This window comes from Gossypium hirsutum, chromosome A08 (genome assembly GCF_007990345.1).
Source record: "Gossypium hirsutum isolate 1008001.06 chromosome A08, Gossypium_hirsutum_v2.1, whole genome shotgun sequence".
Lineage (NCBI taxonomy): Eukaryota > Viridiplantae > Streptophyta > Magnoliopsida > Malvales > Malvaceae > Gossypium > Gossypium hirsutum.
The window spans coordinates 101507722-101579810 of record NC_053431.1 but is presented as its reverse complement, the minus strand read 5'-3'; the positions used below and the strand labels follow the sequence as shown (position 1 = coordinate 101579810).

General features: G+C 35.8%; 1 protein-coding gene and 2 non-coding genes across 3 annotated transcripts; all 3 read left to right on the top strand.

Annotated features, from left to right (window-relative positions):
- Positions 1 to 10325: 10325 nt before the first annotated feature.
- On the top strand, positions 10326 to 10431 carry LOC121205760 (small nucleolar RNA R71). The gene has a single exon (XR_005900835.1). It is a non-coding gene; the product is annotated as a small nucleolar RNA R71 (small nucleolar RNA).
- A 35743-nt stretch (positions 10432 to 46174) lies between these two features.
- Positions 46175 to 46281, top strand: LOC121205707 (small nucleolar RNA R71). Its single transcript, XR_005900783.1, has one exon. It is a non-coding gene; the product is annotated as a small nucleolar RNA R71 (small nucleolar RNA).
- A 5121-nt stretch (positions 46282 to 51402) lies between these two features.
- Positions 51403 to 52335, top strand: LOC107936514 (spindle pole body component 110-like). The gene has a single exon (XM_016869257.1). It carries the CDS (start codon positions 51403 to 51405, stop codon positions 52333 to 52335), a length of 933 nt encoding a protein of 310 aa, XP_016724746.1.
- Positions 52336 to 72089: the final 19754 nt, after the last annotated feature.

Genomic DNA, 72089 nt, shown 5'->3' with positions numbered 1-72089 from the left:
CGATTGAGGAAATAAGCAACATGAATATTCAGAAAAACCCTTACCTGAGTCAACTAAACATAAGTTGTATCACTATAAGTCTGAGTGGGAGAGATTATATCAAGAATCCCAAGCTAAATAAGAGAGAGTCCAAAGGTAGTCGAACCAGTAAGAGATATCTGAATATCCAGTTGAGATCCCTTGTAATTTTTATGAGATGCCCACGTGCAAAGCATCTAGGCAATCCCTCACTGAGGATATGTAAGAACTTAAAGATTTGATCGCACAAGTGTTGGAAATGCTGGAATCGCTTAAACAACAAAGAGGCATAAAATCCAATGGAAGAGGTTGTGTATGATGTTCCCAACTCTGATCATAAGGACCATTGTACTGTCATCGATCATCCTACATTAGATGATAAAAGCCAACAAGAGTTTGGAATAGGAGGCCATAAGGATGAGTTGAATATGGAAGGTGTCTCCGATCCAATTGACGTAGCAGTAGATTTAGACATTGAAATAACAACTAATTTGGAGCTTCAACTATTTTTTATTGAAAGCGTAGACGGACCAATACATTTTCAAGCCATAGTGGGGAAGATGCCAACCGAAGAAGTCAAAGAGTCCATATCGTTCTCTTTCGATAATGGAGGTAAAGTTCGGGTTAATAGATCCTTACACGATATTGAGGTGAAAAAGCTTGAAGTAATAATGCCCCGAAAGATATTTTGGGGTTGGCTCAGATTTAATGTCAAATGGCTTGTAATGTGGATGTTGTGCCAGACACAATTAAGGCAACATCAATGGAATCAACTGAAAGTGCTGTTTATATATCTCGATAGAAGAACAAATGACAGATCAAAGTATCGAGGACCAGTTGGAAGTTCTTCTATAATGGCGATAAGGATCATCTTGACTTTGAAAAAGGGCTTTTCATTTAAATTTGTGTTGATTTTAATGTTTATTTGTTTGTTCATTTTTATTTCTTTATTTTATTCTAAGACTTAGATTAGTAATTTTTATGTGTTTTCTGTAGTGGTTATTAAGCTTGTGCAGTGGAAAAACCAAAGAATCGAGGAAATTGAAATTTCACGTGCGGGGAAGGCCAAAATAGAGAGTCATGTCATGACGTGCTAGACCCATGTCGTTGCGACGAGATGACCCCACGTCTCAACATTGGCCTACGAGGTTACGACGAGCTGGCCAATGAAGTGCATGACAGTAAGTGGCATCGTGATGTGGAAAATCGTGTTGTCACGATGAGCAGCTCAACGTCGCAACATTATGAAGGGCACGCCACAATAAGCTGTAACATAGTAGCTTTGGAAATTGTAATCGATCCGTAACGTCACGACGAGCCAAGATATCATGTTACGATGAGGACACTATTATAAAAGGGCCTGACCTGCCACAAATCGTAGTGGCAATTTAAGTACTTTTCAGAACTTAACAAGTTTGTTTTCTAGTCATTTTAATGTCTTTTATTGCATTTTCACATTTTGTAACTTAGATTCAAATTATTGCAAAATAAGCGTTTTCACGCATTATTTCGAGTTTTAACACTTTAATTGAGTGTGCAGGATACCTATCTTTAGATCCAAGAGCATCAAGAATGACAGTCGAATCGTACCACAAGCTTTCGAAGTCGCAACAAAACTGAGCCAATTCAAAATTTTATATTTGAAGTTGTGTGTCACGACATGCCTTAGCCTGTGTAGCGACAGAAGTGCGAGATAGGGCAAAACTTAAGGTCATTTCCACCCGCGCAACTCATATTTTATATGAGTAAGGCTTGTATTTGACCTAATTAAGGCTGCTAAACTTTTCTTATAAATACTTAAGTTGAGGTAAAGCTAGGAAGCTTTTGCCAAGCCATCTTTAGGTTCTAGTTTAGTAGATATAGATTTTTAGTTTAGGTTTATTTTTATTTTAAAACAGTACTATTTCTTATTCTTCAACTTGGATTCAATTTGAGTCCAAGTCTTTATTATTTTATATTTTCGTAATTTTCTTTCACTTCTTGTTTGCAAACTACAAGACCTCAATCACTGTTAAAGGATTTTTTGATTTTAAGTACATCAAGTTTATCAAATGGACAATTTCTATCTCTTTCTCTTTTACGTTAATTTGAATTTTTGCATGATTAATTTAATTGTGGAAAAGATGGTTTTTAAGTTGATGAGTGGCTAGATCCTTAGGAAGATTAACGAGAGGATGTGTAAGTGATTAATGAAGGAATTAGGGTTTTTCCAATAGAGTTAGTTGGTATAAATACATGTGTGTTTAAACCCTAAGATTGATGACCCTAGGAAGTAATCTAGGATAAATGAGGTTGAGAGATGAGTTTACCAAGTAAATCATGAATTTTTCTCGGTCAAGAAAGGTCTAAAGATAAGTGAGTACTAGTCAATTAGTTAATTAGTAGAGACCGAGAGGTCATACTGGTTAGTTAATAACTAATTCCCTAATAAAACCCGAATTCTGAAATTAATTGCAACCATTAAAGCAAGTTAATCTTCTGCCAGTTAATTGAGAGATTTTTGTTTGTTAACTTTGTTTTAGTATTTTAGTATTTTATTTTACAACCTTAATCTTTAATATTAATTTTTTTAATATGATTTTTAGTTATAACTGTTTAGACATGTTGATGTAGAAAACATATTTAGATTTAATTCAACATCTCTTGGGTACGATCCTCGAAACACTTACTAGTGTTTCGTTGTAACACTAAACTGTATTACAATTTGACTTGTTCACTTGCAGATACCGCACCTATTCTATATACTTCTATTTTCATGATTTTTACTTTAAACTTTTGGGTGTTTGGAGGTGGTCAAGTTGCTGGTGCTGTTGTTGAGGAGGTTTCAACATTAAATTTAAATTTATTTTATGCAATTAGTAGGATAAATGGGAAAATTAAAAATTATATATACAATTTCTTTGTTTTATTTTATTTTTTCTATTTTTAATTTTTAATTTTTAATTAGGTTTAATTATTTTTTATTATTTTCTGTCTCTAATTTCAGTTTATGACCTGAAGTGGAAGCACTCCAATCGAGCCACATCCTAATCTGGAGCTTTTTCTAAGACACAACCATCAATAAATGCAAAACTACCCACTTGTGGTAGCTAACTTATCACAGGAAAATCATTTTTTGACAATCCACCTGAACCAGAAGCACAAATCTGTGGAGAGTTACTGATGACTCGACAAACAATGTTGCATGATTATGCCTTACCGACACTAGATACTGTGCGAGGCAATATTTAGAGACCGACTATCAATGTAAATAATTTTGAGATAAAAAAATGATAACCCAAATGATCCATAACACCTTGTAGTTTTAAGGGAACATGATGGAGGATCTGAACCAACATTTAAAACCAATGACGTCGTTCATCTTCGGTTATATCCATTTTCTTTATGTGATAATGCAACTAATTGGTTGGATTCATTAGAGCCAGGTTCTATAACCACGTGAAATGATTTAGTGGAAAAAAATTTACACAAATTTTTTCCAATAAGTAGAACAGTCCCACTCAAGCATGAGATCATGAGCTTCAAGTAAGTTGAAGGAGAAAGTTTGTACGAGATATGGGAGTTTTAAATCGATGTTAAGGAATTGCCCCCATCATCAACTGCCAAAATGGCTCCAATTACAAATTTTTTACAAAGGTTTAGATAGAAACTTGAGGTCCAGGCTAGATAGTGCATCTGGAGGATCCCTTATGAACAACACATACAAACGAGCTTGTTAATTAATTGACAATATGGATTTGAATTCGTATATGTGGCCTAACAAGAGGTTCACCTATACTCTGAAACCACTAATGGTGAAAGCTATTTGCAAAGAAGAGAAGTATCAACAAATATTGGAGAGACTGAACCGGTTGGAGACTATTGTTAAACCATCTATAATAGAGCACGCCTAAAGTTGTGGGTAAAATCAAAGAATCAATCGGATAAGGTGAATTACTGACCGCCTATAAATGAGTTATTGCTTATAGTAAAATTAACAAACTTGAAATATAATAAATTAGAACGACGATGTACGCAAGTGCAGGGTCAAATTGTAATATAGTTTAGTTGACAATGAAACACGATACGTGATATTCGTGACAGGTTTTAAATATTTATAATAAATTGTTCTTGAAACTAACTATTATCACGATGAAGGCAAGTGTACCTATCGAACAGTAGTATAGCTTTAGCAAGACCAGATTATCGAACCTAAAGGAACTAAAAGTACCAGTATCAACTTTCTTTTTATTATCTAGCCTAAAAAAATAAAAGGGTTTTGTTTATCTCACTAATTAATTAAACTAAGAAATCACAGAAAAGAAATTTAGGGAAAATACTTTTTGGAAAACTCGATTGATTAAGACAAGACCTAAGAAAAAATCCACCTAGACTTCACTTCTTATTTGACTTTGAATCAGATGATTTATTCATTCAACTTGTTCCGTAGAGATCCCTATGTTATATTATTATCTCTCTCAAGACTAACAATGTCTAACCCTAGTTTGAATAATTGAAATCTCTGTCTAATTAGCGCCCTAGGGCTACATTAACTCGATCTGTGGATCCCCTTATTAGGTTTCACCCTAATCCGGTAAAATCTTGTCATCCTATCTCTAGGCGCGCAACCAACTCCGCTTAATTATGATAATTTTACTCTTAGACAGGGTCTATTCCTCCTCTGAATAAGAGCTTAACTTGAATCAATATCCTGGAATATCAAAACAAGAATTAAGAACACATAATTAAGAACAAGTCAAATATTTATCATACAATTCAAATAATAATAACAAGATCAATTTTAGGTTTCATCCCCCTTAGGTATTTAGGGGTTTTAGTTCATACTAATGAAAGAAAACATCTCAAAAGAATAAAAATAACAAAACATAAGAAAACCCAAAACTCCTGAGGGAATTTGAAGGGAGATCTTCAGTCTTGATGGTGAATCCGGTTTCTAAGATGGATCAATCGGCTTTCCTTGAGCAATTCCTTGCTTCCTCCTCTGCGTCCCCCGTCTAAGTACCTCCTCAGGTGTTTAAATAGGCTTTGGAATGCCTAAGAGCCCTCAAAATTGGCCTTTTCCGTATTGGACTAAACTTGGGCTTGGCAAGGACACGCCCGTGTGACATGCCCATGTGCAATTGCTTAAGGCCGTGGTCAAGGCTGTTAAATGGGCACGAGCGTGTGATCTACCTGTGTAAATCGTGCTTTGACCTTGCCAAAGGGACACGACCGTGTGGTCTACCCGTATGAGGAAGTCCAGGCTGTGTTGATTTCGTACGTTGGCCCATTTTCTCCGTTTTTGCCCTGTTTCGCATTACTTTCACTCTCCTATGCTCACCTAAGTATAAAACATGAAATTAAGGCATTAGGAGCATCGAATTCACCAATTTTAAGGAAAAATCATCCATAAAATGTGCTAAGCATGGGATAGAAATATGTATAAATTACGGTTTATCAAATACCCCCACAGTTAAGCATTTGCTTGTCCTCAAGCAAAACCCTCAACTCATAATCAAAATAAATTCTTCTCAACTTATAATTTCTATCGATAATATCTCAAAATAATCCATAAGTAATCGTACATTGAAAATTCAACTGAAAGAACATCAAAGTTTCAAACATTCCAAGTTCAGCATTTTATCATGAAAACATAGGTGTCTCCCCTCATCTAAGTAATTACCTTTCGTTCAAAATATCACAGAGTTTCACATTCTCACTAAAGATTCACTCAAATCACTCGAGGTATTTAAGGACAATAAATGAAGCACTCAATAGTCCATAATGAAAAGTCATTACCATAGGCTTGCATGAAAATCAAATCTCCACCACTATAAATTGAGATGAAAAATCAATCAAAAGGTCTTTAGAGGGTTGTAACGTGGCTTTGGTTAAAGGGTATGGTCACAAGCTGAAAAAAAGGGTTAGAATCGAGATTGAATTGAAAATTTGCCTAACTAGAAAAATGACTAGTCATCAATTACGTATAACAGAGCTTTTTCTCAGAATATGGAATTTAACTTCTATAGCTCAGAAGATTATATATATATTTTAAGAACAAGTCAAATTACAAAATAGAATAAAACATAGCTAAGCAACTATTCCAACTCAGATCTCGACAAAAATAGGGATCAAATTAATTTAGGGGATTTCAACAATAATGAGTTATGCGTTAATATTGAGGGTAAGTCAATGAATGGATTGTTAGGCTCAGGGGTTCACTAAGGGTTAATTGTGAAGGTAGGCTTTTATGGAGTAAGTGGGTTAAACCTAAGTGTCTTTATCATTTTGACATATCAAATCAAATGGTGTGGTCTTGACATGTATAATCAAGCAAGTTCTAGAATAACAATTCAATACTGACGCACTCATAATGAAAGTGAGCATGAAAGAAATAATAGATGCTCTAAAGGCTCAAGATCTCACAAAAATTATGGCTTTTTGATGTTTAAACTTGTGAATTCCAACTCAAAATAATACCTAAACTTGGGGAAACAACCTAAAAGTTTTATTTTTTCAAAAATCAACTTATCATGCTTGATTCCCTAATGTCTTAAAGTTTAAACAATTAATGCATAAATGCCCATGTTTTAATTCAAGATATATCAATAAACATTATAGACTAATTAGAATTCATTCTAATAATGATATGAGAAGATTGCATGAGAATAAAACAAAATTCAGAGATTTTTCTGATATAAAAGACCCCCCACACTTATGATTAACATTGCCCTCATTGTACAGAGGTAGATATTTTGAAAAAGATAGATTTATAATCATAAGATAGGGAGAGAAGTGAAACTTCCTGAATGATGAATGAATTCCTTGAACTGGAGTTTTGGAGAATAATCGGCATGAGAGTAGAGGAGGATGCTCCAGTGGTGGTAGAGGTTCATTAGTCCATAAGTCTTGCGCCAAAAGAATATTATACTGGTGGTAGCTATGGTCGTGGTCGAGCAGGACATGGCAGTCGTGGAGAACCTTTCCCGGTGGAGTTTCTAGTTCCTATGTGATGATGAGCTTGGGAGCTCTTTGTAACTGTGATAGAATCAGAAAATTTTTAGGGAATATATAAGGAAGAATAATTACTCGATATGAAATAGCTGAAATTCAAAATTGTTAAATAAAAATTATAAAACCTAATAAAAATAAGCTTAAAGAAAAATAAAAAGTAGTCTTAAAGTAAAATAAAAGTAAAAACATAAAATAATAAATAAAAGTTTTTAAACATCTTCATCACTAGATGGTTTGCGAGGTGGGGGTGGCGATGAGATGTGGAAATGTTGAAAAATCTAGTTTAGTGTAGCATCAATGTGATCGAAGCGCTGAAAACACTGCTGCTCAAATCTAGTTAGGCGCTCAAAGATTTCAACGCATGAAGCCGCCGCATGAACTGGACGAGAAGGAGTTGGTGGCTGAGCCGGTGGGTCCTCATGACGTGGAGGGACATCATCAGTAATGTCCTCGGGACTCCCTCATCAGCTGATTGGGCCCGTAGGATTTGGAATAGTTCCTCCTGATTGCCGGGTGGAAATTGGAGGTATGGGTGGCAAATTTCCGCGGTAGGGCCCGAGGAAGACGCCCCTTTTCGTTTTTTCGAAGCGAGAACGATAGTTTTCTTGCCACGTGAGCTTGACATGGTATACGCTAAAAAGATGAGAATGGGTGTCGAAAATGGAGTTGGAGGCAGCGTACAGGCGTGGCAGGAAGGTCGTATGGACTTGCAGCGGCTAGGGTTTGGGATTTTGGGTGAAGAAGATGATGAATAGTGAAGGGTATTTATAGATTTTCAGACACACGACCAGGGGACACGCCAGTGTTCCCCAATTTTTTCCCATGTGATTCGCGAATTTTGAATTTGGGCGCGTCTGACATTTGGCCCACGCCCGTGTTCCTTGGGCGTGTGGGTGCACACGACTGTGTCGCACGGCCGTGTCTGTCTTCGTTCGCTTCTCCCATGCCCGTGTATACAGGCCCATGCCCGTGTTAATCTGATAGGTTTGACCACGAGTTCTAGACACAGGCATGGTGAATGCCCGTGCTATTTTCTCAAGTTCAACCAGGGTTCTACGAAACGGGCGTGCCGCACGCCCGTGTTGTTTTGGCAGATTCACCCACGGTCCTAACGCACGGCTGTGGCAACTTATCGCATTCCGTGTTGGGGAAAATTTTGCCCTGTTTTCACACGGCCTAAGGCACACCTGTGTTCTTGGCCGTGTAAGTGTGGTAAACCTGTATTCAAGAGCTCCGTTAGTAAGTTAGGTGTTAAAACTAAAATTTAAAGAAATTAATATTTTTAGTGCTCGAGTTGCCTCCCGAGAAGCGCTTATTTATAGTCTAAGCTCAACTTACCTCTCTGGTGTGTGATCATGGTGGTTCAAGAAGTTTACACTCCTCATCCCTGCTATAAATTTTATCAACATAAGGTTTAAGACGAGTATTATTTACCTTGAACGTGCCAAATTTGGGGTGATTTACCTCGACTGTACTGTATGGAAAAATGCTAGTTACCGTAATAGGGGTTTCTTTATTCGGTTTAAAAGTGGCAATTCGAGGATCTGCTGCATCTAGTAGTACTTTGTCTCCAACTTGAAGTTGATTTTTGGAAGAATTAGGCTCATGATGGCGTGGTTTTGGTTTATCGTGTTTTCTCGATTTATGTTTCTGCCATTCATCTAGCTCCTTGATTTGTAACCTTCGTTCTTCATGGATGGGTTCTTTGTTGTTGCTTGGCTTATGTATGTTTTTCGGACCTGTTTCCTACAAAGAAGGTTGCACCATATAGTTAGTTTTAGCCGAATGATTTTTACAGTCACCTTCGGTTTTTGATATGTTATTCGAATTACGGGCTTGAAGGGTGATTGTTTCATCTCCCACATGAAGTGTGAGTTCACCTGTGCCAACGTCAATCATTGTTCTAGCAGTTGCTAAAAAGGGCCTTCCTAAAATTAAAGGAACATTATTGTCCTCTTCTATGTCTAAAACAATAAAATTAACTGGGAATATAAATTTGTCAATTTTAAGGAGTACGTCTTCAATGATACCCCTAGGAAATCTGACAGTTTTATCTGCTAATTTAATGCTCATCTTAGTTTGTTTGGGTTTCTTTAGACCTAGTTGCTTAAACAATTTGTAAGGCATAACATTGATACTAGCCCTTAGATCAACCAACGCATTATTAGCATCTAAACTACCAATTAAACAAGGAATCGCAAAACTCCCTGGATCTTTTAGTTTGCTGGGTAGCTTATTCTGAAGAATTGCTGAGCAAACCACGTTCAGCTTCGCATGCGACCTTTCATCTAACTTTCGTTTATTTGCTAGAAGGTCCTTTAAAAACTTGACTGCGTTCGGCATCTGTGAAAGTGCTTCAATAAATGGTAGGTTAATATGTAGTTTCTTTAAAAGTTTAAGGAATTTACCAATTGTTGGTTTGAACAGTCTTTCCTTGTCGCATTGGGGTATGGCACACGAGGTTTATATTCTATACTTACCGATTTTTGTTCGTTTTGGCCTACCACATTCTTACCTTCGCTTACCACCAGTTCTGGCCTTGGTTTTGCCACTAACCCTTCCTCATCTTGAATGGAAAATGCGTTGAGTTTCTCTCTTGGGTTAGATTCAGTGTTGCTTGGCAGGCTACCTTGTGGTCATTCTGAAATCAACTTGGCGAGCTGTCCAACCTGAGTTTCGAGCCTCTGGATTGATGCTTGTTCATTTTTGAGTGCCGTCTGGTATTCTGAAAACAAGTCTCTGACACTGAGATGAATTTGATTAGCATCTCCTCAAGGTTCGGCTTTCTCTCCTGCTGGTATCGTGGTTGCTGAAAGTCTGGAAGCGGTGGTGGTTTCTGATTTCCTTCGCCTCCCCATGAAAAATTTGGGTGGTTCCTCCAACTTACATTGTAAGTATTGCTATAAAGATTGTTTTGAGATCAAGGATTATTACTAATGTAATTTAACTGCTCGTTCTCCATGTTGTGGCCATCAGATGGGTGTTCTGAGATGGTTGATCCACATCCACTTGCTTCGCACTGCATTACTGGGTGAACCTATGAAGGACTAAGAAAACCATCAATTTTCTTATTTAAGAGTTCTACCTGATTAGAGAGCATGGTGACCGAATTGACGATATAAACGCCAGTTGATTTCATTGGCTTTGTCCTCATGACTTGCCACTGATAGTTATTCAGTGACATCTCCTCTATAAATTCATAGGCATCTTCAGGTGTCTTATTATTAATGGTTCCGCTAGCAACTGCGTCAACCATCTGCCGAGTCGAAGGGTTCAGGCCATTCTGAAACGTTTGGTCCTGTAGCCAGAGTGGTAACCCATGGTGAGGGCATCTTCATAAAAGGTCCTTGTATCTCTCCTATGCATCGTAGAGTTTTTCTAAATCCATCTGCACAAAAGAAGAAATATCATTATGTAATTTAGCCATTTTAGCCGACGGAAAATATTTTAATGAAAACTTTTCAGTCATTTGTTCCCAAGTAGTGATTGACCCTGTGGTAACGAATTCAACCATTGTTTAGCTTTGTTTCTCAATGAAAAAGGGAATAACCGAAGGCGAATAGCGTCATCAGAAACGCCATTAATTTTAAATGTATCACATAGTTCCAAAAAGTTTGTCGAGTGAACTTTGGGATTTTTGTCCTGCAAACCATCAAACTGAACAAATTGTTGTATCATTTGAATTGTGTTAGGTTTCAATTCAAAAGTATTTTAGCTACAGTAGGTCTAACTATGCTCGATTCAGTTCCTGTTAAAGAAGGTTTAGCATAATCGTACATAGTGCACGGAGCAGGATGTAGAGCAGGATTCTGATTAACAGCAATTGCAGGAGAAAGCATATTTTCTTGGTTTTCAGCCATCTCTTTGGTTGTGGTTGAAGTATCGTCCTCTTGCTCATCCTCTGTGTATCTTATGCTTCGCCTTCTTTCTCGTCGGCTTTTGCAAATTGTGCGGTCTATCTCACCGTCAAAAAGTAGTGGTCTTGACGGGTTTCTTCTGGTCATAAACTCGAAAAACCTATCAGAAGAAAATAAATGAAAAATTAGAAAAGAAAATAAAAATTTAAGTTGCAATAAAAGTAAAATGGCTAAAGTAATAAAAATCGAGTGTTCCTAATATCCTAGTTCCCCGGCAACGGTGCCAAAAACTTGATACGTGATATTCGTGACAAGTTTTAAAGATTTATGAAAGAATCGTTCTTGAGACTAACTTATTATCACGATTAAGGCAAGTGTACCTATCGAACAGTAGTATAGTTCAGCAAGACCAGATTGTCAAACCCAAAGGAACTACAAGTACTAATATTTACTTTCTTTTTATTATCTAGCCTAAAAATTAAGAGGTTTGGTTATCTAACCTAATTACTAACTAAGAATGCACAGAAAGAAAATTTGGGAAAATACTTTTGGGAAAATTTGATTGATTAAGACAATACCTAAGGAAAAATCACCTAGACTTCACTTGTTATTTGACTCTGAATCAAACGATTTATTCATTTGACTTGATCCGTAGAAATCCCTAAGTTATATTATTATCTCTATCGAGACTAATAACGCTTAACCCTAGGTTGAATAATTGAAATCTCTTTCTAATTAACACCCTAGAATTGCATTAACTCGATCTATGGATTCCCTTATTAGGTTTCACCCTAATCCGGCAAAATCTTATCACCCTATCTCTAGGCGTGCAATCAACTCCATTTAATTATGACAAATTTACTCTTCGACAGGGTCTATTCCTCCTCTAAATAAGAGCTTAACTTGAATCAGTATCTTGGAATATCAAAACAAGAATTAAGAACACATAATTAAGAAAAAGTCAGATATTTATCATACAATTTAGATAATAATAACAAGATCCGTCTTAGGTTTCATTCCTCATAGGTATTTAGGGGGTTTAGTTCATACTTATGAAAGAAAACATCTCAAAAGCATAAAGATAACAAAACATAAGAAAACCCAAAACTCCTGAAGGAACTTGAAGGGAGATCTTCAGTCTTGATGATGAATCTGACTTCTAAGATGGATCAATCGGCTTTCCTTGAGTAATTCCTTGGATCAATCGGCTTTCCTTGAGTAATTCCTTGCTTCCTACCCTCCGTCCCCCTTCTAAGTGCCTCCTCAGTGTTTAAATAGGCTTTAGAATGCCTAAGAGCCCCCAAAATTGGCCTTTTCCGAATAGGGTTATACTTGGGCTTGACAGGGGCACGCCCGTGTGACACGCCCGTCTGCGATACTCTAGCCCGTGGTCAAGGCCGTTGAATAGGCACGAGCGTGAAGTATACCCGTCATGCTTCAATCCTACCAAAGGAACATGACCGTGTGACACGGCCGTATGACACGCCCGTGTAAGAAAGTCCAGACAATGTTGATTTCCCACGTGGGTCCATTTTTTTCGTTTTCGGCCCGTTTCTCGCTCTTTTTACTCTCCTATACTCACCTAAGTATAAAACATCGTGTGTACAGAATATAAACCTCGTGTGCCATAGCCCAATGCGACAAGGAAAGACCGATTAGATGGACAATTTGGTAAATTCCTTAAACTTTTAAAGAAACTACATATTAACTTACCATTTATTGAAGCCCTTTCGCAGATGCCAAACGCAGTCATGTTTTTAAAGGAGCTTTTAACAAATAAACGAAAGTTGGATGAGGCATTGCATGTGGAGTTGAATGCAGTTTGCTCAGCCATATTACAGAATAAGCTACCCAACAAATTGAAGGATTCAGGGAGTTTTACGATTCCTTGTTTAATTGGTAGTTTAGATGTTCATAATGCATTGGCTGACTTAGGGGCAAGCATTAATGTTATGCCTTATAAAATGTTTAAACAGCTAGGTCTTGGGAAACCCAAACAAACTAGGATGAACATTCAATTGGCTAATAAACCATTAGATTTCCTAGGGGTATCATTGAATATGTTCTTGTTAAGATCGATAAACTTATATATCCAGTAGACTTTGTTGTTCTAGACATGAAAGAGGATAGTAACGCACCTTTAATTTTAGGACAACCCTTTTTAGCGACTACTAGAACCATTATTGATGTTGGTATAGGTGAACTCACACTTCGTGTGGGAGACGAAACAATCACCCTTCAAGCTCGTAATTTGAGTAACACATCAAAAATTGAAGGTGGTTGTATAAATCATTCTATTAATACTGATCATGTGGTGACACCCTCTATGCAGGAAAGAGTTTCAAAGAACACATATGAGTCGTGTTCAAACAACAACAAATGACCTATCTATGAAGAACGAAGGCTACAAATCGAGGAGCTAGATGAATGGCGGACACAAAAACTGAGAACTCCCGATAAATCAAAACCTAGCCAGGACAAGCTCAATACCTCACCAAATCAACTTAAGGTTGGAGACAAAGTACTACTAGATGCAGCAGATCCTCGCATTGCCAATCTTGAACCTAATGAAGAAATTCCTCTTACGGTACTCAGTATTTTCCCATATGGTACAGTCGAGGTAATTCATCCCAAATACAGCACATTTAAGGTAAACATGTAACACCCTTAACCCGTATCCGTCGCTGGAATAGGGATTCGGAGTATTACCAAAATTTACAGATTTAACAAAAAATTCGCTTCACATAACATTCATACCTGAAATCAATCAAATTTAATCTTAGTGTCCCTTATGTGAGCCATCGAGGCCCAGAACATAGATTCGGGACTTAACCGAGACTCAAAAAAATTTTCGAAAATATTTAAAATTTTTCAACACTGCAAGGGGTCACAGGCTGTGTGGTCAGATCGTGTGGTTCACACAATATTCACGAACTTATCATCAATTCAAATGAAATAACACATCATGAAATTCATAAAATTAACAAATGGCCATAAAATTTAGTTATACAAACTCACAAGTACGATTTTTGTATTATAAAGATAATCATAATTTCATAATAAATATTCCAAATAAAACATTATATCATTTCTAATTCAACATTTATCAATTATAATCGGGCATGTGATCAATTTATACACAATTCATTCATATATATATATGTATATTTTCCTCCTCCTCCTCTCCATTCACATCCTTAGTATAAACAACACACTTGTAGGTAACATTATCCATAATTTTCACTATCTACTTATGTGAATATTCAAGCTATCCATCTGTGTCATAGTCACTAAATTATTTTTATCTTGAGCTACAGAACTCAAAATTAAGATTCATAAATTTTCCAAGAAACTAGACTCATATGTATTATAACTATAAAAATGTCATAATTTTTGGTTGGTCCAATTAATACAGTTTATTCATTTAAGTCTCCCCTATTCTGCTGTCTGACAGTTCCGACCCTTCTTCACTAAAAATTAATTATTTTCTAGTAAAGGATTCGAATGATGTCCTCGTTTGTTTATATTTAAAATAGACTCATTCAGGATTCTAAATATACAAATTTAAGCCCCTAATTATTTTTATCCAATTTTTTATGATTTTCCAAATTCATAACAGGGGAACCCGAAATCATTCTGACCTTGCCTCACAAAAGTTTTTGTATCTCATGATTTACAATTCCATTGCTTACATAATTTCTTTTATAAAAAACTAGGCTCAATAAGATTTAATTTCATATTTTATTCATCCTCTAATTAAATTTATACAATTTTTGGTAATTTTTCAAAGTTAAACTACTATTGCTGCCCAAAACAGTTTTATTGCAAAATGTTGATTTCCATTTTTCCCCAAATTTCACAATTCATACAATTCAGTCCTTGCTCAATTAACCCCTCAATTAAGATAATTTTCTCAATTAATAATTTTTCTAGACATTATAAGTTATTTAATAACTATTGAAATTCAAAATTTCCACATAAAACACTAACTTTAAACTCTTTTACAATTAGGTCCCAAACATTCATTTTCTATTCAATTCTTTCAATAAAATCAGAATATAAACAATTTAAAATTCCAAATCATCATATACTTCCATTAATAATCCATAACAACTTCAAAAATTAGCCATGGAATCAAAAACTAATGAAATAGTAAGTTGGACCCAGTTGTAAAGGTCCAAAAACATAAAAATTTCAAGGAGAAAGCAAGAATTAAACTTACATGAAGCTAGAGTATGAAAACCAGCTTAAACTCTCCTCCATGGTTTTCAGCTGATGAATATAAAGAGAAATGAAGAGAATTCTAGATATTTCAATTTAGTCCCATTTTTATTTAGCCCATTTTGGCAATTTTCCAATTTTGCCCTTATTTCACCCATTTCCTAATTTTTCTCAGCTATTGCCGCCCAAAATATCTCCTTTGGGCTTATTTGCACTTTAGGTCCTTCCTCATTTGATAATTGAGCTATTTAATCCTTTTAGCAACTTTTACACCTTTTTCAATTTAGTCCTTTTTATTTAATTAACCACCCAAGCGTAAAACTTTTCTGACTAAATTTTATTACTACCTCACCAACACTCCATAAATATTTCTAAAAATATTTATGGCTCGATTTATGAATTCGAGGTCTCGATCCTCATTCTCGACCCAATTTACCTAATTAATTCTTTTAAATCACCAAATTCACTAATTCAAAAATTCTTTTATATTCACATTTGACTCATAGGTATTAATTTATTAAATTTTCAACTCACTCGTCGGATTTAGTGATCTCAAATCTCTATTCTCGATACCACAGAAAATTAGGCTGTTACAAAACAATACCCGTCTTAAACCTTATGTTGATAAAGTTGATAGCAGGGATGAGGAGTGTAAACTCCTCACACCACCTTAACCATGCAGAAGAGAGGTAAGTCGAGCCTAGACTATAAATAAGTGCTTCTCGGGAGGCAACCTGAGCACTAACAGTGTTAATTTCTTTAAAATTTTAGTTTTTAACATCTAACATGCTAACCGGATCATGGAACGCAGGCTTTCTAAAGACGACACGGCCAAGCACACGGGCGTGCATTAGGCCGTGTGAAAATAGGGCAAGATTTTTTTCCCCAACACGGGATGCGATAAGTTGCCACGGTCGTGCAACATGGCCGTGGGCTAAACTGTCAAAACAACACGGGCGTGAGACACGCCCGTGCCTCAAAACTGTGGTTGAAATTGAGAATGTAACACGGGCGTGCAACACATCTGTGCCATCCACCCGTGGTCGACATTGTCAAAACGAACATGGGCGTGGACCTATGTATACGGGCGTGGGAGAAGCGAACAAAATAAGACACGGCCGTGTGACATGGTCGCGTGCACCCACACGCCCAAAGAACATGGGCGTGGGCCAAATGTCAGACGCGGCCAAATTCAAAATTCGCAAAACACACAGGCGTGTCCCACGACCGTTGCCCCAAAATCTATATAAACCCCTCACTATTCATCATCTCCCTCCCCAAAAATCCCTAACCCTAGCCGCTGCAACTTCACACGCCCTATGCCCATGCCCATGCGCTCCTACAACACCGATTCCGACGCCCCAAGATCCTTCCTTTTGCCTTTTTTACTTTTTTCTCTCTATTTTCTTTAAATATGTTACTTATTTCATGATTTCTTTGCTCTATTGAACTATTTTAAATGAATATTCATAGTTAGAATATTAAAATACTCATGCTTGTTTAATAAAAATTTTGTCATTTTAGTTACTACATTATGCTATACTCTTTCATTTTTCCTTGTTTCCATGAAATTTATGCTTACCCACATGCATTCATTCATTATTCCCATAATCCTATAACTTGATATATTTAGTGGTTTTAGTTTGTATCACCTCGTACATAAATCTCATGAAATATTCATATTTAGTCTTGATTTTCCTTACTATTCTTGGGGCATTTTGGCTGAACTTCGATTTTTCAATACAGGTACAATGTCGTCCTCACGTGGTAAGAAGATCGTTGTTCCTGCCTCGAAGAAAAGGAAAGGAGCAGCATCATCCTCGAGTCCTACCATAGAGATTAGGCACCCATTTCTCCAGGTTCCCTTGGGACCCAGGAGGAATTATATTAGATATTACGGGCTCGACCCCTAGGTGTGGGCCGCTGTATTGACTGGGCTACCCTCGAACAGATTTAATTGGCTGACGCAGTCCGAGCCCTCCTAACGACTGACCCGTGGGGGTTCTTCTTTGAGATCGTCGAGCCGACGTATCTTGAGTTCACATTGGAACTCTGCTCGATGTTCTATCTTCAGACTGTCATGACAAACTTCGACGATCCTGGAACGGACCAGTTCTGCCTTGGTGGTCTAGTACGCCAGTTGGGTGTACCCGAGTTCGGGATTGCACTAGGGCTATAAACGGAGGAATTCATTGATGATAATGAACTCAACACCCTCCATCGCCACATCCACTACTCCCCCTCAAAATGCTGGAGGGACATCGTCTCTGCCTCAGCCACCTACGATCCTAGCCGCTCCAACGCATCGGCTCTCCCTCCATCCTTGAGGTATCTACAGCCATCTTGGCTCACACTCTGACAAGGAGACGAGAGCACCGACATCGTCACCAACCACGATGCCTATTTCTTATGGAGTATGGCGAATGGGCATGTCATCGACCTCGCCGACTTTATTGCCCTCACCATTCGCCACCAGACGAAGCGGCACAAGAGAAGGGTCATCTCTATCGGGCCCTATGTGACTCGACTGGCTCGGCGTTTTGGGCTCCTCAACACAACAACCCAATCATCCTCCTTCACTCACATCAGCCAGATGTCCCCACAGCTCGAGCATGCTAAGTATGAGGATGATCGAGAAACGACGTGGCACCTACCCTCCTCAATACCGCCTCATCCAGTCCACCGAGGAGGAGGATCCAGAGGACATTACTGATGATGTCCCTCCACGTCATGAGGACCCACCGTATCAGCCACCACCCCCTCTCGTCCAGTTCATGCGGTGGCTTCATACGGTGACATCTCTAAGCACCTTACTCGATTCGAGCAGCAGTGTTTTCAGCGCTTTGATAACATTGATGCTACTCTATAGCGGATTTGTCAGCACTTCCACATCTCATTGCCACCCCCACCTCGTGAACCATATAGCGATAAATATGTTTAAAAACTTTTATTTATTATTTTATGTTGTTACTTTTATTCTATTTTAAGACTACTTTTTTTTCTTTAAGCTTATTTTTATTAGGTTTTATAACTATTATTTTACAATTTTTAATTCGACTATTTCATCATGAGTAATTATTCTTCTTTATATATTTCCTAAAAAAGTTCCTGATTCTATCACAGTTATAAAGAGCTCCAAAGCTCACTATTACTTAGGAACTTGAAACTCCACTGGGAAAGGTTCTCCACGACCGCCATGCCCTGCTCGATCACGACCATAGCCAACATAAGATATAATATTCTTTTGGCCCAGCATTTGTAGAACCCAACCTCTACCACCATCAGAGTATCCTCCTCTACCCTTATCATTGCTTTGGCCGTTTATTCTCCATGACTCCAATTCAAGGAGTTCATTTATTATTCAGGAAGTTTCACTTCTCTCCCTATCTTATGATTATAAATCTATCTTTGTCAATATATCTTTCTTTGTACATTGAGGGCAATGTACATCTTAAGTGTGGGGGGTCTTTTATATCATCATTAGAAATCCCTGAATTTTGTCTTATTCTCACGTGAATCACTCATATCACTATTAGAATGAATTTTGATTAATTTATGATTTTTATTGATATGTCTTGAATTAAAACATAGGTATTTATGCATTGATTGTTTAAACTTTAAGAGATTAGGGAATCAAGCATGATAAGTTGATTTTTGAAGAATTAAAAACTTTTAAGTTGTTTCCCTAAGTTTAGGTATTATCTTGAGTTGAAATTCACAAGTTTGAACATCAAAAAGCTATAATTTTTGTGAGATCTTGAGCCTTTAGAGCATATTTTATTCCTTTCATGCTCACTTTCATTATGAGTGCGTCAGTTTTGATTTGTTATGCTAGAACTTGCTTGATTATGTATATCAAGACCACACCATTTGATTTGATATGTCAAGATGATAAAGGCACTTAGGTTTAACCCACTCACTCCAAAAAAGCTTACCTCCATAATTAACCCTTAGTGAACCCTGCTTGAGCCTAACAAGCCATTAATTGATTTACCCTCAATATTAACCCATAACCCATTATTGTTGAAATCCCCTAATTTGATCCTTATTTTTGTCTAGATTTGATTTGAATAAATTGCTTAGTTGTGTTTTGTGCTTTTAAATATTTGACTTGTTCTAAAAAAAACCAATACTTACATACATATTAGTAGTAATTCATCATTTTTGAGCTTGAGTGTTAATTCTATATTCTGAAAAGAAGCTCACTTGTATTCAACTGATGACTAGTTATTTTTCTAGCTAGGTAAATTTTCAATTCAATCTCGATTCTAACATATTCTTTTAGCTTGTGACCACACCCCTTAACCAAAGCCACGTTACAACCCTCTAAAAAGACCTTTTTGATTAATGTATCAGCTCAATGTATAGTGGTGGAGATTTGATTTTCAAGTAAGCCTATGGTAATAACTTTTCATATTGACTAATGAGTGCTTTTATTGATGTCTTTAAACACTTTGAGTGATTTGAGTGAATCTTTAGTGAAGATGTTAAACTCTATGATATTTTGATCAAAGGTAATCACTTAGATGAGGGGAGACACCTATGTTTTTGTGATAAAATGCTCAACTTGGAATGACTGAAACTTTGATGTACTTTTAGTTGAATTTTCAACGTATGAGTACTTATGGATTATTTTGAGATATTACTGATAGGGATTATAAATTGAGAAGAATTTATTTTGATTATGAGTTGAGGATTTTTGCTTGAGGATAAGCAAATGCTTAAGTGTGGGGGTATTTGATAAACCGTAATTTATACATATTTTTATCCCATGCTTAGCACATTTATGGATGGTTTCTCCCTAGAATTGGTGAATTCGATGATCCTAATCCTTTAATTTCATGTTTTATACTTAGGTGAGTATAGGAGAGTAAAAAGAGCAAGAAACGGGCCGAAAACAGAGAAAATGAACCCATGTGGGAATCAACATGTCACACGGCTGTGTCCCTATGGCAGGATTGAAGCACGACTTACACGGGTATACTACACACCGGTGCCTGTTCAACAGCCTCGACCACGAGCTGGAGTAATCGCACACAGGCATACCCCTGCCGAGCCCAAGTATAACCCTATTCGGAAAAGGCCAATTTTGGGGGCTCTTAGGCATTCTAAAGCCTATTTAAACACTTGAGGAGGCACTTAGAAGGGGGACGGAGAGTAGGAAGCAAGGAATTACTAAAGAAAAGTGGATTGATCCATCTCAAAAGCCGGATTCATCATTAAGATTGAAAATCTCCTTTCAAGTTCCTTTAGGAGTTTTGGGTTTTCTTATGTTTTGTTATCTCTATGCTTTTGAGATGTTTTATTTCATAAGTATGAACTAAACCCCCTAAATACCTAAGGGGAATGAAACCTAAGACGGATCTTGTTATTATTATCTGAATTGTATGATGAATATTTGACTTGTTCTTAATTATGTGTACTTAATTCTTGTTTTGATATTGCAGGGTACTGATTCAAGTTAAGCTCTTATTCAAAGGAGGAATAGACCCTGTCTAAGAGTAAATTTGTCATAATTAAGCGGAGTTGATTGCACGCCTAGAGATAGGGTGATAAGATTTTTCCATATTTGGGTGAAACCTAATAAGGGAATCCATAGATCAAGTTAATGCAATTCTAGTGTGTTAATTAGAAAGAGATTTCAATTATTCAACCTAGGGTTAGACGTTATTAGTCTCGAGAGAGATAATAATATAACTTAGGGATTTCTACGGATCAAGTCAAATGAATAAATCGTCTGATTTAGAGTCAAATAACAAGTGAAATCTTGGTGGATTTTTCCTTAGGTATTGTCTTAATCAATCGAATTTTCCCAAAAGTATTTTCCCAAATTTTCTTTCTGTGCATTCTTAGTTAGTAATTAGTTTAGATAACCAAACCTCTTAATTTTTAGGCTAGATAATAAAAATGAAGTAAATACTAGTACTCGTAGTTCCTTTGGGTTCGACAATCCAGTCTTGCTGAACTATACTACTGTTCGCTAGGTACACTTGCCTTAATCGTGATAATAAGTTAGTCTCAAGAACGATTCTTTCATTATTCACTAAAACCTGTCACGAATCTCACGTATCAGTTAAGTTTTCATAGTTTAGTTTAAATTAAATAAAAAGTAAATTTTGAGTCTTTTATTGACTTTAGGGGCCGAATAAAGAAGGCAAGCTAACGTACTTAGTGAGTATGCAAGAGACCATCCGAGGGCGTACAAACTCAATACTGATTGTTATGTTGCAACACAAAGAAGTTTGATGTCACAACATAGGGAGTAGAATGCAAGAATCTCAAGACTGCCTTCAGTGTCGCAACACAGCCATAGGATGTCATGGCACATCCCTGAAGCTACCCTGAACCTGAGCATACTACCTCCAATGTCGCGACACAGGCACTAAGGTGTCACGACATTACGCCAAATACTTACGAGCCAGGAGTATTTTGGTCTGTGCAATCAAAAGTTCAACATGAGAGTGTCAGCTGACCTATGGTTAAGGACGACAACAACCTTAACTCAATAATAGGCTCTTAAACACTTGTTGAAAGACAACTTTTGATATTCTTAACTTTTGCTTGTAATTTTAGTTTTTTCTTTCTTTTAGATTTTAGGTTTATTTTAGTTCTTAGTTATTTGGATAAGCTGCTTTGTAGACTTGAAACAAATCTTGTAGATTTTGCACTTACAATCAATCAAATACAATTCAGGATTCTCTAAACCTTTCTTTTGATTTATTCTTTATGCATATTTTATTTGTTAAGATTATTGTTTTCATGAGATCCATGAGGAACTAATCCTCTTATGGGGGATTAGCGAGTGAGTTGTGATTAACTGATTACTATGTATGGTTTTCTTAAAGTATCAATTTTTTGGGAGAAAAGGAACTTAAACCCTAGGCTTGGCAACCCTAGGAAGTCATTTAGGTGGGAATTAACTCAAAATTGGTATGGACCATCCGTGAACACCTTATCCCCAAATCGGTTGAGACTGCGAGGTCGAGAGATAATTAGTTCTTGCCGACTCATTAGTTTAGTGGAAGATCGAGAGATCCTGCTAGGTTAATGATTAGTTGATTTAATAGAAAATCAAAATAGGAATTAGTTATGACTACCAAAGCAAGCTAATCACCCATATCTAAGATTTGATACAAATTATAAATTAGTTTTCCAAAAGTTTCTTTGTTTATTCTATTTCAGTTGTTAAATTATAAAAAAACCCAAACGTCTCTCATTATGTTTTATCGTACTATGATTTATTGAAAACACTAATTAGATCGATTAATTTAGTGTTCGCCTCCCTTGGGTAAGATCCTCGGAGTACTTACCTACTTCATTGTAACTATTTTACAACCTGACCGATATATTTGCAGACACCATTTTATTCTATATCTTTTGTGTAGTATTCTCATTCTGAATGTTAGTACGTCCGGAGGCAGTCAAGTTGTTAGCGCCACTGTGGAGAAGGCGATGTCACTAGATTAATTTTTATCTTTGCATTTAATAGAATAATTAGGAAATATTTAAATTATAGATACAATTTTTATTTTTATTTTTTTCTAACCTCTTTTATTTTCTTTCTGATTTCAATGCATGACTCATAGTAGGGGAAAGCCTATAGAACCAACCATCGATCTAGAAAGAATAATTCGTAGCAATCGTCAATAAAAACAGTAAAAATAGTAGATGCAAAACCCATAACTTGCTGTAGGCAATTTATCACCAGGAGACAACTCGCTATTTGACGATATTAATAATAATAACCCAGAGAACTTACGACCACCACCATAGCTACCCGCAAGTGTACTTATGGTGCGAAAGTAAATACCCCTATGGGACTATACACTACCAAATCTAGATATGATTCAAAGAAGCATTACAAGGCCAGCCATCACGTCTAAAAACTTTGAGATAAAACTGACTATGATCCAGAATAATTTTATGTTCAAAGGTACAATGACGGAGGACCTAAATCAACATTTAAAGCTGTTCCTTCAACTTTGTGATTCTTTTAAAAATAACAGGGTCACCAGTGACACCATTCATCTTCGGTTGTTCCCTTTCTCTTTAATTGATAACACTTTTTCTTAATTAAATTCACAAGCACTAGGATCAATCATGATATGGGACAAACTCGCAGGAAAATTCTTACAAAAGTTTTTTCCTATTAGCAAAATGGTCCAACTGATGAGGAAGATTGCAACATTTAACCAACTGGAAGGAGAAAGTTTTCACGAAGCTTGGGAACACTTTAAAATGCTGATCCAGAGATGCCTACACCATGGATTGCCTGAATGGCTTAAGCTTCAAATGTTCTATAACAGGTTGGATGCATACGCATGTTTAAAGCTAGATAGAGCAGCAGCAGGAGCCCTAATGAACAGAACATACGACGATGCGTATGAATTGATAGAAAATATGGTGATGAATTTCTAATAGTTGCAAATTGAACGTTATACATACAACCTAAAACAATCAATGGTAAAATTTGTGTAGAAAGATGATAGATACCAACAGATTGTAGACAAACTCAACCGTATAAAGTCCTCGACTAGTGCATCATCAATATATGGAGGAGATAAACCTCTCTTCCATTACATCAATAATCCCACTGAAGATGTGAACTACATCAAGAATAAAGGTAGAAACCTTTATTCAAATACTTATAATCCCGAATGGAGAGAACACCCAAACCTGAGATGGGGCTGAAATCAAGGAAGAGGTAATAATTCTAACCAACTTAAAAATACTAATTATCGACCTTTTTATTTACAAAAACCTTAGGAAAGGGCCAACTAAATGACCATATTGTATGTAGTCAACACCTAGATCAGATTGAGGGGGAAATGCAATCAATAAGGACAGAAGTGAAATAGTCTAAATGACCAATACAACGAAAACATTGACCAAGCTAAAAGATCAAATGAGTTAATTGATGAGTATGATGAGAGACATCAAAAGACAAATTGGCATTGGGATCCCATGCAACATTGAGAATAATCCTCAAAGAGAAATGAAGGAGCACGTAAAAACAATTGCGCTGTAGTTAGACAAATCTTCAATGCACCCAAAAGGAGTACTGGAAGATGTGTTGGTTGAGGTGTGCAGCTTCATCATCCCAAAAAATGTTATAATTTTAGACTTCGAGAAAGACTGTGAAATACCCATTCTATTAGGAAAACCCTTTCTAGCAAAATCATGATCCACTATTGACTTGGAAAAAATGAATTAACAATGAAGATCAATGGTGAGACAAAAAAATTTAAATGTGGTCACCAACAGAGTGGGGGAAATCCGAAAAATTTAGGGAAGCCATGTTATGAAATATCTATAAGAATCCCTATTTACCCTGAGTCAGGGAAAGTGTTTTCTATAATTAGTTTAGGATGGAAAGGAAAATTCAAAGAGCAGAACAAGCAAAATAAGGCGGAGTGGCATGATAGATGTTGAATCAATTTTGACAGAACCAAAACTAAAAAAAGGTCCACATTCGCATTAATCGAGCTGACGGATGAATCCAACAGTAAGGCCTAACATTTTAAATTAAACTTTAACTTTATGTATATTATTGCATCTTTAACTAACTGATTAGTTTGGACTTTGATTATTGTTAAATTTTGTTTAAATAGAAACTGAGACATTTTAAAAATTGGAAGTTTTGGCTAAAACAGAGTCGGTGTCGCAACACGACACCCCTATGTCTAGAATCGACAAAATCTAGAAAATCATCTTGATTTCATGACATAAAGGACAATTTACCCAGGATTCCAAAATTCTAGAATGTGTCACAACATCGGTAACTTGCCAGGGATGTCGCAACATGGAACCCCTATGTCGCAACGTCATTGCAAATTATTGCAGGGTTGACACAACTCGATTGGAAAACCCAATTAATTAAACCTTAAATTCACCCAATTTTAAACCTTTAAAATACCCTTCTTAAATCACAAAACCCTTTTTATTAAAGCCTAAAACCATTTTAATCTTCAAACTATCTTAATTCTCTCAAAACCTTTCAAAACCTCCCAAATCTCAGAAAACCATAAATAACCTTTTTTCTACTAAAACCCTACTTTTGCAATCTTCTTTTCTAGTTTGTGCAAGAACGAATGAGAAACATCTAAGGAACTACAACAAGGAATCTAAAGAAAGTAATCGAGGCTATGGTTTCTTAAGTTATTTCTACTATTCATTAGATATATTGCTTGATATTCTTTTAGTTCTTAGATAAAAAATCTATCAGAAATGCCTTAACGAAAATCTAGGAGAATTAGTGAACTGGAAATATCAATGGTTTTAAACCCTTCAAATTTTCCAAATCAAAACATCAAAAAATACTTTTTAAAAATTTAAGGAAATACATTTATTCAAGAACGAGGGTTTGAAGACACTATGTCAAGAAATTTGGCCCTTAGCCTAAGACCATAGATGAGGACACTTTTGTGTAATCTCGAAAGACTCTGTTGTGGTCCCAATAGTTCAGAAATTTTACGCATCTCTCAGGGACCAAGTATCTAGAAAGATAAAAGGTGACACGTAGGAAACGGTGCTTGTGCGAAGGAAAGAAGTGAGAATCACCCCTCAAGTTATATGTGAATTTTATAACACCTCATTTTATGAAAAAGATTTTGTAAAAGAAACAAACTTAAAATATTTTAAAGATATAAATATGGATAATGTTATAAATTACCTAATAGAAGGAAGGGGTGAATGGAAGTGTCGAACAGATACTGGTATTCTTACATCTTTTAATCAAACGATAATGTTTACTATTGCAAAAATTTGGATCCAATTTTTATGCACTTGAATTGCTCCTACTCTAAATGTTTCTAATGTCTCTAATATCAATACTTTTTGAGCAGTTTTGATTTATATTGTTTTGCAGAAAAACAAGTATACACCAAAACCTAGATATATCAGCCAGAAAGTTAGGATCTTCTTTCCCTACTTAGTGACGGCCTTGTGTAAAAGCGCAGGTGCCCAAATGGTGTCCAGTGAGCAATCTATAAAGCCATCCAAAAGCATGATAGGAGACACGCTGTGTACACAGTACATAGAGCTTTGTATGAAACAAATAAGAAAGTGGAACAAACTCCAATAAGAGAACACGACTATTCCAGTCTCATCTTAAAGGAAAGAAAAACTACAACTTGAAAGAAATTGGTGAGAGCAGTCATCCAAAGTTGGATTGGATGATACACTGGATGAAAGAATCAGGCCTAGTTTTCCAAGAATTTTCTTAACAGAATAACATTAGAGTACCCAATTATTTGCCAAATATGTTTGGCTTAATGCATGCTGAACAAAAAGAGGAGGAGTAAGAAATTGATGAAGAGGAAGAAATTGAGGGTGAGGAAGGAGAAGAGGAATGAAAGGGGATGGATTTTGAGAAGGAGGAAGATGATTGAGCTGCTAATTCTATTTTTTTTAAGGACTGTGATTAATTTTAGAATAATTTTATGATTTTAAGAGTAAGATTAAAACTAGATTGTTTTCTGTTTATTTGTCTATTTTACATTTTCTGTTTAGGAAGCCCACACGAAAGGAACACAACAATTCAGAGCTTTCAATGAAAATGGAAGGGACCATCGACCAATAGATTACGGAACTACCACGATCAATTGGGTAACTTCTTTACTTGTCTTTTCAGGACTACACATTGAGGACAATGTGTATCTAAAGTGTGAGGGGTAACATAGAAAATTTGTTTGAATTTTTATGCTTTTCTTTTAATTTTTGTTGTCAATTGTGTGTTTGAGCTTGTAAAAATACAAGTGATTGGTTTGGAGCATGTATGTAAGATGATTGTATTTACTATAAGCTTGGCATGATAGTAAATGATTTTAAATTTTTGACTATTAGATTACTAAGTTCTAAATGTTAAATGTAAATAAGCATAAAGAAATTGAATGTACCAAATGATATAGAGAATACAACAAAACGAGCATGCTAGTATGTATGATAGATGGTTGAATTTTTTTATTGTTTGATTGATTAAATTTGTGAATATTGAAATGCCTAGGGATGACTGTAATGTGATTTGTGCAAGTGCACACAGTCGTTCAAGTAATAAGTAAGTAAAATAAGTTATCATCTCCACAAGGATTGTGTATGTTAATCGATTATTTGTAAAATTATAAATTCATAATTTGGTATAAAAACACAATAATTTGGATAGTGATGATTAAACTAAATGAGATTAATTAGATGCAAAGATTAATCCCTATGCAATTTTAATCTAAATGCAAATTATCTAAATGTATGAATGAATGACTTTAGTAACAAAAACAATCAACATTAAATGGTCTAGGATAATTATATTAATCAATTCAATTTACTTTATCATGCTTAACAATGTTCGAAAATACTTTCATGGCAACTCAATCTTTCATGAGTTCGGAAACCAAATTAAGTCCTTTCGGATCTTTTACTTAGTGAAATATGCATTTTATTGATCATATTAGACTAAGGGTTTCTTAGCATTTATGTGAGGTCACAGGGACATTTACGTTTGTAACAGTTTAATCACATAAACCTAAAAACTATGCAAGATAATTGATGCGCGTGATAAGTTTTATATTTATGATTGATCGTACTTGAAAACTAACTATTATCACGATAAAGGCAAGCGCACCTATCGAACAGTAGTATAACTTATAGCAAGACCGAAATGCCGAACCCACAGGAACTAAAAGTACTAGTATTAACCTTCTTTTTATTATCTAGCCTAAAAATAAGGGGATTTGCTTTATCTAAAATAATTAACTAAACTAAGAATGCACAGAAAGTAAATTCGGGAAATACTTTTGGGAAAACTGATTGATTTAGACAATACCCAAGGAAGAATCCTGTAACACCCCTTACCCGTATCTGTCACCGGAACAGGGTACAAGGTATTAACAAATCATAGTACATACTATTTAATAAAACCGAGACAAAAATATGGCGTGCAATTAGATCATGAATCATTATAACATATGCCTTTAACAATACTAGCCAATTTCAAAGGCTTCGTACAAAATAATCGGTCAGATACTATAATTAATATTTTAAACCAAGACAATTATGACACGTAACAAAAGTATTGATAGTGTAGGCAGATATTCAACGATCCTTGACTCCTGTGCAAGCTGGACGACACTATAAGACAAAAGAGATAAAAGAAAGTAAGCTTATAGCTTAGTAAGCAAGTATATAAATAATGAATAAAGAATTTAATATGTTTACACAATAACTCAAGTGTATCTACTTTTTAATTTTACTATTTACTATACTTTGGTCAAGCTGTCTCTCCTGCGTCATATTCACTAAATAAATCATAACTCGAGTTAAAAAAACTCAAAATTCAAATCTGTAAAATTTTAATAAAACTAGACTCATATTACTTCTTACCAAAATTTTTCTAGAATTTTTGGTCCAGCCAATTAGTACAGTTTATTAGTTAAAGTTTCCCCTGTTATACAGCTCGACTGATCTGACCTCTATTCACTACGAATTGAATTTCTCCCAGTACACAATTCAAATATCCATGAAATCTGTTTCATTTAAAACTATACTCAATAAGGAATTTATACATATAAACTATATTTCTTAATTTGTTTTCTACAATTTTTACTGATTTTTCAAAATTAGAACAGGGGATCACATATTCATTCTGAGTTAGTCACACACAAATATAAATATCTCAAAATATAGAGTTCCTTTACTTGCTCTGCTTCTTTTACATGGGAATAGACTCATTAACCTTTAATTTCACATCTCATTCAGCCCCTAATTAAATTCCTACTATTTTTTGTGATTTTTCAAATTCAAGTCACTGTGACTGTCCAAAACAGTATTATTGTTAATTCACTCTTTCACACTTTCTTTGTATTAACCTCACTTTAACATGCATATCACAATTCATTTTCACCACATTTCATACATCACAAGTATAGGTCCATGATTACAATGTCACCTTAAAACCATCCCGTTGAACAATTCGGATCAATCCTCTATACTTGATGGTTTCAGCACACAGCCCCACCATCATATTTCATATAATTCAGCTCTCTTGTGCACATGGTGAACACTTAGTACCACCCATGTGACCTAGCCAATTTATCTCATAGCTCTCTTGTCTACATGGTGTCCTTCACTTGGAATCACACATGCGACCTAGCTACATTTATCTCTCCCGTAGCTCTCTTGTCTACATGGGATACATCCCGTATCACACATGTGACCTAGCTACTACATAGTATCTCATAGCTCTCTTGTACACATGATGTGCACTCAGCACCAGACATGTGACCTAGCTACGCTCCATCTATATTATTCAATCTTTCCGAATATTCAACCGGGATTTTTCTCTCTATTACTTATTTCCATTCTTCCAAAAGTCGATTTATGCTTCAAAATTAGATAAAATATATATAATAGGCTGAAATATAAAAATGTAAATGAATTTAATGTATTATTTACATACAAACTTACCTCGGTGCAAAATATGGAAATTTTGCAATTTAGTCCAAAACCTTTTCCTTCCCCCGTTCGAGGTCGATTCCACGCCTTTCTTGATCTATAACAACACATTTAGCTCATTTAATACTCATACTATTTATTTCAATCCAAAAATCACATTATGGAAAAATTACATTTTTGCCCCCTAACTTTTACAAAATTATGATTTTGCCCCTAGGCTCGGAAATTTAATTTCAGCCCTCATTCTTATGTTTTATGACATGCTGATCATTTTTCTCTTCTATGACAACATCAAATTCTCACTCTAACATGTACTTATGAGCATTAGGTATTTTTACCAATTATACTGTTTTGCTCGTTTTCGCTAAAAATCGCTTAGAAAAGATCGTTCTCCTAACCTCAAACATTCATATTCTACCATCAAACATCAAAATACATGCATATCATTCATGGGTAAATTTTTAAACATAAACCCTAACTCGAAATAATGGTAGAAATAGGTAAATCGAGCTATGAGGATTTCAAAAATGTAAAGAACATTAAAAACGGGGCTTGAATGCACTTACTATTGAGCTTGAAAGCTTGAAACAAACCCTAGCTATGGAGAACATGCAAGTTTCGGCCAAGATAAATGAAGATGAACACATTTTTGTGTTATTTTTCCCATTTTATTTCATTTATTATGCAAATGACCAAAATGCCCTTACTACTAAACTTTCTAAAAATTCCATCCATGTCCAAATTTTTGTCCATATAAAGTATAATGGTCTAATTTCCATTTAAGGACCTTTACTTAAAACCCCCATTTCAATCAAGTACTTTATGAACAAGAACACACATTTTTCACCTATTTCAATTTAGTCCTAAACGTCAAATTAAACACCCAATCGATAAAATTTCACAACAAAATTTTCACACGATTATGCAACCATAATATAAACACTAAAACTTAATCAAAATAATTTTTGTAACCTCGGATTCATGGTTTCAAAACCACTATTCCGTTTTGGCCCTAAATCGGGCTATTACAACTCTCCCCCCCTTTTGGGATTTTTGTCCCTAAAAATCTTACCAGTAAAAAGGTTTGGGTACTGTCTTCTCATGGCTTCCTCCAGTTCCTACGTAGCTTCTTCTACTCCATGTCTTTGCCATAACACTTTCACTAAAGCTATACTTTTCTTTCTCGACTGTTTTACTTTTCGAGCCAAAATCTTAATCGGTTCCTCATCATAGGTCAAGTCCGATCGAATCTCAATTTCTATTGGAGAAATCACATGTGAAGAATCAGAACGATAACATCGGAACATTGATACATGAAACACGTTATGAATTCTTTCTAATTCTGCCGGTAATGCCAATCGATATGCCACTGGTCCAATCCTCTCAATAATCTCGTACGACCCAATAAAACGCGGACTCAACTTGCCTTTTCGGCTAAACCTCAGAATCTTCTTCCATGGTGACACCTTCAAGAACACTTTATCACCCACCTGAAATGTAATCTCTTTTCTTTTTAAATCTGCATATGACTTTTGTCGATCTGAAGCAGCTTTCAAGCAATTACGAATTACTTTTACTTTCTCTTCGGTTTCTTTAACTAGATCAACTCCGTGAATCTGTTTCTCACTAAGTTCGGTCCAATATAAAGGAGTCCGACACTTGCAACCATACAACGCTTCGTACGATGCCATCTGTATACTTGACTGAAAACTGTTATTGTAGGCAAATTCAACCAAAGGTAGATATTTCTCCCAACTGCTATCAAATTCTAAAACACAGCATCTAAGCATATCTTCGAGTACTTGGATTACTCTTTCCGACTGACCATCTGTTTATGCTTCTTGTAACTTTTCTAGAATCTCGAGGTAAACCTCGGATCTCTATCTGATATTATAGACATAGGTACCCCGTGCAACCTCACAATTTCAGCAATATATAATTCAGCTAATTTATCAAGTGAGTAATCGGTACGTACTGGTATAAAGTGAGCCGACTTTGTTAACCTATCAACCACTACCCAGACAGCATCCTTCTTTTTAGGAGTCAGAGGCAAACCGGTTACAAAATCCATGGTAATCCTATCCCATTTCCACTCAAGCACCATTACAGGTTGGAATAATCGTGAAGGCACTTGATGCTCAGCTTTTACTTGTTGACAGATCAAACACTTGGTTACAAATTCAAAAATGTCCCTTTTCATGCCTGGCCACCAATATAACTTCTTTAAATAATTATACATTTTTGTGCTACCAGGGTGAACTGACAAACAGCCACTATGCACCTCATGTAATATTTTCTGAATCAATTCATCATTTTTTAGTACACATATCCTGTCTCGAAACATCAAACAGTCATCTGGTCCAACTCGAAAATCTGAGTCGCAACCCGATTCGCACTAAGTTCTCTTGGTTCGCAACTCACTATCGTTCTTTTGAGCATCACAAATCAACTGGAGAAATAACGGTTTAGCCCTCATCTCTGCTAAGATTGACCCATCATCGGACAATCCTAACCCCGTATTCATGGCTCTCAAAGTAAAAAGAGATTTCCTGCTTAAGGCGTCAGCAACTACATTCGCTTTTCCTGGATGATAATCAATCATTAGCTCATAATCCTTCAATAATTCAAGCCATCTTCGCTATCACAGATTCAAATCCTTTTGATTCATTAAATACTTCAAACTTTTGTGATCAGTAAAAATTCGGCATTTTTCACCATACAAATAATGTCGCCAGATCTTCAAGGCAAAGACAATAGCGGCCAATTCCAAATCATGTGTAGGATAGTTCTTCTCATGCGGTTTTAACTGTCTCGAGGCATAAGCTACCACTTTACCCTCTTGTATTAGCACACATCCAAGGCCTGTCAATGATGCATCACTATAAATTACGAACTCTTTCCCCGGCTCGGGCTGTACTAAAATTGGTGCTTCAGTTAATCGTGCTTTCAGCTTTTCAAAATTTTGCTGACATTTATCAGTCCATTCAAACTTAACATTCTTTTGCAGCAACTTAGTCATAGGAGAGGCAATCATCGAAAATCCTTTGACAAAACGTCTATAATACCCTGCCAAGCCTAAAAAGCTTCTAACCTCGAATACATTTTTTGGCGGTTTCTAATCAACGATCGCGGAAATCTTGCTCGGATCCACCCGAATACCATCACCTGAGACTATATGTCCCACTTCACGAAGCCAAAACTCACTTTTACTAAACTTAGCAAACAGTTTCTTTTCTCTAAAGATCTGCAATATGGTTCTCAAGTGTTCGGCGTGCTCAGACTCATCCCGAGAATAAATTAGAATGTCATCTATAAACACTACTACAAACTTATCTAAATATGGCCGAAAGATTCGGTTCATCAAGTCCATAAATATAGCTGGAGCATTTGTTAACCCGAAAGGCATCATAAGGAACTCATAATGTCCATACCTTGTCCTAAAGGCGGTTTTCGGCACATCCTACTCCTTAACTCTCAACTGGTAGTAACCGGACCTCAAATCTATCTTTGAAAACACTGTGGCCCCCTTTAACTGATCGAATAAATCATCAATCCTCGGCAACGGGTACTTGTTCTTTATAGTCACCTTATTAAGCTGACGGTAATCAATGCAAAGCCTCATTGAGACATCCTTCTTCTTTACGAACAATACAGGAGCACCCTAGGGAGAGAAACTCGGTCTCACAAATCCCTTTTCTGTTAACTCTTGCAACTGAGCCTTCAATTCTTTTAATTGAGTCAGAGCCATTCTATATGGAGCAATCAAGATCGGTGCAGTCCCCGACAACAAATCAATGGCAAACTCTATCTTTCTGTTCGGAGGCAATCCAGGTAATTCCTCTGGAAATACATTTGGAAATTCACAGGATATCGGTACTGATTCAAGCTTCAATTCAGACATCTCATTATTCATTACATAGGCCAGATAAGCGTCACACCCTTTCCTCATGTATTTTTGTGTAGACATGTACGAAATCGCCATAGGCAATTTATTTGATTCATCTGTTTCAACCAATAGAATTTCACCATTTTCACATTTCAACTCTAGTGTTTTCTGTTTACAATCTACCTTGGCATCATACAATGTCAACCAGTCCATTCCCAAAATAACATCAAACTCATCAAATGGTAACAGCATCAGATTAGCCAGAAAACAGTGACCTTGAATCATTAATGGGCAATTCTTGCAAACCTTATCAACTAGCACATATTGGCCTAAGGGGTTCGACACTTTAATCGTAAACTCAGTAAACTCAACAGGCAACTTCTTATTAGATACTAAATTCATACAAATATAGGAATGAGTAGACCCGGGATTAATCAATGCAATAGCAATAGCATCATAGAGAGAAAATGTACTAGTAATCACGTCGGGAGATGATGCATCCTTTCGGGCACGTATGGCATAAGCTCTAGCAGACGCTCTAGCTTCTGATCTCGTCACTGAATCTTTCATTATAGTTTTACTGCTAGCTCCACTTCCACTATTTCTCGATGGTCTACCTCTGCTAGCTGTAGTACTCTGTCTAGCACTCTAAAATTTTTCTTCTTTAAGTTTTTTCGGATAGTTTTTGATAAAATGCTCGCGAGAACCGCACCTGAAACAAGCTCGCTCCTTTCCCCAACACTCACCATAATGTTGCCCGCCACATTGTTGACATTTGGGCTTTCTAGATCGCACAATACCCATACTTGCCACTGAAGTAGCTTGAGCTTTAGACCCCGAATATGCCCTACCACGATCTCTGTGTGAATCCCCAGCTGAAACTATCATTCAAGGGTTTGTCTCTTTGGACCTCTTTCATTGAGATTGAAATGACTTGCTTATCGGTCTCTTTCTGGCATCTCGAGCCTCAATAGCAGCTTTTCTTCTTTCTTTGTTCAATTATTCGGCTTTAAGAGCTCGGTCAACCAATACTACAAAATCTTTCAGCTCCAAAATTCCCACAAGCACTTTAATGTCCTTATTTAGCCCATCCTCAAACCTTTTGCACATAATGGCCTCGGTGGACACACATTCCTGGGTATACTTGCTGAGTCTTACAAATTCACGTTCATACTCTGCCACAGACATCTTGCCCTGCATCAATTCAAGGAACTCCTTCCGTTTTTTATCAATAAATCACTGACTTATGTATTTCTTTCTGAATTCTTCCTGGAAGAAATCCTAAGTAACCCTTTCTTTTGGCACCATTGCTACCAAAGTCTTCCACCAATGGTAGGCTGAATCTCTCAAAAGTGATACAGCACACTTTAAGCACTCCTCGGGTGTACATGAGAGCTCATCAAATACACGGGTAGAATTTTCAAGCCAGAACTCTGCTTTCTCGAGATCATCATCAATCTTTGCTCTAAACTCTTCAGCCCCTTGTTTTCAAATCTTGTCAACCAGAGGCTTGTTCATTCTTACCAAATCTATGCCCTGAGCAGTTACAGGAACCGTCTGAGGTATGGGAGGGGTAGAGGAGGTTGAGCATTTGGGTTTGCTCAAATAAACTCAGTGTACCAATTGTTCATCATTTGGTGAAAGGCATCCCGGGCCTCATCTTCCTGTCTCAAGTCTACTTTCTACAGGCGCGGTCCCTTGTGCAGGAGCCGACGCATTACTAGCAGCATCATCAGCCGCAGTTCCTTCAGGATCCACTACTATATTAAAACAAAACATAGTTTAGAATAATCAGGAGTCACTACACTATCACAGTATATTTATGGCATGTATAGCTAGACTTTTACACATACTTTATTAGTCCGAGAACCGACTAAACCATAGCTCTGATACCACTAAATGTAACACCCCTTACCTGTATCCGTCGCCGGAACAGGATACGAGGTATTAACAAATCATAGTACATACTATTTAATAAAACCGAGACAAAAATATGGCATGCAATTAGATCATGAATCATTATAACATATGCCTTTAACAATACTAGCTAATTTCAAAGGCTTCGTACAAAATAATCGGTCAGATACTATAATTAATATTTTAAACCAAGACAATTATGACACGTAACAAAATAACTAAGTCTACTATACATGCCATAATTCAAAATGTTCAGTTCAAATACCCAAAAGTATTGATAGTGTAGGCAGATCTTCAACGATCCTTGACTCTTGTGCAAGCTGGACGACACTATAAGACAAAAGAGAGAAAAGAAAGTAAGCTTATAGCTTAGTAAGCAAGTATATAAATAATGAATAAAGAATTTAATATGTTTACACAATAACTCAAGTGTATCTACTTTTTAATTTTACTATTTACTCTACTTTGGTCAAGCTGTCTCTCCTGCGTCATATTCACTAAATAAATCATAACTCGAGTTAAAAAACTCAAAATTCAAATCCGTAAAATTTTCCTGAAACTAGACTCATATTACTTTTTACCAAAATTTTTCTAGAATTTTTGGTCTAGCCAATTAGTACAGTTTATTAGTTAAAGTTTCCCCTGTTATACAGCTCGACTGATCTGACCTCTGTTCACTACGAATTGAATTTCTCCCAGTACACAATTCAAATATCCATGAAATCTGTTTCATTTAAAACTATACTCAATAAGGAATTTATACATATAAACTATATTTCTTAATTTGTTTTCTACAATTTTTACTGATTTTTCAAAATTAGAACAGGGGATCACATAGTCATTCTGTATAGTCACACACAAATATAAATATATCAAAATATAGAGTTCCTTTACTTGCTCTGTTTCTTTTACATGGGAATAGACTCATTAAACTTTAATTCCATATCTCATTCAGCCTCTAATTAAATTCCTACTATTTTTTGTGATTTTTCAAATTCACGTCACTATGACTGTCCAAAACAGTATTATTGTTAATTCACTCTTTCACACTTTCTTTGTATTAACCTCATTTTAACATGCATATCACAATCCATCTTCACCACATTTCATACATCACAAGTATAGGTCCATGATTACAATGTCACCTTAAAACCATCCCGTTGAACAATTCGGATCAATCCTCTATACTTGATGGTTTCAACACACAACCCCACCATCATATTTCATATAATTCGGCTCTCTTGTGCACATGGTGAACACTTAGTACCACCCATGTGGCCTAGCCAATTTATCTCATAGCTCTCTTGTCTACATGGTGTCCTTTACATGGAATCACACATGCGACCTAGCTACATTTATCTCTCCCGTAGCTCTTTTGTTTACATGGGATACATCTTGTATCACACAGATGACCTAGCTACTACATAGTATCTCGTAGCTCTCTTGTACACATGATGTGCACTCAGCACCATACATGTGACCGAGCTACGCTCCATCTATATTATTCAATCTTTCTGAATGTTCAACCGGGATTTTTCTCTCTATTCTTATTTCCATTCTTCCAAAAGTCGATTTATGCTTCAAAATCAGCTAAAATATATATAATAGGCTGAAATATAAAAATGTAAATGAATTTAATGTATTATTTACATACAAACTTACCTCGGTGCAAAATATGGAAATTTTGCAATTTAGTCCAAAACATTTTCCTTCCCCCGTTCGTGGTCGATTTCACGCCTTTCTTGATCTATAACAACACATTTAGCTCATTTAATACTCATACTATTTATTTCAATCCAAAAATCACATTATGGAAAAATTACATTTTTGCCCCCTAACTTTTACAAAATTATGATTTTTCCCCTAGGCTCAGAAATTTAATTTCAGCCCTCATTCTTATGTTTTATGACATGCTGCTCATTTTTCTCTTCTATGACAACATCAAATTCTCACTCTAACATGCACTTATGAGCATTAGGTATTTTTACCAATTATACCGTTTTGCTCATTTTCGCTAAAAATTGCTTAGAAAAGATCGTTCTCCTAACCTAAAACATTCATATTCTACCATCAAACATCAAAATACATGCATATCATTCATGGGTAAATTTTTAAACATAAACCCTAACTCGAAATAATGGTAGAAATAGGTAAACCGAGCTACGAGGATTTCAAAATTATAAAGAACATTAAAAACGGGGCTTGAATGCACTTACTATTGAACTTGAAAGCTTGAAACAAACCCTAGCTATGGAGAACATGCAAGTTTCGGCGAAGCTAAATGAAGATGAACACATTTTTGTGTTATTTTTCCCATTTTATTTCATTTATTATGCAAATGACCTAAATACCTAAACTACTAAACTTTCTAAAAATTCCATCCATGTCCAAATTTTTGTCCATATAAAGTATAATGGTCTAATTGCCATTTAAGGACCTCTACTTAAAACCCCCATTTCAATCAAGTACTTTATGAACAAGAACACACACATTTTTCACCTATTTCAATTTAGTTCTAAACGTCAAATTAAACACCCAATCGATAAAATTTTGCAACGAAATTTTCACACGATTATGCAACCATAATATAAACACTAAAACTTAATCAAAATAATTTTTTTTAACCTAAAATTTGTGGTTTCAAAACCACTATTCTATTTTGGCCCTAAATCGTACTGTTACCAATCCACCTAGACTTCACTTGTTATTTAACTCTGAACTAGACGATTTATTCACTTGACTCGATCCGTAGAAATCCCTAATTTATATTATTATCTCTCTTGAGACTAACAACATCTAACACTAGGTTGATTAATTGAAATCTCTTTCTAATTAAAACCTCCAGTGTTGCATTAACTCGATCTATGGATTCCCTTATTAGGTTTGACCCTAATCCGACAGATTTATGTCGCCCTATGTCTAGGGCTGCAATCAACTCCGCTTAATTATGCTAGATCTACTCTTAGACAGAGACTTTTGCTCCTCTAAATAAGCACATCAATACTTGAATTAATATCTTGGAATATTAAAGCAAGAATTAAGAACACATAATTAAGAACAAATCAAGTATTTATCATATAATTGAAAAAATAATAATAATATCCGTCTTAAGTTTCATCCCCCTTAGGTATTTAGGGGATTTAGTTCATATATGTAAAAGAAAACATCTCAGAAGAATAATGATAACAAAACATAAAGAAAACCCAAAAATCCCTGAAGGAAATTGAAGGGAGATCTTTAGTCTTGAAGAAGAATCCGGCTTTTGAGATGGATCGATTGGCTTTCCTCGAGTAATTCCTTACCTCCTACTCCGTGTCCCCCTTCTAGGTGTCCTTCTAGGGTGTTTATATAGGCTTTAGAATGCTTCCAAACCCTCAAAAGTGGCCTTTTTCGAATAGAACTAGACTTGGGCTCGACAGGGACACGGCCGTGTGAGGTGGCTTAGGCCATGTTAGAGTCTGCTAAAAAGACACGGGCGTGTGGTCTACCCGTGTAAGGAAGTCCAGGCCGTGTTGATTTCCCACATAGACCAATTTTCACCGTTTTTGGCCTGTTTCTCGCTCTTTTTACTCTCCTATACTCACCTGAGTATAAAATATGAAATTAAAGGATTAGGAGCATCGAATTCCAAAAATCTAATGATAACTCATCCATAAATGTGCTAAGCATGGGATAAAAATATGTATAAATTAAGACTTATCAAATACCCCCACACTTAAGCGTTTGCTTGTCCTCAAGCAAAATCCTCAATTCACAATTAAGAATTCATTTTTCTCAACTTATAATTCCTATCAATAATATCTCAAAATAATCCATAAGTAATCATACATTGATAATTCAACTAAAAGAACATCAAAGTTTCAAACATTCCAAGTTGAGCATTTTATCACGAAAACATAGGTGTTTCCCCTGATCTAAGTAATCACCTTTGATTCAAAATATCACATAATTCAACATCCTCACTAAAGATTCACTCAAATCACTTGAGGTGTTTAAGGACAACAAATTTAGCACTCATCAGTCAATATGAAAAGTTATTACCATAGGCTTGCGTGAAAATCAAATCTCCACCACTATATATTGAGATGATGCATCAATCAAAAGGTCTTTAGAGGGTTGTAATGTGGCTTTGGTTAGGGGGTGTGGTCACAAGCTGAAAGAGAAGGTTAGAATCGAGATTGAATTGAAAAATTACCTAACTAGAAAAATACTAAAGCTGACAAATTAAATTCCTAATTAGATTATCCTAGAATTGAGTTTTTCTTCATGGTTAACATCGTTTTAAACCAAGCATTACATAATTTCGTAATATACTAGACGACTAATTTCAATTGCAGTAACTTCGTTCATTTTTTTTAAGAACAAATCAAGTAACATAGAACTTTGCTAACTATCAAAAATAAAACATAGCTAAACAATTTGTTCAAATCAAATCTCGACAAAAATAGGGATCATATTAATTGAGGGGATTTCAACAATAATGAGTTATGGGTTAATATTGAGGGTAAATCAATGAATGTCTTGTTAGGCTCAAGGGGGTTCACTAAGGGTTAATTATGAAGGTAGACTTTTATGGAGTGAGTGGGTTAAACCTACGTGCCTTTATCATCTCGACATATCGAATCAATAGTGTGGTCTTGACATGCATAATTGAAGCAAGTTCTAGAATAACAAATCAATATTGATGCACTCATAGCAAAAATAAAAGTGAGTATGAAAGAAATAATATATGCTCTAAAAGCTCAAGATCTCACAAAAATTTTGGTTTTTTGATGTTAATCCTATGAATTTCGACTTCAAGATAATACCTAAACTTGGGGAAATAACCTAAAGATTTTTTTTAAATTCTCAAAAATCAACTTATCATGCTTAATTCTCTAATTCCTTAAAGTTTAAACAATCAATGCATAAATGCCTATGTTTTAATTAAAGAAATATCAATAAAAATCATAAATTAATCAAAATTCCTTCTAATAGTGATATGAGTGATTCACGTGAGAATAAGACAAAATTCAGGGATTTTTCTGATAATGATATAAATAACCCCCCTCCACACTTAAAATGTACATTGTCCTCAATGTACAAAGATAGATTTACTAAAAAATATAGATATAAGATCATAAGATAGGGAGAAAAGTGAAACTTCCTAAATGTTAAATGGAATCTTTGAATTGGAGTCATGGAAAGTAATCGGCTAAGTCAAGGGTGAGATTTGGAGGAGGATACTCCGGCGGTGGTAAAGGTTGTTAGTCCACAAGTGCTGCGCCAAAATAATATTATAATTAGTGATAGCTATAGTCGTGGTCGAGCCGGGCATGGCAGTCGTGGAGGACCTTTTCCGGTGGAGTTGCAAATTCCTAAGTAATAACTTCGATAACTCTTAACAAAATGGCCAAAAACATAAATTGCTTAATATAAATTGTAAAACCTAAAGATCAAGTAAAAATAGTATTAAAGATAAATAGGATAAAAAGTAAGTTAAAAAGATAAATAAAGATAAAAATAAATATAAATAAAAGATGAATAGTAGGGGTTTATAAAGATATTAGGGCACACGGCCGTGGGGCACGCCCGTGTGCCCTTATTTCAGCCCGTGTGTTTTGTGCTTTTCAAATTTGGGCGCGTTCGTGTATACGGCTGTGTTGCTCGGTCATGTTATTTTGATAGTTTCGACCACGGGTGGTGGGGACGGGCGTGTCGCACGCCCGTGTTAATTTCTTAGTTTCTACCACGGCATATAGACACGGACGTGTTGCACGCCATGTCCTACTTCATTCACTTCTCCCACGCCCATGTATGTATGCGCACGCCCGTGTTATTTTGATAGTTTTAACCATGGATGGTGGGCACGAGCATGCGGCAGGATTGCCCACGGCCATGTCACACGGCCGTGGCAACTTATCAAATCTCGTGTTTTGGGAAAAATTTTGCTCTATTTTCACACCGCCATATCGCACGGCCGTGTCGCCACCCGTGGTATGAGCACGGACTAAGGCACGCCCGTGTGCCTGGCCATGTGGATTTGGAAAACTTGTGTTCAAGGACTCAGTTAATGATTTAGATGTTAAAAACTAAAATTTAAAGAAATCAACACCGTTAGTGCTCAGGTTGCCTCCCGAGAAGCGCTTATTTAGAGTCTAAGCTCGACTCTACCTTGTGGGTATATTCAAGTAAGTTCGTGGAGCCGTAGCTCCTCTTTATCGTCTTTAAAATTCTCACCATTATAAAGTTTGAAATGATGTCCATTTACCTTGAAAATGCCTTGTGATGGATGACTTACCTCTACTGTGCCATATGGAAACACAGTTTGGACTACGAAAGGACCTGACCATCGTGATTTAATCTTTCTAGGAAATAATTTGAGCCTCGAGTTATATAAGAAGACAAGATCTCCAACTTCAAATTGCTTGCGTTGCCTCAAACGAGCGTTATGGTGGCACTTCGTTGCTTCCTTGTATAGGCGTGAATATTCATATGCATTGGTTCGCCACTCATCTAACTTGTTCAACTGTATCAACTTGTTTTCACCTGCAAGTTTGGGATCAAAGTTTAGAAATTTTATAGCCGAGAATGCCTTGTGTTCTAACTCAAACGGTAGATGACAACTTTTTCCATAAACAAGTCTGTAAGGGGATGTTCCTATGGGGGTCTTAAAAGCAGTTCTATAAGCCCATAAAGCATCATCTACTTTCATCGCCCAATCCTTCCTATTTGATTCTACTATCTTTTCTAGGATACATTTGAGCTCTCGGTTTGCTACTTTGACTTGTCCACTAGTTTGAGGGTGATAGAGGGTAGTTGTTATATGGTGAACTCCGTATTTCTTAAGGGTCTTACCAAATTGGGTGTTACAAAAATGAGTACCCTTATCACTGATAATTGCTCTGGGTGTTCCACATCGAGAAAAGAGTTTCTTAAGGAATCGCTCTACCACTCTAGCATCATTAGTAGGTAAAGCTTGGGCTTCCACCCATTTAGACATATAATCAACGGCTACTAATATGTATTTATTCCCAAATGAGCTGGGGAATGGACCCATGAAATCAATACCCCATATATCAAATATTTCACACCAGAGCATGTAGGTTTGGGGCATTTCATCACATTTAGAGATATTACCTGTTCGTTGGCATTTATCGCAAGTAGCAACATACCTGTTGGCATCCTTAGAAAGTGTAGGCCAATAAAAAACCTGATTTGAGTATTTTATTTGCGGTTCTATTTCCACTGTAATGTCCTCTAGTTGGTCCTAAGTGGCAATGTTCCAAGATATTCAATGCTTCTGACCTTGTAACGCATCTCCTAATGATTTGATCTGCACATATATGGAAAAGGAAAAGGTCTTCCCAAAAGTAGTTTTTCACATCGGTAAAGAATCGCTTCTTTTGCTGATGGGTCAACACTTTTGGGATAATGTTAGTGGCTAAAAAATTAGAAATGTTTGCAAACCAAGGTACCTCAGAATCAGATATAGCAAAAAATTGTTCTTCAGGAAATGAATCATTTATTTCAACTTCATCTAGCTCTTTGATACTTTAATTTTCAAGCATGGAAAGATGATCAGCCGCGAGATTTTCAGCTCCTTTCTTATCCTGAATCTCCAAGTCAAATTCCTGCAATAACAGAATCCATTGAATAAGTCGAGGTTTTGCATCAGTCTTAGTTAAAAGGTAGAAAAGAGCAGAATGGTCAGTATAAACAACAACTCTAGACAATATTAGATATGGCCTAAATTTATCGAATGGAAAAACCACAGCTAGCAACTCTTTCTCCGTGGTGGTGTAGTTTTCTTGTGCGACTGTCAAAGTTTTACTAGCATAATAGATAGGTTGAAAATGCTTGTCTCTTCGTTGTCCCAAAATTGCACCTATTGCAAAATCACTCGTATCGTACATTAGTTTGAAAGGTAAATTCCAATCAGGAGCAATTATAATTGGAGCATTAATCAATTTATCCTTTAAAGTATTAAATGCCTCTAAACATTCCTGATCGAAATTAAAAGGCACATCTTTTTCTAGTAATTTAGTCAAAGGCTTAGTTATTTTAGAAAAGCCTTTAATAAATCTTCTATAAAGCCCAGCATGTCCTAAAAAGCTTGTAATAGCCTTAACCGAAGGGGGAGGTAGTTTTTCAATGGTTTCAATTTTAGATTTATCAACCTCAATCCCTTTACCAGAAATTTTATGTCCTAACACAATACCTTCTTGAACCATAAAGTGACATTTTTCCCAGTTAAGTACAAGGTTCGTTTCCTCACAACTTATTAAAACTCGTTTCAAATTTTTAAGGCAAAGATGGAAAGATTTACCGAATACCGAGAAATCATCCATAAATACCTCCATGATGTCTTCTACGAATTCGTCAAAAATGGCCATCATGCAGCACTGAAAAGTAGCAAGAGCATTACATAATCCAAAAGGCATTCTACGATAAGCAAACGTACCGTATGGACATGTGAATGTCCTCTTTTCTTGATCTTCAGGAGCTATTGGGATTTGAAAATAACAAGAGAGTCAGTCTAAAAGGCAATAGTACATGTGCCCAGATAATCTTTCCAACATTTGGTCAATGAATGGAAGAGGGAAGTGATCTTTTCTCGTGGTGTCATTCAGCTTCCTATAATCAATGCAAACTCTCCAACCTATGACTGTCCTTGTTGGGATTAATTCATTCTTCTCATTAGCTACAACAGTCATGCCTCCTTTCTTAGGAGTAACCTATACTGGACTTACCCAAGAACTGTCAAAAATAGGATAAATTATTCCAGCATCTAGAAGTTTAATTACCTCAGATTTAATTACCTCAGATTTAACAACTTCTTACATGTTGGGGTTCAGTCTTCTGGCTTATAATCATCTTCCATTAAAATTTTGTAGGTGCAAAAAGAAGCGCTGATCCCTTTAATGTTAGAAATTTTCCAAGCTATGGCTCTTTTATGTTCTCTTAATACTTGGAGCAATTTCTCTTTCTCTTTGGGTTACAAGTTAGAAGCAATAATCACTGGTAATGTAAAATTATTTCCAAGGAATGCGTATTCCAAGTGATTTGGTGATTGTTTAAGTTACAGTTTGGGAGGTTCTTCAATAGAGGGTTTTTGCTTAAGTTCATTGTTTACCTTAATACCCTCATATTCTGCTTGTCTTGGGGAAGGTTCATTGGAATTTAGTTCAGCTTTTATCTTACCTATCTCAGAATCATCATCATCTACCTCCTCTCCTTGGGCAAGACATAGTTCCAACGTGTCCTTATGTACGATTTCCTGAAAAGAATCTTGAGTAACATGATTAATAGAGTCAATAAAATAACATGAGTCATCCTGTTCCCTAAAAACTCTCATGGCATCATAAATTTTAAAAATAATCTCTTCGTCACCTAATCTAAGTACCAATTTACCATTACCTACATTAATAATAGCCCTAGCAACGGCTAAAAATGAACGACCTAAGATTAAAGGCACTTCAACATCTTCATCCATGTCAAGCACAATGAAATGAATAGTGAATATAAATTTATCTACTTTTACAAGTACATCCTTTATAATACCCCTAGGATATTTAACAGATCTATCAACTAGTTGAATACTCATCCTAGTGGATTTTGGTTCCCCAAGACCATGTTGTTTAAACATTTTATATGGCATCAAATTAATACGAGCGCCTAAAACAACTAGTGTCTTATCAACATTCAAACTATAAATTAAGCAAGAAATAGTAAAACTTCATGGATCTTTCAGTTTGGTTGGTAGTTTATTTTGGAGTATGACTGAGCACTCCTCATTAAGTTCCACTGTAGATAGGTCTTCAAATTTCCTTTTGTTTGTTAAAAGCTCCTTTAAAAATTTTGTATATATAGGCATCTGCGATATAGCTTCAACAAAAGGTAAGTTAATATGCAGTTGTTTAAAAAGTTCAAGAAATTTACCGAATTGTGCATCTATGCGGTCTTTCTTTAACTTTGCTGGATATGGGATTGGTGGTTTATATTCCTTTGGCATTGGACTGTCATTGTTTTCGGGTTTTACTTCCTCTCCTTCGTTTCTGTCAACTTCTTGTGGTAGCTTCTTTTCAGATTCAGCTAACACTTTCCTACTCCTTAGTGTAACTACTTTCACATGCTCTTTTGGATTGGGTTCGGTGTTACTGGGTAGACTTCTTGGTGGTCTTTTTGAAATCAGTTTAGCAAGCTGGCCTATCTAAGTTTCGAGCCCTTGGATCAACGCTTGTTTATTCTTAAGTGCTGTTTCGGTATTTTGAAAATGAGTTTTTGACACTGAGATGAATTTCGTTAGCATCTCTTCAAGGTTCGGCTTCTTTTCCTGCTGGTACAGTGGTTGTTGAAAAACTAGGGGATGTTGTGGCCTTTGATTTCCTTGGCCACTCCACGAGAAGTTAGGATGGTTCCTCCAACCTGCATTATAAGTGTTACTATAAGGATTATTTTGAGGTCGAGGATTATTACCCATATAATTCAATTGCTCTTTTCCATGTTGTGGCCATAGGGTGGGTATTCTGAATTGGTTGTTCCACCTCTATTTGCATCGTACTACATTACTGGATGAGCCTGTGAAGAACCAAGTAAATCATCAATTTTTCTATTCAAAAGTCCTACTTGATTAGAAAGTATAGTGATCAAATTGACGTTAAAAACGTCGGCTACTTTCGTCGGTTTTGTCCTCATGACTTGCCACTGACAATTATTTAGTGAAATCTCTTCTATAAATTCATAAGCCTCTTCAGGTGTCTTATTATTGATAGTCCCACCAGTAGTTGCGTCAATCATCTGTCTAGTCGAAGGATTCAGGCCATTGTGAAAAGTTTGAACCTGTAGCCAAAGTGGTAACCCATGGTGAGGGCATCTTCTCAATAAATCCTTGTATCTCTCCCATGCATCATAAAAAGTTTCTAGATCCATCTACACAAAAAAAGAGATATCATTCCTCAATTTAGCCGTTTTAGCCAGCGAAAAATATTTAAGTAAAAATTTTTCGGTCATTTGTTCCCAAGTAGTGATTGACCATCGTGGTAACAAGTTTAACCATTGTTTAGCTTTATTCCTCAAAAAAAGGAAGTAACCGAAAGCGAATGGTGTCATCAAAAACGCTATTGATTTTAAAAGTGTCGCAGAACTCTAGAAAATTCACCAAATGAGTGTTTGGATCCTTGTCCTGCAAACCATCAAACTGAACAAACTGTTGTATCATTTAGATCATGTTAGGTTTTAGTTCAAAATTATTTGCAGCAATAGCAGGCCTAACTATACTCGATTCAGTTCCTGTTAAATTAGGTTTAGCATAATCATACATAGTACGAGGAGTAGGATTCTGATTTACTGGGTCTGCAGTAACCACAGGAGGTAGCTGATTATTTTGATTTTCAGCCATCCCCTCGGTTGTAGTTTGACTATCGTCCTCTTGCCTTTCTTCCACGTATCGTAGGCTTCGCCTTATTTCTTTTCGATTTTTGTGAGCTATGCTTTCGATCTCACTATAAAAAAGTAGAGGTCCTGATGGGTTTCTTCTAGTCATAAACTATAAAAACATGCCAGAAGCAAATAAAAGAAAATTTTAATAATTTAAGCAAAAATAAATTGAAATTGCAATAAAAATAAATGGCTAAAGTAATAAAAATCAAGTGTTCCTAATATCTTAGTTCCCAGGAAACGGCGCCAAAAACTTGATGTGCGTGATAAGTTTTAGATTTGTGATTGCTCGTATAGGAACCCATTTTTGCCCTGGCCCGTGAAATAAAATAAACAAAAATTTATAAACTAAATAAATAAAATGTTCCTGTTAAATATCCAAATTACAATAAACAGGCTTAAAGGCCTGATAACCCAAAATTTGGTTACAGCCCAATTAGTCTAAAACCCAAATACCTGGTTACACCCAACCCAACAAATAAACATAGCCCAATGACAGAAAGCCTAGTGTTTCTGAAACCCTAGGCGTCGCAAGCACCAAATGAAGGCCCCAAACTCGTGCCGCAATCAGTGTGCCAATCCCATCACCGACAGATTTGTTCCATCATCACCTCAATCAGCGCGCCAGTAAATCACCATCAACACCCCATCATCGCCCGGATTTCTCGCTGGTACCTGCAAAATAAAAAAGAAAGAAGAACAGCAGAGGAAAATATAGCAAGAAATAAAATCAAACATTGTAAATATTAATTTATGATGATTTTCAGTGGCTATAAAAGCCCGAATCGAAACGATGTAAAACTACGGTTGATAAATACACATATATAATAAAATACCAACAGTTGATTGAAGAAACAGAGGTGATTTGTTCTTTTTACTTTATTTTTCTTTATGAATACATTTAAATATCACTAAAAATGAAGCAATGAGAGGCTTACCGTCGAATTTGCGCTAAAAATCGAAGCTTTTCAGCTTCAGGCCGCCGTATCCAGCGAGGCTAACGACGGCGCGTGGGCGCGTGGGAGCCCGATGATGGAGGCTCGACGAAGCTCCGAGGGCCTGCTCTCTGCCTCCTTTCAGAGGTTTCTTTGGTTTTTTTTTAACAAGTTTAAAATGAATTTTTGGGGCCAAAATTTGGCTTATATAGCCTCATGGAAACGGCGTCGTTTTGCTTACAACGATAAGCTTCAAAACAGCATCGTTTCAAAGCTTAGGATCCGCGCGTTGACCCGTGACTCGGGTAGGATCTGCGTGTTTTTGTTTAAAGGGCTAATTGCCCAATTATCCTTCCGCATCTTTAATATTTATAATTTCATTTTATTTTTATTTTAATTTTGCCCTGACCTTTTATTTTTGTTTTAATTTAGTCCTAGTTGCTATCATAAGACTTATTTTGAGAACGACGCCATTTTGGGATTAGGGCTAATTGCTCAGTGAGTCCCTCAGATTTTAGCGCACGTTTCAATTAGGTCCAATTTTTTTTATCTTAAAATTAACCCTAGAGCTTTTTTTTATTTAATTTTAATCATTTTAAATATTTTTATATAATTTATTTATTAAATACTTTATATATTATTTATCTTTACTATCAACATTATTTATATGTGTAAAAATTATTATATATTATATCTTTTTATTATTCATTATATTATTTTTATTTTACTATATCATTTTATTATTTATTATTTATTATGAATAATTTTAAAAATTTGTAAATTATTATTGAAAATTACATTTTTATATATCATTATTTAGTGTTTAGTATGTAATATTCTAAAATTTAATATAAAACTTTGTTGCTATTTAATATATTAATATTTTTATAAATATATATATATATTAAGTTATTATATCATATAATATATTTTTATATATTAACCTTTTTTTAAAAAAATTCTCCTTTATTATTTATATGTAGTTTTAAATATTTTTTACCTCATTTATTTTTTTTATTGTATTTAGATTTTATCCCTTTTTTATATGTTCATAATTTGTTTGTTTATTTTTGTATCCTTTTTATATTTATTTAGTATTATTTTAATATGTTAATTTTATCTCATAAATTATTTTTTATTTTATTTATTGTTTTTTATGTATTTGCATGAAAATTGATTGTTTCCCATGAAATATTATTGTATATATTATGTAATTTATATTGTTATATTCATTATTCTTTATGTTATATTTTGCATGAAATGATTATGTATGTATATTTATGTTATTTATGATTATATATGCATGAAATGTTAATGTATATGGTGTAATTTATGTCGTTATTTATCATTTTCTATACTATATTTGCATGTAATGTTGAAGTATGCATCATGTAGTTTATATTATTTAATATTGATATCTTGTAATATGTTAAATGCATCATTGTTTTAAAAATTTATACTTCATTTAATCCAAAAGATTTTTTAAAAAATGAGGCAATGTTTTTGTATTTAGGAATTCGGGAAGTAGTGCCCTAACATGCTGGGTTGCGATTTCTGGTTTGTCTAAATGTCTAAAGTATCCTTCTAAATAGATTTTATAAATCACAAGATGATTTTAGTTACAATAGTTTAAGAATATCGTGTCCAATCATGCTGGATGTGATATTTGTATTCTTTTGGAGCGAAGGAATCTCGATTTTCAACTCAAATTATTCCAGTTTAAAAAAGGGATCCTACTTTTAAATTCTTTCAAACTTTTGACATCAAGGCAGAAAACTATTCAATTTGGTACCAATTTTTGGCGCTGTGAAGGTGCTAATCCTTCCTCGTGCGTAACCGACTCCCAAACCTGTTTTCTCATATTCTTCGTAGACCAAAATGTTTTATAAGGTGATCCAATCACACTTAAAAATATTGGTGGCGACTCCCGTTTTCAAAATTCTCTCTTTTAAAGAAATGGTTTCGACAGCTTGGCGACTCCGCTGGAGACAAATAAGAGAGTCAAGCCAAGAAATTGATTATTTTCTGTCTTGATGTCGGAAGTTTGGAAATATTTTAAAAAATATCGATCTTTTTACATGTGTTTGCTGCATATGTTTGTTATTTTGTTTTCGCACACATTGCATTTGCATGACCGCTGTGGTCGCACCCTTAAGTGGGAGTGAGAAGCTATGCTTTCATGAGGTTTATGCTTTCATGAGGTTTTCACCTCCGCATGGGCTAGTGGATTGCTTCCGGGATACATCCGTACCTATGTCTTCGTGAGATTTTCATCTCCGCATGGCCATAGGGAAATGTGTCCCCCTGAACCGAACTTGGTCCATATGAGCTTATAATGGTTGAGGATCGAGGAATCTGCTGGTTCAGGTACCTTCGTTTTAGAACTAAAACACATATAGTGAACTTTAAGTGCTTACCCTAGGGAGTACGGTGATAGCCTTTAGTAAGCTACCCTTATAAGTGCTTGTTTATTATACATTTTATACTGACTTATTTTATTTTGCTATCATTTCATGTCATTCAACATTTAAAGGTGTCGATTCACGATTTTATTTCTAGAATAGAAAGTTTTGTAATGAGGAATGAATATCTTGATAAAGTGGAGGACAACGTTTCTATCTGTACATGGTTAGAGAAAACCCAGTTAGAGAAAGGAGATAGTGTCACTGAGGGATATACGTCAGAGTTGTGGGACTTCACTCGTATCAGTTCGACACAGAATGAGTTTTAGGAGTTGAAGGACATTTGGGCCCAATGGAACGACGAGGCTAAGCAGCTGTTCTACTAGAATTATGGAGATCTTCCTTATTTGCTAAGCATCAAGGTGGATAAGCATCTGTTTCGAGCTATAGTACAGTTTCGGAACCCTACTTATAGTTGTTTTACATTTGGAGAGGTAGACTTAGTACCCACTTTGGAGGAGTATACGACCTTGCTTCGCTGTCCAAAAATTCAAGGTAACAAAGCTTATGTTAGGGCTGCTAATCTCCCAACTTTCGTGAAGAGATTAATGATGATCACAGGGATGAGTGAACAGTGGGCCGCAGCTCGTATCTAACAAAAGGGTGATGGTAAATGCATTCCGTGGGCAAGTTTGAGGGATCTGATATTGGCACACCCAGATGTGAAGAAGAGGGTTGATGTCTTGGCCTTAAGTATTTATGGTTTGGTGATTTTCCCAAAAGCCATGGGGCACATAGATGACGCAGTTGCGGATTTATTCGATCGACATGGTAAACAGAACACACCTGTGCCTGCAATCCTAGCTAAGACGTTCAGATCCTTGAGTGCATGTCGGAGAGCTGGTGAAGGTAGATTTATTGGATGCGCACAGCTATTGTTAGTATGGTTCCACGGTCACTTTTGGAAGGTTGATAAGGTTCCTTGCCGAGTGTTTTTTGAGAATTATTCTCCCTTAAAAGAAGCAGCAACTATGCCGAAGAGGGACTACATTACAGAGGAAAGGTGGATGGAAATACTTCAGAATCTCCGAGAGGAAGATGTTATGTGGAAAGCCCATTGGATGGCTCCTAATGAAGTCCTTTATCGTTGCGGAAGTTTTGATTGGGTACCTCTTCCTAGAATTTGGGGAGTTGTTGGTTATGCACCATTACTCATCTTAAGACAATACAAAGCGGGGCAGTTTATACCAGCAACATAAGGGTTAGCTCAGAGTGATTTCTCATATAAGGGGGATCATTATAAGAAAAAGATGCGAGAGATTTCTGAGGCTTGGAAGAAGATTTGCTGTGTGAAGATTCTGACTGAAGGTCCGACGATAACCCTTGAGTATAAAGGGTGGTTTAGCAAGGGGATCAATGATAACAACCCTAGGCCAAGTTTGGGGGCTGCTCGATCGATGGAGGAGAGTTTACGAGTGATTCCATCAGAGTTAGAAGTCATAAAGCAAGAGTTCGAAAGGAAGAATTTGGAGCTCGAGAAAAAGATAGAGAGGCTTGAGGAGGAAAAGATGTATCTAAGCTTAGACATCGATGTTCAAAAAATTGAGGTTGAAAAAGTGAGGAAAGAAAATAGGAAGATTGAAAAAGACCGAGATGACTTGAAGACACAATATAAGAGGATACAGCTATCAATGAAGAGAGCTGGATTGGGGAAGACTTCAAAACAGTGGCAACAAGAGGTTCAAGAAGAAAGAGCCAAAGCCGAGTATTGGAAGAAGAATTTCCAAGAGATGCAGGCGCATAATCAGGCCCTAGAGAACGAGAATCAAGGGTTAAAAGCTAGGGTGACTGAGCTTGGACGATCCCTTCATCATCACCGAAGTCGTAACACTGCGGTCGAGTTAAAGGTAAGTCTGAACAAGATCGAGGAAATGAAGCACAATATTGGAGGGCTGGAAGCAGCATTGCAGAACTGTGAACTTCAGATTGAGCAGTTTGAGGCAAGAGAAAGACATTGGAAGGAAGAGCTTCACCATTTTCAGGATCAAGTCAGAGATAGAGACTACCTCATGGGAGAAGCCATAGTCCAGATTCGAGAAGTTGCTGATCATTTGCAAGACCTGGCAGCACAAGCTAATGTATTGAGTGCAAAGTATGAGATAGTGTCAGATAGAGGTCGAGAGTTAGCTTTGTTATTGGATAGGGTTAGAACTCTGGGCTTAAGGGAAAAAGCGTATTTGTAATCCGTTTTGTGTAAAGATTTTTGTTTCTTAAATAATATTTTCTAAAAGAAACCGAATCAGAATCGATATTTTTTACATTCATGCATTTGTATCTCATCGCATCATATGGATTCCAATTTATAAAAAGATCCTAATTAGTTAAAATTACAGAGAGAGTGAGAGAAAGAGAGAGAGTGTAAGAGAAAGAAAACCTGAAAGCAACACATCCTTATGGTTCACGCACTAAGACAAAGAATATGGATCAAAGACTTGAGCAGATCTAGAAAGAAATGCAAGAGCAACTGCAAGAATAATTGGCAAAAATCCAATAAGAGATAAAGGATCAAATGTTGGAGGATCAAAGGAATATGAGGCTAAAATGGCCCAGCTGCTGAAGGGGGCAACGGATAAAGGAAAGGCCCCTATGACTATCACTGAAGAAGATAATGAGGATCATCCTCCGGGTTTTACTCCACCCCATGTACAAACTCAACCTGAGGTATATCCCCGAAGGTCGTCCATCACAATAAGGCCTCAAGATGGGTAAGTCGATGTTGGAAAACCCATGAACTTTCAAACTAGCTCGGGATCCAGTCCGAGAGATAACCCTACCAATCTAGTCATCCCTGATTTAGATGTAGCTGAGAGGGAAGAGATGAGACTCGAATCATCAAAGCAATTAGAGGAACGTTACAGATGGCTAGAGGAGAGATTTAAGGCATTGGAAAAAGCTGATAATCGTCAGGGAATTGATGCCAAGGACTTGAGTTTGGTTCCAGATTTGGTACTTCCTTATAAGTTCAAGATGCCAGAATTTAAGAAGTACAATGGGACTACTTGCCCTGAGGCTCACATCACCATGTTCTGTAGGCGGATGACTGACTATGTAAACAATAATCAATTATTGATTCATTGTTTTCAGGAAAGTTTGGTTAGGGCAGCAGCTAGGTGGTATAATCAATTGAGTCACGCAAGGATCGGTTCTTAGAGAGACTTAGTGCAAGCCTTTATGCAGCAATATAATCATGTGACTGACATGACTCCTGATAAATCACTTTCCAGAACATGGAAAAGAAGCCTAATGAGAGCTTTAGGCAATATGCACAGAGGTGGAGGGATGTTGCCATGCAAGTTCAACCACCGCTCTTGGAGAAAGAAACTACTATGTTGTTCATTAACACTTTGAAGGCCCCACTCATTACTCATATGATTGGAAGTACCACCAAGAGCTTTGCTGATATAGTTATGGCAGGAGAAATGATTGAGAACGCCATAAGGGGTGGTAAGATAGGGGGAAACTGCTAAAAGATCGCCCCAAGAAAGAAAGATAATGAGGTGAACAATACGAGTAGTTATAATTCAAAAGCAATTACGATTAGTCAGCCCAAAGTAACTACAATTGGGCAACAGGATTCCCAAAAGCAGGGATCTAGTTCGAGACAAAATTTTGAAAAGGTCTCATTTACGCCTATCCCGGTGACGTATCGAGAGCTTTATCAAAGTTTATTTAATACGCATGCAATAGCTCATTTTCATTTGAAACCACTGCAACCCCCATATCCCAAATGGTACGATGCAAACGCCAAATGTGAATACCATGCAGGGATATCGGGGCATTCAATCGAAAATTGCATTGGCTTTAAAAAAAGCAGTGGAAAGACTGATCAATATGGGGGTCGTAAAATTTGATGACACCCCTAGTACAGAGAACCCGTTGCCAAACCATGGTGATCAAGGGGTAAACGCAATTGGGGAAACTGGAATGAGAAGGATTAAAGAGGACGTGGCCGAGGTAAGAATGCCGATGAAAGTAATCTAGGAAGAAATGGTGAAAAGAGAGATGATAATCTCTAGAGAAAGAAATAAAGGAGTGAGGGACTATTGCAAGTTCCATGCAGAAGAAGGACACGAGATCCAGGAATGTGATGAGTTTAAGGCTTTGATACAAAGCCTTATAGATAATAACGAGCTGGAATTTTATGAAGCTGGCTCAGATAAAGGAAATGTATGCCAATTGGAAGGTGAACCAAAGAATCAAAGAATCAACCAGCCAAGGATCATTATTTCTATACCAAGGAATAATGAAGTTGAGACACAAATAGCGCCGAAAGTCATTATTCACAAACCCGTTTCCTTTCCTTATAAGGATAACAAGAGAGTACCCTGGAATTATGACTACAATGTGACGATATCGGAGAGAGAAGATATAGCAAATACTTCTAAGGAGGCTCAAGTTGAAGGATCCTACACACATAGTAGGAAGCGTTATGATGCAAAAGGCATCAGAGTTGAGCCTATGAAAGTGAAAGCCTTTGACGTTGAGAAGGAGAATAGGGCTGAGGTACTTGTTAATGAACCAGTGAAGGAAGAAGAAGCTAGAGAGTTTCTAAAATTCCTGAAACACAGTGAGTATAGCGTGGTTGAACAATTGTGCAAACAACCAGCTCGTATATCAGTGTTGGCTTTACTTCTGAGTTTAGAGGTACATCGTGAAGCATTAATGAAGGTGCTCAACGATACTTACGTTACTAATGATATATCTGTGAACAAGCTGGATCAATTGGTTAGTAACATAAGTGCTGACAACTTCATTTATTTCAATGATGATGAAATCCCACCTGGTGGCATGGGATCAGCTAAAGCTTTGCACATCACCACTCGCTGCAAAGGATATACATTGCTGAGTGTACTTATTGATAATGGGTCAGCCTTAAATGTCCTACCATTGTCCACATTGAACAGATTGCCCATAGATAGTTCTCACATGAAAACATGCCATAATGTAGTGAGAGCATTCGATGGCACGGAAAGAAATGTCATGGGAAAAATTGATATCCCCTTGTTGATCGAGCCAAATGTGTATGAGGTAGACTTTTTAGTGATGGACATCAAGCCCTCTTATAATTGCTTGTTGGGGAGGCCTTGGATACATTCGGCAGGAGCGGTGCCCTCATCTTTGCACCAAAAATTAAAACTAGTAAAAACGGACGGCTGGTCACCATAAATGCAGAAGAGGACATCATAGCAGCAGTCACCAGTGACGCACCCTATGTAGAGGTAAACGAGGAGGCCGTTGAATGTTCTTTTTGCTCCTTAGAATTCTTTAATGCAACATTTATTTCAGAGGATAATGAGGTGCTGGTGCCTAAGATATCTAGAACTACAAGAATGGATTTGTAGATGACAGTAGGGAAAGGAGCCTTACCAGGAAAAGGATTGGGAAGATATCTCCAAGGAGGGATTCAAGTTTCAGAATTAAAGGAGAAAAGAGACCATTTTGGCTTGGGTTTCAGGCCAGATCACAGGCAGAGGAGGAAGGAAATAGAGAAACGTCAAGAAAGAAGAAGGGCGCGTTTAAGTGGAAGAGAAGTAGAGTGGGAATCAATAACGTTCCCTCCTATATCCCAGACCTTTATATCAGGAGGGATAATTTACCCTAAGAGAGGATTGCTCGAAAAAAAAAGTCATCATATCAATGCTGTATATAATGAAGAGTCTGAACGAAGAAACGTTGAGGGCATTCGCCCTTACGAACTGGGAAGCTCTTTAAACAATTGGATTGCAGAAGAACTTCCTTAATTTTTTAAAGATTTTTCAGAGTAATTTTCAGAACACTCTTGTTGCTCTAGAGCCTAAGAGTAATAAGATTTCATTTGTAAAATAGGCTCATGTTCAGATATTTGCATCTCAATAAAACACGACTTTTGTTATCAATTCGAGTGAATATTCTTTTATACTGATCAATATTCTTTTGACCTTTTTTAAAATTCTTTCAATTTTTTCATTTCATACATAACACATAAATAAACATTCTTAAAATTCATTCATTCTTTGTACATTCTTTCGTACCCTGTAGGTCCCTAGATATCAATGACATGAGCACTGATACTACAAATCCTGAATTCTCTTTTGAGCAAGAAATGTGTTTAGAAGAACTTTAGGATTTTGAAGATAACAGGGATTGTGATGTGTCTCTAGATCTGTTGAGAATGGTGAAACAAGAGGAAAAACAAATCCTACCCCGAGAAAAAGAGGCAATAGAGAATGTAGCCTTGGAAGAAGGAAAAGAGGTGAAAATTGGGGCAGATATTGCAAAGGAAATGAGACAAGGTCTTGTTGAGCTACTACATGAATTCAAAGATATCTTTGCATGGTCATATGAGGATATGCCGGGGTTGAATACTGATATCGTGGTATATTGTCTCCCCATAAGACAAGATAGCAAGCCAGTCCAACAAAAATTGCGAAAGATGAGGCCTGATATTGTGTTGAAAATAAAAGATAAAGTCAAGAAGCAGTTTGATGCTGGATTCCTACAAGAGGTTAAGTACTCAGAATGGGTGGCTAACATTGTACCTGTCCCTAAGAAGGATGGCAAGGTACGGATGTGTGTTGATTATAGAGATTTGAACAAAGCTAGCCCAAAGGACAACTTTTCTTTACCGCACATCGACACTTTGGTGGACAATACAGCAGGATATTCGTTGTTTTCCTTTATGGATGGCTTCTCAGGGTATAATCAGATAAAGATGCATCCTAAGGACATGGATAAAACCACCTTTATAACATTGTGGGGCACCTTTTGTTACAAGGTAATACCCTTCGGGCTGAAGAATGCAGGGGCAACATACCAAAGGGCTATGGTGACCTTATTCCACGATATGATGCACAAGGAGATTGAGGTGTATGTTGATGACATGATTGCCAAATCTCGAATAGAGACGTAGCATATTGAAGTCTTGAGGAAGTTGTTCCTGAGATTGAAGAAGTTTCAGTTGAAGCTTAATCTAGAAAAGTGCATCTTCGGAGCTAGGTCAGGGAAATTATTGGGCTTTGTGGTCAGCGAAAAGGGAATAGAAGTTGACTCAGACAAGGTTAGAGCCATACGAGAATTGCCTCCACCACGTACTCAGAAGGAAGTTCGGGGTTTTCTTGGAAGGTTGAATTATATCGCTCGGTTTATTTCACAATTAACCGAGAAATGTGATCCTATATTTCGCCTCCTTAGAAAACACAACCAAGGTACTTGGGATGAAGAATGTCGGAATGCTTTTGATAAAGTCAAGCAATACTTGTTAAACACTCCAGTGTTATCTTCGCCCAGTCTAGATAGACCATTAATTCTGTAGTTATCAGTGTTTAGTAATTCTATGGGATGTGTGTTTGGTCAACATGATGAGTCAGGAAGAAAAGAGAAGGCGACATATTACCTCAGCAAGAAATTCACAGAGTATGAGATGAGATATTCGCCAATTGAGAAGTTGTGTTGTGCTTTAATCTAGATGACTTGAAGGTTGAGGCAATATATGCTATATCATACGACTTGGCTAATTTCGAAACTTGATCCATTAAAGTACATGATGGAGTCAACAGCCCTAAATGGAAGAATGGCAAGGTGGCAAGTACTGCTTTCAGAGTTTGATATAGTCTATGTGAGTCAAAAGGCTATAAAAGGAAGCGCGATAGCAGAATTTCTGGCTAGTAGAGCTCTAAAAGATTATGAGCCATTGAGCTTTGATTTTCCCTAATGAGGAGTTGATGTTTGTGGCAACTACTGAAGAATATCCATGGAAGCTTAACTTTGACGGTGCATCTAACGCGGTAGGAAATGGAATTGGGGCAGTCTTGGTATCCCCGAATGGTGATCATTATCCATTTACATGTAAATTGGATTTTGATTGCATGAACAATATGGTCGAGTATGAAGCATGCATCATGGGGATTTGAGTGGCCAAAGAGCGAAAAATAAGAACCCTAGAAGTATATGGAGACTCTGCGTTGGTAATTTATCAGCTTAGGGGTGAATGGGAGACAAGGGACCCCAAATTGATTCATTATCGAAAGGTTGTTTTGGAGTTACTTGAGGAGTTTGATAACATCATCTTCAATTATCTCCCACGGGACGAAAATTAGATGGTAGATGCTTTAGCAACACTGGCTTCCATGATTAAAGCAAATAAAAAAGGATGTGAGACCAATTCAGATGAGTATTTCTGAGGTCCCAGCTCATTGTTGCAACATCGAAGAAGAGGAAAATGAGGATCATCCTTGTTATCAAGATATATTACGGTATGTGAGAAATCGTGAATATCCTGAGCAGGCAACTGAGAATGACAAAAGAAACTTGAGAAGGTTAGCCTACGAATGTGTATTAGATAGGGCGTCCTTTATAAAAGAAGGAAAGATCAGGTGCTTTTGAGATGTGTCGACGCTGTGGAAGCCAGACAAATCTTGGAAGAAGTACATGAAGGTGTTTGTGGGACATATGCTAATGGCTTTACAATGGCAAGGCAAATCATGAGGTTTGGATACTATTGGTCTACTATGGAAGGAGATTGTATCAGTTATGCTAAGAAATGTCATAAATGTCAGATATATGGGGACAAAATTCATGTACCACATTCACCTTTGCATGTTATGACTTCTCCATGACCCTTTTCCATGTGGGGCATGGATGTCATTGGGCCAATATCACCAAAGACTTCGAATAGGCATCGTTTCATTTTCGTGGTCATTGACTACTTCACGAAATGGGTAGAGGCAGCTTCATATGCTAGTGTTACTAAGTCGGTAGTAAGTCGATTCTTGAAAAAGAAGATTGTTTGTCGGTATGGAATGCCTGAGAGGATCATATCGGACAATGTATTGAACTTGAATAACAGCATGATTACAGAAGTCTACAGCCAATTCAAGATCAAACATCATAATTCATCTCCATATCACCCAAAAATGAATGGGGCAGTGGAAGCTGCCAATAAAAATATCAAGAAGATAGTAGGGAAAATGACTGAGACCTACAGAGATTGGCATGAGAAATTACCATTTGCACTCTTTTCCTATCGAACGTCCGTCAGAACCTCTACTGGGGCAACTCCTTTCTCGTTGGTTTATGGGATGGAGGCAGTGTTATCCATTGAAGTGGAAATACCTTCTCTTCAAATTTTGTCAGAGATAAAGCTGAATGAAGCAGAATGGATTCAATCGTGGTATGACCAATTGAACTTGATTGAAGAAAAGAGGCTAAGGGCTATTCGTCATGGCCAGATGTATCAAAAGCGAATGATGCGAGCTCATGACAAGAAAGTTCGTCTAAGAGAATTTCATGAAGGGGACCTTGTACTAAAAAAGATCCTTCCCATACAGAAGGACTTTAGAGGAAAATGAATGCCAAATTGGGAAGGGCCGTATGTTGTGAAGAAGGCTTTCTCTGGTGGTACACTGATTTTGACAGAAATGGAAGCCAGGGTGAAAACCCACAAAAGGCGCTTTGTTTTCTAGAAAAAAACTGGAGAGGCCAAGGTGAAAACCCGCAAAGGGCACCTTGAGACCAAAGGGGTTTTGACTTGAAAACCCGAAAGGGCAGCTCAAAATTTGAAAGGCATGTAGTGACCTTGCTATACTAGATTTGACAAGAAGTGGAGTGTGTTACATACCGGGGCATCAACAAAATACTTTGGATCTTCTAAACACATGTTAAACTCAAAACAGTCTTCATGGAATTTGTATACAGAAGCCCAAGCTGTGATATGTAGTGCATCTGATTTTTGTCTTGTTTACTATCTTTGGATTCTTTTTCTTCTCAAATATATGTTTTCAGATTAATCTCCTTTTGTACTTTTGATGATTTATCTAACTATTCTCAAGATCAATTATTCGTCTTCCATAATTCATAAAGTGTGTTGCATTGAAATAATGATTGATGAACTAAATATTTTTTACAAATGAAGTTTTCCATATTACTCTGGAAATCTCCAGAGAATACGAGAAACTAAAACAGAACAATTGTTTGAAGAATTCCCATGAGTGAGGATCAGAAGTACTCGGAAAAATTTCTTCTTCAGTCTAAAGGATAAGTAGACAATTCAAATGATTCAATCCTAGGAAAGGATCATCTCCAGCAGGTCGAAACATTCAAAGAAGGTATAATAGGACCAATTTGATTCAAAGTATATGAGCAGAGTATGATTAATACTTCGAGTAAAATAAAGATGAAACTTTGATGGATGAATGAGTAAAGATGTTCGAAATAGGAGTCATTCTCATAACATTTTGCATCATAATATGTCTAATTAGGAGCATTTGACTCATTTTGATCATGGCATTCTAATCATTAGGCATGAGCACATACGCATTCTATAGGTTATGTCCTTTAGGGGACAATGTAGATCACTGATAGCAGATTTGGCGTCTCTGTATTAGATGGGGAGCAGATTGAAGATAGCAGATCTGACATTCGTGTGTTTACATCGAAGCAGATCGAAGATGACAGATTTGGCGTCTCTGTATTAGACGGAGAGCAGATCAAAGATAGTAGATCTGACATTCGTGTGTTTACATCGAAGCAGATCGAAGATGATAGATTTGGCGTCTCTATATTAGACGGGGAGTAGATCGAAGATAGTAGATCTGACATTCGTGTGTTTACATCGAAGTAGATCGAAGATAACAGATTTAGAGTCTTTGTATTAGACAAGGAGCAGATCGAAGATAGCAGATCTGACATTCGTATGTTTACATCGAAGCAGATCGAAGATGACAGATTTGGCGTCTCTGTAATAGACGGGGAGTAGATTGAAAATAGCAGATCTGACATTCGTGTGTTTACATCGAAATAGATCGAAGATGATAGATTTGGCGTCTCTGTATTAGACGGGGAGCAGATCGAGGATAGCAGATCTGACATTTGTGTGTTTACATCGAAGCAGATCGAAGATGATAGATTTGGCGTCTCTGTATTAGGCGGGGAGCAGATCAAAGATTTCAGCATGGCGTCCTTGAGTTTGTAGAGAGCAGGTTGAAGATAGCAGATTTGACATTCCTGAGTTACAATGAAGCAGTTTGAAGCTATCAGAATATCTTTGAAGAAGATGAGGATCAAGATTTCGAGACTTGGCCAGGCCGGGCAAAATTAGGTCCTTTTTTATAGTCTTTGCTCTATTCTCGTTACACGGCAATGAGCAAAGAGGGGCAGCTATAGGAACCCATTTTTACCCGGGCCCGTGAAATAAAATAAACAAAAATTTATAAACTAAATAAATAAAATGCTCCTGTTAAATGTCCAAATTACAATAAACAGGCTTAAAGGCCTGATAACCCAAAATTTGGTTACAGCCCAATTAGTTTAAAACCCAAATACCCAGTTACACCCAACCCAACAAATAAACACGGCCCAAAGGGTCCAAACCATTAACAGAAGATAGAAAGCCTAAGGTTTCTGAAACCCTAGGCGCCGCAAGCACCAGATGAAGGCCCCAAACTCGTGCCGCAATTAGTGTGCCAATCCCATCACCGACAGATTTGTGCCATCATCGCCTCAATCAGCGCGCTAGTAAATCACCATCAACACCCTATCGTCGCCGGATTTCTTGCTGGTACCTACAAAAAAAAAGAAAGCAGAATAGCAGAGGCAAATATAGCAAGAAATAAAATCAAACATTTTAAATATTATTTTATGATGATTTTCAGTGGCTATAAAAGCCCGAATCGAAACGATGTAAAACTACGGTTGATATATACACATATACAATAAAATACCAATAGTTGATTGAAGAAACAAAGGTGATTTGACCTTTTTACTTTATTTTTCTTTATGAATACATTTAAATATCGCTAAAAATGAAGCAATGAGAGGCTTACCATCGAATTTGTGCTAAAAATCGAAGCTTTTCAGCTTTCGGCCACCGTATCCAGTGAGGCTAACGACGGCGCGTGGGCGCATGGGAGCCCAATGACGAAGGCTCGACGGAGCTCCGAGGGCCTGCTCTCTGTCTCCTTTCAGAGGTTTCTTCGATTTTTTTTAAACAGGTTTAAAATGAATTTTTGGGGCCAAAATTTGGCTTATATAGCCTCATGGAAACGACGTCGTTTTGCTTAAAACGATAAGCTTCAAAATGGCGTCGTTTCAAAGCTTAGGATCCGCGCGTTGACCTGTGACCCAGGTAGGATCCGCGTGTTTTTGTTTAAAGGGCTAATTGCCTAATTGATCCTTCCGTATTTTTAATATTTATAATTTCATTTTATTTTTATTTTAATTTGGCCCTGACCTTTTATTTTTGTTTTAATTTAGTCCTAGATGCTATTATAAGACTTATTTTGAGAACGACGCCGTTTTGGGATTGGGGCTAATTGCTCAGTGAGTCCCTCAGATTTTAGCGCACGTTTCAATTAGGTCCAATTTTTTTTATCTTAAATTAACCCTAGAGCTTTTTTATTTAATTTTAATCCTTTTAAATATTTTTATATAATTTATTTATTAAATACTTTATATATTATTTATCTTTACTATCAACATTATTTATATGTGTAAAATATTATATATTATATCTTTTTATTATTCATTATATTATTTTATTTTACTATATCATTTTATTATTAATTATTTATTATGTATAATTTTAAAATTTGTAATTATTATTGAAAATTACATTTTTATATATCATTATTTAGTGTTTAGTATGTAATATTCTAAAATTTAATATAAAATTTTGTTCCTATTTAATATATTAATATTTTTATAAATATATATATTAAGTTATTATATCATATAATATATTTTTATATATTACCCATTTTTTTAAAAAATTCTCCTTTACTATTTATATATTGTTTTAAATATTTTTTATCTCATTTTTTTTTATTGTATTTAGATTTTATCCCTTTTTTAAATGTTCATAATTTGTTTGTTTATTTTTGTATCCTTTTCATATTTATTTAGTACTGTTTTAATATGTTAATTTTATCTCATAAATTATTTTTTATTTTATTTATTGTTTTTATATATTTGCATAAAAATTGATTGTTTCGCATGAAATATTATTGTATATATTATGTAATTTATATTTTTATATTCATTATTCTCTATGTTGTATTTTGCATGAAATCATAATGTATGTATATTTATGTTGTTTATGATTTTATATGCATGAAATGTTAATGTATATTGTGTAATTTATGTCGTTATTTATCATTTTCTATACTATATCTGCATGTAATGTTGAAGTATGCATCATGTAGTTTATATTATTTAATATTGATATCTTGTAATATGTTAAATGCATCATTGTTTTAAAAATTTATACTTCATTTAATCCAAAAGATTTTTTAAAAAATGAGGCAATGTATTTGTATTTAGGAATTCGGGAAGTAGTGCCCTAACATGCTGGGTTGCGATTTCCAGTTTGTCTAAATGTCTAAAGTATCCTTCTAAATAGATTTTGTAAATCACAAGATGATTTTAGTTACAATAGTTTAAGAATATCGTGTCCAATCATGCTGGATGTGATATTTGTATTCTTTTGGAGCGAAAGAATCTCGATTTTCAACTCAAATTATTCCAGTTTCAAAAAGGGATCCTACTTTTAAATTCTTTCAAACTTTTGACATCAAGATAGAAAACTATTCAATTTGGTACCAATTTTGGGCGTTGCGAGGGTGCTAATCCTTCCTCGTGCGTAACCGACTCCTGAACCTGTTTTCTCACATTCTTCGTAGACCAAAATGTTCTATAAGGTGATCCAATCACAGCTAAAAAGATTGGTGGCGACTCCCGTTTTCAAAATTCTCTCTTTTAAAGAAATGGTTTTGACAGATCGTGCTTAAAAACTAACTATTATCACGATAAAGGCAAGCGCACCAATCGAACAGTAGTATAGCTTACAGCAAGACCAGAATGTCGAACCCACAGGAACTAAAAGTACTAGTATTAACCTTATTTTTATTATCTAGCCTAAAATAAGGGGATTTGCTTTATCTAAACTAATTAACTAAACTAAGAATGCACAGGAAGTAAATTAGGGAAATACTTTTGGGGAAACTGATTGATTTAGACAATACCCAAGGAAGAATCCACCTAGACTTCACTTGTTATTTAACTCTAAACTAGACGATTTATTCACTTGACTCGATCCGTAGAAATCCCTAATTTATATTATTATCTCTCTCGAGACTAACAACATCTAACACTAGGTTGATTAATTGAAATCTCTTTCTAATTAAAACCTCCAGTGTTACATTAACTCGATCTATGGATTCCCTTATTAGGTTTGACCCTAATCCGGTAGATTTATGTCGCCCTATGTCTAGGGCTGCAATCAACTCCGCTTAATTATGCTAGATCTACTCTTAGACAGGGACTTTTGCTCCTCTAAATAAGCACATCAATACTTGAATTAATATCCTGGAATATTAAAGTAAGAATTAAGAACACATAATTAAGAATAAATCAAGTATTTATCATATAATTGAAAAAATAATAATAAGATCCGTCTTAGGTTTCATCCCCCTTAGGTATTTAGGGGATTTAGTTCATATATGTAAAAGAAAACATCTCAGAAGAATAATGATAACAAAACATAAAGAAAACCCAAAAATCCCTGAAGGAAATTGAAGGGAGATCTTTAGTCTTGAAGAAGAATCCGGCTTCTGAGATGGATCGATTGGCTTTCCTCGAGTAATTCCTTACCTCCTACTCCGTGTCCCCCTTCTAGGTGTCCTTCTAGGGTGTTTATATAGGCTTTAGAATGCTTTCAAACCCTCAAAAGTGGCCTTTTTCGAATAGAACTAGACTTGGGCTCGACAGGGACACGGCCGTGTGAGGTGGCTTAGGCCTGTTAGAGTCTACTAAAAAGACACAAGCATGTGGTCTACCTGTGTAAGGAAGTCCAGGCCGTGTTGATTTCCCACATTGACATATTTTCTCTGTTTTTGGCTCGTTTCTCGCTCTTTTTACTCTCCTATGCTCACATAAGTATAAAACATGAAATTAAAGGATTAGGAGCATCGAATTCCACAAATCTAAGGATAATTCATCCATAAATGTGCTAAGCATGGGATAAAAATATGTATAAATTACGACTGATCAATAATAAAGCTAACTAAAGATATTATGAACCTCAACTTAGTCACGTTTAATGATCTAAATTGAGCATTACACTTTTCAGTTATGTGTCTACTAGCCGTCATCAGATTAAGATCGCTCAGCTAATCTGAATGCACCTAATCACGTATGAATGAAATGTATTATGATATTAATTGAAAACATGATCGACTGAAGCCCAAACATATTAAACATGAATAAAATAAATCTTATTAAATTAACATAAGAATCCTAGCAAATTGGATTTAAATTACCATAGTTGACATAAAAAACAATAAACACATAGCAAACATAAGTAAATTAAATAATAAGAGGAAAGAGTAAACTCTATTCAGTTTAGTAGCCTTTTGGATCTATTCTGATTAATGCGCTCCGATGTTCTGATCGATACTTCTTTATTAAGGGTTTCAAGGTGACCGGCCAAAGAATGCTTTTGAAAATGCTTATGTTGGCTATAATATGGAAAGGGAAATGGTGGCTATGCAAGGGAAAAGAAAAGTGAAATGGAAGAGAATGATGAATGAAAGATGAGAGATGAGTGTTGAGGGATGAGAAATGAGAGATGATTTGAGAAGTGGGATTTGTATGATATTTATAGGTGAAGGTAAGGGGTAGGGTTTGCTAAAAATAGAATCTAAATTCCTTCATTTTCTCTCATATATGGCCAACCACAATTCATGGAAAAGGGGATGACTTAGTCTCTTCATTTTGAATTCAAACAAAGGTTATTAATAGATAGGGTGTAAGGTTTCAACAATAAAGTTGTTCGGTTGACTTCTGATTATTTTCCAACTATAAGGACCTTCAATTAAATACCTTAAAACTTGCTTTGAGGTAGCCATCTACTTGTGTCAAATTTGGGCTTTAATCCCCCCTTGTTGGACAGTTTGTTAGTCTAATAATTTAGCAGACATGTCCATCTTTAGTACATCTTTTACTAGGTCAAATTATCAACCTCATGACCTAGTTTGCATGGTCTTGCCGTCCACATGAATTGAATTGTGCATGTCCATGTTTCATTCATATTAATCATATCTTCAATGGTCCTCCTACATAGTGAAAAATCACATATTAATAAATTAACATGAAATAATGTAAAATATGTACAAAAATCATGTAATTAAGCACAATTTCACATACTTTACAAATTCATGCTCAATATTACTAATTAAGTAAAATTCACTTATTTTAAAAATAATTACTCAAGATAAACATATTTATTAAGTAAAAAGGTGGTAAAAATATATTTAAAAAACCCTATATAATTTTGAGTTTACAATGACCTAAGGCATTGTTTGGTATACACCTAGAACTAAAAAATTAACCTTGTTTTTTCATCCTTAATACCTTTTTTTGAGCCAAAAAAACACTTGTTGATGAACCTTCATACAAAACCCGAGCCAAAATATCAATTTTTACTTACCCTTTTTCTTTGGTCCTGAACTGCACAACTATAAACATTTGGCCATACGTAATAAAGGTTAAGTAGATACATCAAGGCGAATTTTGTAAAACTAGAGTGAAATAGGAAGAAATTGTGTGATATGGTATTTATAAGTTAGCCAATATGTGCAAAACAAAAGAAAATTTCAAAAAGAAAATTAAAATAAGTAGAAAAAGTACTTGAAAAGTAAAAGCATTTGTGAGTGAGATATATTGAAAAAGGAAAAAATGTGACAAAGCCACAAAAATAGAAAAACTAGTTCATTAGTGCACAAAAACTCATGAGATAGTCATAGTTGTTTTATTGTGTTGTGACTTTCTATATGGAGAAATAAAGAAGGTGAAAGAAGGAGAAATAAGGCGGTGAGCAAGTAAGAGTCACTAATAGGGGAGAATAGGGAACAATACGATGTGCCAAACTAGTATTATGCTTGAATCTATTTTGATGTTTACTGCTCTTGAATTCCATACTTGCCCTAAGCCTTAGAGTGTTACAAGCTAAAAAGTCCTATGTGATCTAGGTAGACATATTTATGAATTGACATTATATTAAACAATTGCAATTTTGGCTGTTTGTATCCTGCTAGGATAATCAAATTACCTGTATGATTTATTGATGGACTCATACGTTTGAAAACCCTAATGTTTGTATACCTTACAACATATTGAACTTAGGTTTTTGATATCAGAAGTGGTAAGTCAGCTATATATCATGTTAAGATTATGTGTAAATATGAAGTGCCTAGTTATGTACTCTGAAACCAACGTTTGTATTATACTTGCTCAAGGTTCGTCTTTTAATTTGTCCTTTTTTGTTATTTTTCTTGAGGACAAGCAATGACTTAAGTGTAAAAGAGTTTGATCTGTCGTAATACGATGTAGTAGATTAAATTAGTTTCCGCACTTGAGGAGCTAGAATACAAGCATTTTCATTATGCTTTAGTTAAGTTTTTATAGTTTAGTTTAAATTAAATAAAAAGTGTACTTTGGGTCTTTTATTGACCTTAGGGTCTAAATGAAGCCTAATGGCGAGCTAACATACTTAGTGAGTGTGCAAGAGACCATTCGAGAGCGTATAAACTCAATATTGATCGCTATGTTGCAACACAGGAAGTTTAATGTCGCAACATAGGGAATAGAATGCAGGAATCTTGAGATAGACTTCGATGTCACGACACAGCTATGGGATGTCGCGACACACCCCTGAAGTTACCCTGAACCTGAGCACACTGCCTTCGACGTCACGACACAAGCATTATAGTGTCGCGACATCAGGTCTGTACAGGAAATACTTCTGAGTCAGGGGCTTTTTGGTTCGCACATTCAAAAGTTAAACACGAGAGTGTCAACTGACCTATGGTTGAGGATGACAACAACCCTAACTCTATAAATAGACTATTAAACACTTGTTAAAGGACAACTTTTGATATTCTCAAGTTTTCCTTGTAATTTTAGTTTTAGTTTTTCATTTCTTTTAGGTTTTAGGTTTATTTTAGTTTTTCGTATTCATGTTATTTGGAGAAGTTGCTTTGTAGGCTCAAAACAAATCTTGTGGATTCTGCGCTTACAATCAATCAAATACAATTCAGGATTCTCTAAACCTTTCTCTTGATTTATTCTTTATGCATATCTTATTTTTCAAGATTATTGTTTTCATGAGATCCATGAGGAACTAATCCTCTTATGGTGGATTAGCGAGTGGAGCTGTGATTAACTAATTACTATGTAGGGTTTTCTTAATGGGTTAGTTGTTTGGGAGAGGAAGAACTTAAACCCTAAGCTTGGTGACTCTAGGAAGTCATTTAGGTGGGAATGAACCCAAAATTGGTATGGCCTATCCGCGAACACCTTATCCCCAAACCGATTGGACTATAAGGTCGAAAGATAAGTAGTTCTTGCCGACTCATTAGTTTAGTGGAAGATTGAGAGATCCTACTAGGTTAATGAGTATTTGATTGAATAGAAACTCGAAATAGGAATTAGTTATGACCACCAAAGTAAGATAATCATCCATAACTAAGATTTGATACAATTTATAAGTTAGTTTTGCAAAAGTTTCTTTATTTATGCTATTTCAATTATGAAATTATAAAAATAACCCAAATATTTATCATTTATGTTTTATCGTACTATGATTTACTTAAAATACTAATTAGATCTATTTGTGTTTAGGTTAATATTAATTTAGTATCCGCCTCCCTTAGGTACGATCCTCAGAGTACTTTCCTACTTCGTTGTAACTATATTACAACCTGACTCGTATGCTTGCAGACTCCACTTTATTCTATATATTTTGTGTAGTATTCTCATTCTAGACGTTAGTATGTCCAGAGGCGGTCTCCCTACCATAGGCCACATGATCCTTTTTCATGTATCGTGATCTGTTAGTTCAATGCTTATTTCATTGAAGGCATCGCCATGATTTCATTTTCATAAATTAGTTCATATTGTTCATTCCAAAAATAATGGGCGATGGCTTAAACACGAAGAAAGACCCATATTCCATTCACACAGACAACTAACTCAGACTTATAACAACAGGACTCTTGCCCTTATCATGAGAGTTTTTAGGAGTTTCTTGAGCAATAATACAAAGAGTTAACTTATTATATCATTTTACAAGGAAAACTAAACAAGTTTAATATGAACATTAACAGGAAACCCAAAATCTAAAAGTTTCCTTTCTTACACCTCAAACTGACCCTAAAGCATAAAGCCCTAAGGCCTCATAAATAACCATGAAAATAACTTGAGTTTCATCGATATTTACCAAGTACCAAACGACGGTGGAGTTTGCTGAGTACAATGAACCCAAGTCTTCAAACAAATCTTAAGTTTAGAGTTTTCCGAGAGAAAAATTGCAGAGAAAGCTTGGAAAGAAAATATGGTTGCCAAAAAATATGGTTGCCAAATAAAGCATAAAACTTGCTCAATAAGCCAAAGTTTGCTTTATACAGATATACATGAAAGGAAAAACTTAGTGGATAAGTTTGATTTCCCTTCAAACCCATAGTTACTTGTGACTGAGAACTTTTCTGTCTTCATAAATACGGGTCTGACAGATTACAGAAGCTTAGTCCTATACTAACCAAATTCTCGTTTGTTTAACCAGATTGTTCAACAAGGATAATAAAATAATAATAAAGTATATGATTCTTTCAAAATAAGATATTAACACCAAGGTTTTAACATTTTGTCTAACAGTTGGGTGGCGTATTCTCTTCAAAATAGTCTGCCAAACCATCACCTAATGTAGACTTCACCTAAAAGCGCATTCAAATAATTCTTATACTTAGTCGAATTTATTACCTACTTTCTCTGAACTTACACCATGTTTAGTTCGCTGTAATGGAATAGAGTTGTAATGGAATAGAGCTGTAATCAGTAATTCAATTGTTTGGTTGAATGGAATGGAATAAAACTGTAATAGTATTCTTGTGTTTGGTTGAATGGAATGATGTTGTAATAACATAAGAAAGAAAAACTAAAATGACCAAAATACCTTTAGAATATTTTTAAAGATAATTTTTGTTATTAAATTTTACTAGGATTATTATTAAATTTAATAATAATAAATAATTCAATCACATTTTAATATAATTATTACCAAATATAATTTAATAAAAATAAAAAATATATAATTTAATAACATTCTTAATATAATTATTATTAAAATATGAATTAATAAAAATCATAACATAATCTCATGGGTCATAGTTGCCAATATTACAAATATTGATCCAAAAAAAATATTTATTCTCATTTTTATATATATGAAAAATATCAAATATCTATACACCAAACAAACCCGAACAAGAAGACCCTTATTTTAACTTCTCTATATTTTTCCCCAACCTGTTAACATCAATTCCAAAAATATTCCCCTAAAAATATCAAAAAAGAAAAAGGGTCCTGTTGCTGCCATTGATATATCTTCAATCTGAATCACTTTCTATACTCCCCATGGCCTTCAATCCTATTGGTCTCTGCATCATGCCAAAACCCCACATCAGAAATATGAATCAGCTTCTTCCACAAGCCTATAATAGAAAGCAAAGTGTTAGATCATGGCACCTTACTGAAAAAAAAAACAATGAAGAAACTAAAATCACCTTTAGATATATACACTTATATATACACATAAAAAAATAAAAAAAAATGGGTGAAGGATAACCGTAAGACTTCAGCTAATTTAGAAACAAACTACAACGAAATAGTTCTAAATAGAAGTTAGCAAATTTAAGTTCTAGTAGTAATAAGATATTCATGCCAATGAGTTTATAACAAAAGATCTACAAAAACACTATGATTCTGTCAATATCCACAAAATTTTTATAAGTGACACTCTAATTAGCCTCAAAGCAAATCTTATGCCACCATCAAAAAAGTTACAAGGAGAGGCTCTGTCTACTTGGTTCTAGATCTAAATGGTAAGAATAGAAGACATGAATCACAATTAATCATCAATCAAATTTCTTAACTGATGCAGTAGGATGGTAATGGATCACATGGAGATATTCTTATCACATCAGGAATGAGGCGCATCTTAATAGAGTTTGAATTACCAAATTTAAGTTATATTCTTATCACATCGAGAATGAGGTGCATTTTAACGGAGTTTGAATTACCAAATTTAAGTTATAAATCACGTTGCTAAATCAAGAATAGGTACGATTTATCCATCTGACAATGCTAAGAGATTTATGTATCAAAAATCAAATCAGGACCAATCCAGAAAGAACTAATAACTTTCAGAATAACGGAAGCAAATCCATACACCATGCTCAACACTTATATTTAGGCGGTTTTAAAGGTTGCAATTTTGAACATGTTTTCTAGTATAGAATTTTAAGAAGTAATAAAAAGATTCATAGGACCAAAGAGCCCAGACAACAAAATACTAGTAAACGTAACTAATACTAGTTACAATGAAGCCCATTATACCGAAGGCGGAGTAAGTTCATCTTCATCCTCCCATGATTCCTTGATATCAGAGTCATCAATATCTTCATCATCCCATTTTCTTTTAAGTTGTTCCTTTGCAGGGAGAGGTAGAATCTCATCCTCTGCAACAACAACATATAACTTCTTGAGCCAAAAAAAAAGGAGGGTTCAAGAAAAGGAAACAAAGAATAAAAGGAATGACATAATGCAATAGGTTCTCCAACTAAGATTGGAAACAAACTATAATCTTTAACAATTATTAACAACTTAAAAACATATAAAATACATAATAGAAATGAATCTGCTTTAAGGTCTCTTTACACTTTAAAACTCTTATACAAAACTACGAGGCGACCATCAGGTAATGTTTCAAGAAAAGAACTAATGAATCCCAATAATTGAAGCCAAGACTAGGTTTCCAGGATGTTGCCACAATTACTAATCTTCCATTACATGCAGTTTTTTCTTTTTAATCGAAAGAAAAAAAACCCTAAAGTTCTTTTTTTCGTCTGAT

Bases quoted from the DNA above. Each gene is read 5' to 3' on its own strand.
- LOC107936514 (XM_016869257.1), top strand. From the start codon at position 51,403: ATGCGAGAGATTTCTGAGGCTTGGAAGAAGATTTGCTGTGTGAAGATT.